General features: G+C 38.8%; 4 protein-coding genes across 8 annotated transcripts; 2 read left to right on the forward strand and 2 right to left on the reverse strand.

The window, feature by feature from the left end:
- The first annotated feature begins 14,283 nt into the window (after nt 1-14,283).
- LOC119082137 (replication factor C subunit 2) lies at nt 14,284-15,678 on the forward strand. Its single transcript, XM_037191514.1, has 3 exons — nt 14,284-14,484; nt 14,599-14,720; nt 14,785-15,678. The coding sequence occupies exons 1-3, from the start codon at nt 14,384-14,386 to the stop codon at nt 15,603-15,605; spliced, it is 1,044 nt and encodes a 347-aa protein (XP_037047409.1). The 5' UTR covers nt 14,284-14,383; the 3' UTR covers nt 15,606-15,678.
- Nucleotides 15,679-22,106: 6,428 nt separating this feature from the next.
- On the reverse strand, nt 22,107-24,052 carry LOC119082158 (E3 ubiquitin-protein ligase RING1). Its single transcript, XM_037191562.1, has 3 exons — nt 23,047-24,052; nt 22,493-22,662; nt 22,107-22,422 (listed from the first exon to the last, which is right to left on the reverse strand). Exons 1-3 carry the CDS (start codon nt 23,966-23,968, stop codon nt 22,378-22,380), a joined length of 1,137 nt encoding a protein of 378 aa, XP_037047457.1. The 5' UTR covers nt 23,969-24,052; the 3' UTR covers nt 22,107-22,377.
- Nucleotides 24,053-30,062: 6,010 nt separating this feature from the next.
- LOC119082159 (sodium-dependent glucose transporter 1-like) lies at nt 30,063-43,831 on the forward strand. 4 transcript variants are annotated; one of them, XM_037191564.1, is made up of 4 exons: nt 38,435-38,524; nt 41,386-41,507; nt 41,578-41,704; nt 42,651-43,831. In XM_037191564.1, exons 2-4 carry the CDS (start codon nt 41,397-41,399, stop codon nt 43,787-43,789), a joined length of 1,377 nt encoding a protein of 458 aa, XP_037047459.1. In that variant the 5' UTR covers nt 38,435-38,524; nt 41,386-41,396; the 3' UTR covers nt 43,790-43,831. The 4 variants fall into 4 exon arrangements, with proteins under 4 accessions (XP_037047462.1, XP_037047458.1, XP_037047459.1 ...); XM_037191565.1 differs by having other exon boundaries at nt 38,443-38,516; XM_037191567.1 differs by lacking the exons at nt 38,435-38,524; nt 41,386-41,507; nt 41,578-41,704 and adding exons at nt 30,063-30,328; nt 30,399-30,525 and having other exon boundaries at nt 42,651-43,830.
- A 2,070-nt stretch (nt 43,832-45,901) lies between these two features.
- LOC119082151 (polyubiquitin-C) lies at nt 45,902-60,569 on the reverse strand. Of its 2 annotated transcripts, XM_037191552.1 has the most exons (4): nt 60,407-60,569; nt 58,170-59,551; nt 53,666-53,888; nt 45,917-47,293 (listed from the first exon to the last, which is right to left on the reverse strand). In XM_037191552.1, exons 2-4 carry the CDS (start codon nt 59,540-59,542, stop codon nt 45,917-45,919), a joined length of 2,973 nt encoding a protein of 990 aa, XP_037047447.1. In that variant the 5' UTR covers nt 59,543-59,551; nt 60,407-60,569. The 2 variants fall into 2 exon arrangements, with proteins under 2 accessions (XP_037047446.1, XP_037047447.1); XM_037191551.1 differs by lacking the exons at nt 53,666-53,888; nt 58,170-59,551; nt 60,407-60,569 and adding an exon at nt 48,159-48,370 and having other exon boundaries at nt 45,902-47,302.
- Nucleotides 60,570-60,948: the final 379 nt, after the last annotated feature.

A 60,948-nucleotide genomic window follows, 5' to 3' on the forward strand; every position in this document is an offset into this window, starting at 1 on the left:
CTTTTTTTCCCCGAGAGTCAAAATTTCACCATTTTCGAAGAGTGACATATCCTTGACACAGTGATCGCACCAGCCAGGCCAGATTGATTCTCGACGCGATTAACAAACTCTTTCGAATGGCGACAAAAAAATTTTGAAAATGTTCTTTCAAGTTACATTTTCAGAGAAGTTACTTTTTCCGCTACCCTCGGTGAAATTTGGACAATTCTGTACCTTTCTGGCAGCTTTATTTTAAACTAATTTGCCCCTAATATTATAGCCTGAGGAATAAGCTTTTCAACGATACCAACATGTCATACTTGAACCACAACAAGTACTGTTGATGATTCAGTTTTCAATTGAAGTCACTCTACTCGCAAATCTGCAGCCCTCGAAAACGAAATTACTTTTGTCCATCACTCATTATAAATATGAAAAAACAAGGCATCAGAACAGTCGGAGCGTTTGCTGCGACTTAGCCCCGTACGATCCGTAATCCTATTTCGTCCGTAACCATAATACGTCCGTAGCCGTAATACGCCCGGAACCCTAATACGTCTACAACCCTCTAATGCGTCTGTTACCAAAATGCAAGTCAAGTTGGGCATGGTCAAATTTACTGAAAGTGTTCATTTTTAAAATTGCGCATAGCGCAATTACGAAAGCCCGTACGAAGTACCTCTCAAATAAAACCAACAATTTACGACATTATTTTATAAACCCAAATTTTTTTGCCAACTTTCCATTGGGTATTCAATTACCTCTCAAATAAAACAAAAACTAGCAAAATCGGTTGAGATTTACTCGATTTATGTGCAAAAAGCACTTAGGGCCGAGTAGCGGCCTTAGTCCAAGGGCGCAAATTTGAAACTTTTTTTTGCCATCATTCTATTCGGTATTCAACTATCTCTCAAATGAAACAAAATCTAGCAAAATCGGATGAGATTTACTCGATTTATGTGCAAAAAACACTTAGGGCCGAGTAGCGGCCTTAGTCCAAGGGCCCAAATTTGAAACTTTTTTTGCCATCATTCTATTCGGCATTCAACTATCTCTCAAATGAAACAAAATCTAGCAAAATCGGATGAAATTTACTCGATTTATGTGCAAAAAACACTTAGGGCCGAGTAGCGGCCTTAGTCCAAGGGCCCAAATTTGAAACATTTTTTGCCATCATTCTATTCGGTATTCAATTATCTCTCAAATAAAACAAAATCTAGCAAAATCGGATGAGATTTACTCGATTTATGTGCAAAAAACACTTAGGGCCGAGTAGCGGCCTTAGTCCAAGGGCCCAAATTTGAAACTTTTTTCGCCACGTTCTTTTCGGTATTCAATTACCTTCCATAAAAAACTAAATCTAGCAAAATCGGATGAGATTTACTCGATTTATGTGCAAAAAACACTTAGGGCCGAGTAGCGGCCTTAGTCCAAGGGCCCAAATTTGAAACTTTTTTTGCCATCATTCTATTCGGCATTCAACTATCTCTCAAATGAAACAAAATCTAGCAAAATCGGATGAGATTTACTCGATTTATGTGCAAAAAACACTTAGGGCCGATTAGCGGCCTTAGTACAAGGGCCCAAATTTGAAACATTTTTTGCCATCATTCTATTCGGTATTCAATTATCTCTCAAATGAAACAAAAACTAGCAAAATCGGATGAGATTTACTCGATTTATGTGCAAAAAACACTTAGGGCCGAGTAACGACCTTTGAGCCCTCCCAACAAGCTCGCGTTGCATCCTACACAAAAACAATGTTCAGCAACTTTGTTCTACTCGTCAATACCTTTCATTTGATATATCACAAGCAGCTATTACGTGCGTATTTCGGTAGATATTGTCGAAAGACTGAAAAACACCTATAGGGCCCTAGCTCTGGAAGGGCCGACCCTACCATGCCCATTTTCGAACTTGACCTTACTTTTGTCGATACCAATCGGGGAAAAAAAGAATTTTGAAAAAAGGTTGTGATTTGCTCAAGCTAGAGGGGTCACGGACGGACGGACGGACATTTTTTTATTGCGGATTCGTCATCTATGAACATAACCAAAAGCTTTGCCCTTACTGTCTGCTTCCAATTCGACGTGTTACAAACGGCATATTAATCTTATAAGCCCCCAGTACTTCGTACGGGGCTAAAAATGGAAAATACCATAATTAACATGTAGCCGTTCAGTCGGCACATCCTTATATAATTCCTAGATACTTTGATTAGATGCATCTTTTGCTGTGTAATAAAATACTAGACTAAGTGTAGACCTTACACTAACACCAAAAATAACAAGGCATCAGAACAGTCGGAGCGTTTGCTGCGACTTAGCCCCGTACGATCCGTAATCCTATTTCGTCCGTAACCATAATACGTCCGTAGCCGTAATACGCCCGGAACCCTAATACGTCTACAACCCTCTAATGCGTCTGTTACCAAAATGCAAGTCAAGTTGGGCATGGTCAAATTTACTGAAAGTGTTCATTTTTAAAATTGCGCATAGCGCAATTACGAAAGCCCGTACGAAGTACCTCTCAAATAAAACCAACAATTTACGACATTATTTTATAAACCCAAATTTTTTTGCCAACTTTCCATTGGGTATTCAATTACCTCTCAAATAAAACAAAAACTAGCAAAATCGGTTGAGATTTACTCGATTTATGTGCAAAAAGCACTTAGGGCCGAGTAGCGGCCTTAGTCCAAGGGCGCAAATTTGAAACTTTTTTTGCCATCATTCTATTCGGCATTCAATTATCTCTCAAATGAAACAAAAACTAGCAAAATCGGATGAGATTTACTCGATTTATGTGCAAAAAACACTTAGGGCCGAGTAGCGGCCTTAGTCCAAGGGCCCAAATTTGAAAAAATTTTCGCCACGTTCTTTTCGGTATTCAATTACCTTCCATAAAAAACTAAATCTAGCAAAATCGGATGAGATTTACTCGATTTATGTGCAAAAAACACTTAGGGCCGAGTAGCGGCCTTAGTCCAAGGGCCCAAATTTTAAACTTTTTTCGCCACGTTCTTTTCGGTATTCAATTACCTTCCATAAAAAACTAAATCTAGCAAAATCGGATGAGATTTACTCGATTTATGTGCAAAAAACACTTAGGGCCGAGTAGCGGCCTTAGTCCAAGGGCCCAAATTTGAAACTTTTTTTGCCATCATTCTATTCGGCATTCAACTATCTCTCAAATGAAACAAAATCTAGCAAAATCGGATGAGATTTACTCGATTTATGTGCAAAAAACACTTAGGGCCGATTAGCGGCCTTAGTACAAGGGCCCAAATTTGAAACATTTTTTGCCATCATTCTATTCGGTATTCAATTATCTCTCAAATGAAACAAAAACTAGCAAAATCGGATGAGATTTACTCGATTTATGTGCAAAAAACACTTAGGGCCGAGTAGCGGCCTTAGTCCAAGGGCCCAAATTTGAAAAATTTTTCGCCACGTTCTTTTCGGTATTCAATTACCTTCCATAAAAAACTAAATCTAGCAAAATCGGATGAGATTTACTCGATTTATGTGCAAAAAACACTTAGGGCCGAGTAGCGGCCTTAGTACAAGGGCCCAAATTTGAAACATTTTTTGCCATCATTCTATTCGGTATTCAATTATCTCTCAAATAAAACAAAATCTAGCAAAATCGGATGAGATTTACTCGATTTATGTGCAAAAAACACTTAGGGCCGAGTAGCGGCCTTAGTCCAAGGGCCCAAATTTGAAACTTTTTTCGCCACGTTCTTTTCGGTATTCAATTATCTTCCATAAAAAACTAAATCTGGCAAAATCGGATGAGATTTACTCGATTTATGTGGAAAAAACACTTAGGGCCGAGTAACGACCTTTGAGCCCTCCCAACAAGCTCGCGTTGCATCCTACACAAAAACAATGTTCAGCAACGTTGTTCTACTCGTCAATACCTTTCATTTGATATATCACAAGCAGCTATTACGTGCGTATTTCGGTAGATATCGTCGAAAGACTGAAAAACACCTATAGGGCCCTAGCTCTGGAAGGGCCGACCCTACCATGCCCATTTTCGAACTTGACCTTACTTTTGTCGATACCAATCGGGGAAAAAAAGAATTTTGAAAAAAGGTTGTGATTTGCTCAAGCTAGAGGGGTCACGGACGGACGGACGGACGGACGGACATTTTTTTTATTGCGGATTCGTCATCTATGAACATAACCAAAAGCTTTGCCCTTACTGTCTGCTTCCAATTCGACGTGTTACAAACGGCATATTAATCTTATAAGCCCCCAGTACTTCGTACGGGGCTAAAAAATACCATTTATCATCAGGCCATGGTGACAGTGGTCCTTGATACAATGTTCTAGGAACACTATATACAATTTGCACACGAACAAACATAGCGAATTATAATAGAAATGAAATTTTAATTCATCACTATTCCAGCAGACTCTTGGCGTGCTGTGGTTGAGCCACCACAACAGCTTCTCCATATGGTTCGCTAAAATACCAGAGCAGGTAGTCTACCTCTATGTATCAGAGTAGTCATTCCATTGATGTTCATAAATACATCAGAATGGCTCCACGATTCATCCTCTTCATCATTGATAAATTAAGAGTTTCTTTAGACTGACGGACGAACCAACAAGTACGCCTTTAGTGAACGACAAAACTGACTGATGTTAAGAGAATTTCTAATCATTGGCGGAAGGCCATTGAACAACATGGGACCAGAATAAAGCAGGCATCGTTTGCCATAATTCGAAGAAATTTTAGGCTTCTTGAGCAAGTAAGAATGCCTAGTGTTATATCGATTGAGGTTACAAGAGAATTGCAGCGAGTGATGTTTCAGTCCATTTACACAACAAAAAACGAATTTACAAACTGCAAATTCATACATACGCGGCACGGTCAGCATCTTCGGGAACTGCGTACTAAACAGTTGCTCGGTCGGGTACCTCAATGGCAACCGGTGGGTGGCCTTGAGCGCACTCTTATGTAATACATGAAGCTGTTCGATCAATGATTTCCTGGCGGAACCCCAAACTCCAACGCAATAGGTCAAATGGCAGTGAACGGTAGAAAAGTAAATTAAGCGAAGGATCGTCTTTGGCAGAAATCGAAGACGCTTGAGGACTCCAACTCTTCGAGATATGATTGAGCACAAAGAGGAAATGTGATCATCCCAACTCAGGAATTGATCAAGAGTCAAGCCGAGACACTTTACAGAAGGAAAGGCTCTGATCTCTACACCATTGAATTTCAGAACTGGCTGATCATCGACCTTGGAACTCGGCTTGCGAAAATGTACGAGTTTCGTTTTGCTCAGGTTGAGAGTAAGCTTGTTCAAACGAAACTACTCCGCAATAATGAGCAGGTCATCGGATAGATCAGAGACGTTCTGAGCAACGATCGCAGACGAGACAAATATATTCGTATCGTCAGCAAATCCGAAGGGAGCAGAATGGATCGGTAGATTGAAAAAATCGTTCATGAATACAATAAAAAGCAAGGGTGACAGAACGCCACCTTGCGGAACACCGGTCGTCACATCAATCAGCTGACTACTAACCCCGTTACACACCGTGAACTGTTTCCTACCGCTCAGATAACTCCTTATTAAGTCGTGTGCAACGCCTCTCACCCCAGCACGTTCCAACTTGGCGAGAAGCAGGACGTGAACAACTGTGTCAAACGCCTTGGAAAGGTCGATAAACAAACCAGACACGACCTTCTTGTCATCTATGTCCTTATTGATCATACTTATAAGTTCCAACAAAGCGGTCTGCGTGCCACTGCCGTCTCTGAATCCGTGTTGACGCACATTAAAGAAACCACAGTGATTGAGAAATCCAGTGAGCGCTCGCTTTATAATCGTTTCTAAAATCTTATTGACAGCAGGTAAAAGCGATATTGGCCGATACTTTCCTACTTCAGACTTCGAATCTTTCTTGTAGACCGGAATGATCTTAGCAATCTTTAGGTCATCGGGATATTTTCCGTAGAACAAACAGAGATTGAAAATTTCACACAAAAATGGTGCAATGACTGCCGAACAGCACTTCAAGGAACCGACTGATATACCATCACAACCCGGTGCCTTATCTACGTCCATACGAGAAATAATCGCGCATATATCATTTGACAGAGGCGTTTACTCTTCGAATGCTGATCACCGACTGAAGTCTGATGTTTGATTAGAGATGTGCCTTCACCACCTTCACTTTAATTTTCTTAGCCGATTTGAGCATTATGACGTCGTAGGCCCGAGAAAGCAATCTGATGCATTGGAACAGCTGTCGTCAAAGAGATTCACCGCATCTTCTTAACTGTATAATGTATAACGCACCTTCGAGTCGTTTAAATTGTGACAATGGAAACTAAGGAAACCGAGGAAGGAGATTATTTACATTCACCAAAACTGCTATCAGTAAAAAAAAGTCTCTGTGCATACTTCCAAAACAACTGATATGGTTGTAGTTGACGCGTTCTGCACGCAAAACAAAAACCCAAAAAAGTGTCACAAGTGGCAGAAGTTGAGGATATTTTACGTTTCGCACTGGGGCTACACAGTCAATAGGGTTACTGCTGCTTCACATAGCTGTTAGAACTACCAGAGCGTCTGAATAAAATAAGAAAGTAAAAATGACTTATTTATTTGTCCTAATCCTCAGAACGAATGAAACAAGAAACAATTTATGATTACATGGTCTATATGGCCTACATGGCATTACTTTGAATTTATGTAAATGCCTCCTTCAACAATAGCAATGTAAAGTAAACGAAAAATGCTTTTACACTTGCCTCACCATGAAAACACTGAATATCTAGCGCCAAAAGTTATTGGAAACCACACTTTTTTAGTTCTCTCTCAGCAGACCTTGTAAACAGGTCTAGGGATGTGAGCAATGTTTTACTTATTTACGTTGTTCGCCAAAGAGAGAAATTTGATTTTAAATGAAAACGATGGCGGAGCTTACTCTCCGTATAAATTGAGATTGGCTCGTTCGGTTCGTGTTTTTTATGTAGGTGGAAGCACGGGGTTTCGGGGGGTTATGAAATTAATTGGCGATCCACTAGTCAACGGACAATACATAAACAAATTCCATCCCCTATTATAATGAACATCGAACGATCGACTCGGTCGGCATTGTATCGCGTATTTTCGGTTTCGTTTTTACTGTGGATTTACATAGCAACGTAAAAGTGACAGATGCAAAAATTTTCTCATACGGCAACTCGAAATTTCATTCATAATTTTAATTTTATGAATGAAATTTCGGGTTGCAGTATTTAAAAAACATTGCATCTGTCACTTTTACGTTGCTATGTAAATCCACGGTTAGTCTTATTCTTCTTCTATACATTTAAGTTTAAACTTGAACGATGTGTACAAATGCGATAAAATGCTTTCTATTTGTTTTTGTTGTTTGTGTATTTCATGGTGTGGCAAGTGTAAAATTTTGTGCATCACAGGATTGAAGCCACTCAATCACAGTATATGTGTGAATTCGTATACCAATAGAATAATTTTTGCATACGTTTGCATTCATGCAAAAATTATTCTCTCGGTATACGAATTCACACATTAGTCATTTGTGTACCTGTTTTGGACGATTGATTTTAGGCAATTTCGCGGATTGTAGGCCGAACGAAGTGAGGCTTACAAGCGAAAGTGCCTTAAATCAACCGTCCCAAACAGGTGCACATGTAAGTTTTCATGCAGAGGGCCGGAAACCCGAGAAAATTCGAAAAATTGCCCTCATTTTCGGCCCCGAAGCATGAAAATACTTTTTCATTACACCAACTACGAAAGTTGTAATTTTCGCTTCCCGAATGAGATGCGAAAGTATAAAAATTCAACTCTCAGTTAGCCACGACATCACAAGAGGTGCGAAAATACTTTCGCCTCCCAACAGAGGAGCGAAAGTACTTTCGCCCCTCAAACGAGGATGCGAAAGTAAATGACAGCAACAACATGTTTTCCGTCTGGTGTCGTTGTGATCACTGTGATTGTTGTGATAGAAAAGAACGTTGCCAATAATTTATAAATTTTTCTGGACCCCCGCATATTTCAGCTTGTTTCGGTAAATTTCATCAGTTGGAACATTATAAGGAAGCTCAAATTACAATTTTCGTAGTTCGGCCACGGCCACGAGCTGCAAACTTCGCACACGGTTGAATTTTTTTTACTTTCGTCCCTTGTGATCCAAATAACCATTGAGTGCACGGTCACACAGAAAAAAATTAGCCCGAACCCCTGCGCCGTTTCTGAGAACCAGTGGATGCGCTACCACAAGCAGTCCGGCACAGCCAGAGCACAAATTTTAATGGGGATCGGTAGAGGGAAAAGTTCTAAGATCTTCTGTGTAAAAATTATTTCTTTCGATCATCTGCTCTCGGAGCAATAACTGTTGAAAGTCAAAATTTCACCATTTTCGAAGAGTGATATATCCTTGACACAGTGATCGAACCAGCCAGTCCAGATTGATTCTCGACGCGATTAACAAACTCTTTCGAATGGCGACAAAAAAAAATTGAAAATGTTCTTTCATGTTACATTTTCAGAGAAGTTACTTTTTCCGCTACCTTCGGTGAAATTTGGACATATCTGTACCTTTCTGGCAGCTTTATTTTAAACTAATTTGCCCCTAATATTATAGCCTGAGGAATAAGCTTTTCAACGATACCAACATGTCATACTTGATCCACAACAAGTACTGTTGATGATTCAGTTTTCAATTGAAGTCACTCTACTCGCAAATCTGGAGCCCTCGAAAACGAAATTATTCTTGTCCATCACTCATTATAAATATGGAAAAAAAATATTGGTGGTCGGCGGTCCCTATTTAATCTAGTTTCAAACCAACGACTAGTGGTTTCAATCCAAATGATGCAAATAACTATTACACTCGCCAAACCATGAAAACACTGAATATCACGCGTGAAAAGTTATCGGAAACCACACTTTTTTAGTTCTCTCTCAGCAGACCTTACAAACAGATCTAGGGATCCAGGCGATGTTTTCCTAAATGGTGGAGTTTGTTTATGTTATTCGTCAAAGAGAGACAACCCAAAAAAATTCGGTATTTTTTCCTCATTTTGCACACACTAAATTCGAGTTAAAAATGACGCTAAATGGAAATATTTGATATAAAATATACAAAACTAAGTTTTTGAGATGATCCTGATCATAGCTCCTGAGATTTAACCTTTAAATAGTCTTCCTGGAATTCGATTTCGGAACGAATTTTAAGAGAGTGTAGCGACATTGAAAAAGTAGTAACAAGCAGAACGTTTGTACAGGAATGTTTATTTTTGGTTTCTAGAAGAGGAAATGAATAATATTTACTGTAAGTTGGACTTAGAGATTCTTCATCCTGAAGGTCCAGTTCTAGCTTTGTGAAGATATTAATTGAATTCGACTTTTTGTTTATAATGACGATGTCCACCGGATTGATCAATATGCTGTGTAATTAAGCAACTTATGTTATGTAAGCAGCACCTTTTATGCTAAATAAATGTTTCTCTCACAAAATTCGAGTTATTACGTTGCTTCCAACAATCGAACTGCTGATGGGTTTTTATCTTATTCCCTATTCTGGAGAATTTGCTTTCATAAGAAGGTTTATCGCTAAGAATCTCAAAAAGTTATAAAATCCGACTTGAAGAAATATTTATTTTGAAGACTTTTTTTTATTTTTTTGCATGCTAAATGATATTCGCTGGACTTTCAGTTTTCAGATCTACCTCAGAATTCTGTGGTACCTACACTGAGAGAAAAAGTCAACTTACACCTACGATGTGTTATGGTGCTGTAACAATGAAAAATATTTGTAAGACAGCGCAACACCGTCACAGTTTCTTGCGTCGCTGACTGAATTGCGTTGTGAGATTAACGTTTAACACAGACAGTATTATCGGTACCAAATCTAAGACGCAAAACAAACGAACAGATTCAGTAAAACGTTATTGTTGTGCACTGCGATCTGATGAATTGAATCACATGTGTTGCGTATGAGTTTCGAACCCACACCTAGCAATTCACTAAATCAATGTGAAGTCTCGTCTTACACACTGCGCTATTGAGTTGTTTTACGCTCTAGTATTACGATACTACGTTTACCTACTTTCTTTTTTTTTCGTTTAAGCCCTTCCTTATGTCGTCATTGCGATAATACCTTTCAAAAATATCTCTTTCCACATATATTTTCCCGAATACCCCCTCCCTTAATATTCCTTTCCCGAAAACCCCCTTCCTTTTTCCCAAATATTCCTTTCCCGACTACCCCCTTCTCAAATATTACTTCCCTGAATTCCCCTTCACAAATATTTCTTAGTAAATCAAAATCTTTGATTTTTACTCATCCGAATCGGAATCTTCATCAATCTCTTCAGCTTTTCGTTTTTTCGGAATTGTTATGGATACATCCGTTATGTTAGGATTTGGTACACGTATTTCGTTGTACTGACCGTACCCGAGATACCATATTATAGTCATAACATGACTACAGCAACCGACCGTGCGAGAGCCAGTTTCACAGGTGCAAAAATACTCTACGATCGATTCTCGTCCAGTTTTGGATTTATCAACTAGTACAAAGATATGGTGGTTCTTTGTACTGCGAAACCGGGATTTCATGTAAGCCTTCACCAATAATGGATCGTCAACAGTAATACCAAAATCAGCATACTTCAAGGCAGAGAGTCGATTGCGTGGATCCGGCTGAAACTTCTGTACGTGAAAGATATCTTCTTTTTTATGTTGAGCGTAGTAGGATATTGCATTTTTGATTTGGTAAGGTCCAAGGCTTACATCATATAGGTCATTTAGAGAAAGTTGGGGAAATCCAAGAGCCAGGTTATTGTCTGTATTGTCAAGGGATATGTAGTTTAAGTCGATGTAGGGAACTTTTACTTTGGTCAGGTTGTATTGATTCACGACGTCTTTCAGGCGATTTGGAACATTTTCCCGGGATTTCATTGTCACTGCAATGTTTTGATGCTCCTTGTCACTTAGAATTGGTTCATGAATCACATTTAGAATGGCAAATGCAATTAAGAGAGATTCATAGTCATGTGTCAGTGTGGAATTATGGGCTGGCAATGCAAAAAGCTTAAACTTCTTTTTTAATCTGCCAAACACTTGCTCATTGACCCAACGAAGCTTTGTTACGAACCGTGCTTTGTTCGCTTCTACAGTGTCGCGAAGACCTGTCCCCGGAATGTACGAAATGAAACCTTTTTCATCGAGATCTCCAACGACATCTCGAAAGCCATTGTCAACGATGATCAGATCGTCTTTTCTCAATACTGACAACGTCTCTTCGAAGCGACCTAGACAATCGCGTAATATAATGGCATCGTTATGAGTAGCATCGTACGGTCCCAAGACGAACAGAACATAACCGTCAGGCGCACATCCTACCATCGGTTTAGTGAGTGGCATCTTTTTCTGCTCGCTCCAGAGCTGCTTCTGCCCTGCAAAATTTTTCGATTTTTGCACGAATCGATAGGTTGCATCAAAGAGGACAACACCGTTATCATCTTCGAGATCAAATAAGATTTTCGCTGTGGGCGTGTTGTGATTAAGAATATCGTTACGATTGCCGGTATTGAGAAATTGTGGTACCAAGTTTGCCAGTAAATCGCTTCTAGCATCGTTCATGTAATTAGCTATTGTTTGCTCACAACAGCCAAATAAAAAAGACAATTGTTTGTTGGATAAAGACGTTCTCATCTTGCAGAGCAGAACGGCTACGTGCTTAGCCTGACACGATTTTGTGTACCCGCAAATAGTGTCAAATTGGGATTTATTGACACCGAACCAAGCTTCGAAGTCGCTTTCGCCTATAGAGTCCAAATTATCGATATTGAAAACGTGATCATTTCGGGTGCTTCGATGTATCTCAAACATTAGGTCACTGACCATTTTTTGCTCTTCGGCCGACACTTCGAGGGTGATTTGTCTGACAAGTGGCCAGTAATCATTTACAGCGAAATGGTCAGAGCACATTTGAGAGGTTGGTAAAACCAGAAACTTATAATTCATCAACAAAAAATCTCGAAACGTTTTAGGAACCGAAACCAGCTTGCCCAGCGACTTACATCCAAACGTACAACGCGTGTGCGAATGTAGGCCTTTTCTATAAACAGACAAATCTGGAACGTTCAAATCCACCGAAACGACAGCGTTTCTGTGGGAAATATCGTAGCACGACTTGCATAGTTTGCTAACCGGTGGAATCTCGGAGATTTCCTCTAGTTTACGCTTTTTCGCGTTGAATTTCTGCCTTAGGTTATTGATGACAACCAAAGAAAAGGAGCTGGCAAGATAAAATCTATTGTCATTTGACCGTTTTTGATCGTTGCACCCCAAGCAAATTGTTGGCATTGAAAAATGTCGTTAGAAATCGAAATTAAAAATCAGCAAAATGTCGATCCCCAAAGCAAATCAATTGCTTAGAAATCAAAATTAAAAATCAGCAAAATGTCGATGCCCAAAGCAAATCAATTGCTTAGAAATCAAAATTAAAAATCAACTATTTTACGCAGACGCTTACTGAATCAAAACGCACTTAAAAGCAAAATGTTGATGCCCAAAGCAAATCAATTGCTTAGAAATCAAAATTAAAAATCAACTTGCTTCTGCAAACGCAGAAAAAAAGCAATCGAAGGAACTGTTGAAAATAGAATAACGTAGCCCAAAGAAAATCAATTGCTTAGAAATCAAAATTAAAAATCAACTTGCTTCTGCAAACGCTGAGAATAATATGACTGAATAAAAATGACTTTCATAGTATTCTGACTTTAAATATTCGATCAGAGTAGGCGAATTATTTGACAATATCTTCTGTATGCAACAATATATTATGATATTCGACATTCGATCAGAGTAGGCTAGTTTATTAACAATCTACTCTGCATGTAACAATGTGACACACACAAACAAACACACACATTAAGGCTCACACATCGCATCGAATTTTTAAAACATCATCAGACCTAGATTGGGTATGATATTATGTTACATTATGTTAGCAGAAATCTAGATGAGCAAAATGACAAAAAAATTATATATTGTGGACAGCGCTTGGTTGATTTTTTTTATTTGCTCGTCACAACATAAGCGAGTAGTATCATTGTTTAGAAATCAAGGAAATCATTGCTTAGAAATCAAAATTAAAAATCAAGCAAATAATTATTGAATAGTATTTGCTTATTTGAATACAGTGTGAGTCGACACATTATTAAGATATTTTCGTATGTATATGGAGTACAACGTGTATTTATTTCGCATGTGGAATGAATAGCGTCGATTAAATTGTAATTGTTGAATATGTCCGACGCTTGGTGTGTTGAATAATATGAATATACTGGCTGACTAGATGTTGAGCTAGGGACCTCTATTCTTTTTTAATGATTTCTACTATATATATGACGGAAATGTAACCTATAACGTTAAAGTTTTAATAGAAATAGATTATAACGCCTGAGTTCAGCGCGTTATCTTGGGAACTAGCCTTGAACCAATACCAAATAATAAGTAAGTCTTCAAAAAAAATATTTCTTTCAGTCGGATTTCTTTAAGTCCAGAATAGGGAATAAGATAAAAACCCATCAGCAGTTCGATTGTTGAAAGCAACGTAATAACTCGATTTTTTGTCTTAAACATAAATAAAAATACAAAAATAACAAAAGGAGTTAGAGACAACCCAGAATTCTAGAACTGTACCTTCAGGATGAAGAATCTCTAAGTCCAACTTACAGTAAATATTATTCATTTCCTCTTCTAGAAACCAAAAATAAACATTCCTGTACAAACGTTCTGCTTGTTACTACTTTTTCAATGTCGCTACACTCTCTTAAAATTCGTTCCGAAATCGAATTCCAGGAAGACTATTTAAAGGTTAAATCTCAGGAGCTATGATCAGGATCATCTCAAAAACTTAGTTTTGTATATTTTATATCAAATATTTCCATTTAGCGTCATTTTTAACTCGAATTTGGTGTGTGCAAAATGAGGAAAACGTTCCTGTCATTCTTTGATACGAAGGCGGAGCTTACTCTCCGTATCAACATTCGCACTGTCTTAAAATGTCAAACATTTGCTGCTAAATTCAATCAAGAAAAATTGGTAGCAAATGCAAGTTTTTCGTTTAATGTGAATAGAGCTGAAAACAAAAGCAATTTTTCGTTAACTTTACATTGCCGCCTAAATCTGCAGTTATGATCTCTACTCTTTTTCCGCCAAAATTAAAAGAAATTTTAACGTGTTGAAAGGTGTCTGCATCTCAAAGGTAAAGAAGAGCTCTCCATAATGACATAATGACATGAATTTTGGCGGGTGTATCATTTCGGTTTGTTTACGTCTGAACTTCGATCCACAAATTTCAATTTTAGTTTACATTTTTCGCGTGGAAAAACAATGGAAATCGACGAGGAACCAATTATTGTCGAGTCGGAGGCAGGACCGTCAACCTCAAATGTAGTGACAAAGGAAAAATCTAAGAAGAAAAACCTGCCATGGTGAGTTGTTATACTGTGCCAACACTGTGCACCATGAACATTCAGTTCATGTTTCTGTGATTTATGTCTCGTATGTCGAACTGATCGTAATCCCTTCGCGTAATATGCTTCAAGGATCGAGAAGTATCGTCCGCAAACATTCGAAGAAATCGTTGGCAATCAGGACACCGTTAGTCGATTGGGAGTGTTTGCTACACAAGGGAATGCACCAAATATAATCATAGCCGGTCCGCCTGGTAAGCAAACGTCTTTTACTGCAGGTTCAATTGACCATTGCTTCAACATCCGATTTCGTTTCAGGCGTCGGCAAGACCACAACAATCCTCTGCTTAGCCCGAATCCTGCTCGGTCCAAATTTCAAGGAAGGCGTTCTCGAATTGAACGCATCCAACGAGCGCGGCATCGATGTCGTGCGCAACAAAATCAAAATGTTCGCCCAACAGAAAGTGACTCTGCCGAGAGGACGTCACAAGATTGTCATCTTGGACGAAGCGGACAGCATGACCGAAGGAGCCCAGCAAGCACTACGCCGAACGATGGAAATTTACAGTAACACAACACGATTCGCACTGGCCTGTAATACCAGTGAAAAGATCATTGAACCGATTCAGTCACGTTGCGCTATGCTAAGATTCTCAAAATTGTCGGATGCTCAGGTGCTGGCAAAGCTAATCGAAATTTGCCAGAAAGAGTCGTTGAGTTACGTCGAAGACGGACTGGAGGCTATTGTGTTCACAGCCCAAGGTGATATGCGACAGGCATTGAACAATCTTCAGTCAACGGCCAATGGTTACGGCCACGTTTCAGGCGAGAATGTCTTCAAAGTGTGCGATGAACCGCATCCGATGCTTATCCAAGATATGCTCCAGCACTGTATCAAGGGTGACATTCACAAAGCGTACAAAATCATGGCCAAACTGTGGCGCTTGGGCTACGCAGCTGAGGACATAATTGGGAATGTGTTTCGGGTGTGCAAGCGCATTGAGATGGACGAGAAATTGAAATTGGCTTTTATCCGGGAAATTGGCGAGACTCATATGCGAATCGTTGACGGTCTGAATTCGTTGCTACAGTTGACTGGTTTATTGGCGCGGCTGTGTCAAGCAACTGGAGACTTTTGAGTTGGAACAATTTTTGCGTTTTATCCCCATTTTTTCTAATAAAAATTTTTTGGTTTCGAATATCGTTGTCAGATTTCTGTTTTTCTCACCGATTTTACTTTCGGTCGATGATCCCTGGCCCTCACTTCAACAGGCGAAAGCGAAGGAAAAGCGGACAGCTAAGAACTTTTAAAAACCTGGCTTTGCCGCGACACCCTTACTATAACCTGTCACAGACTGCAAGCATATTAAGAGTCATATCGCCAAAACTGATGTGATTTTACAAAGCATCTAGCAGGGTAATAGAGGTTTTTACACGTCAAATAGAGTAGTTTTTTGATACCAATAATACCATTAGCAGCCCAACAAAAATCTCTTCGAGAAAAGTGTGACGCAGTCTTTGAAATACAATTTCTAAAATGAATGATATCGCTAGAGTTGACGCTTTCAGCTTCGTTACGCAAAAATTAAATTGTACACCCAATTAGTTTAAACAAGCTGGCTTAGTTTTCCTCATCATCTGACAAATAATTTTTACCAAAAAAAATTGACTGAAAACGACAAAAATTTTACCAAAAAAATCTGCGTCGCATGTGGCAGATAAATTTTCTTGTAGGTCTGTTCCGGAACATCGGCCACTTTGCGACGCAGATTTTTTTGGTAAAATTTTTGTCGTTTTCAGTCAATTTTTTTTTTGGTAAAAATTATTTGTCAGATGATGAGAAAAACTAAGCCAGCTTGTTTAAACTAATTGGGTGTACAATTTAATTTTTGCGTAGCGAAGCTGAAAGCGTCAACTCTAGCGATAGCATTCATTTTAGAAATTGTATTTCAAAGACTGCGTCACACTTTTCTCGAAGAGATTTTTGTTGGGATATCAGTCGTTTTAGAAGTGTAGTCAACACTGCTTTGCAGAACAGTTCTAATTCAAAAATTTGACGAAATTCGAAAATTTGACGAAAATCAAAAATTTGACGAAATTTGAAAATTTAACGAAATTCGATAATTTGACGAAATTCGATAATTTGACGAAATTTAACAAAATTCGAAAATTTGACGAAATTCGAAAATTTGAAGAAAATCGAAAATTTGACGAAATTCGAAAATTTGACGAAATTCGAAAATTTGAAGAAATTTGGCTAAATTCGAAAATTTGACGAAATTCGAAAATTTAACGAAATTCGAAAATTTGACGAAAATTGAAAATTTGACGAAAATTGAAAATTTGACGAAAATTGGACGAAATTCTAAAGTTTGACGAAGAAAGAAATTCTCTATCTGTCACCATTCAAAAAATATCTCCAAAACCCCAATTGACCCACCCATTTCCAACTTTCGACATTTTTCACATATGCCCCTCTGTTCTACTCGTAAAACTCTGAGACTTTGCCGAAGAAAGTAATTCTCTATCTCTCATAACCCAAAAAAATATTAGTCCTTTCATCCTACGCTCGAGTAGCTCAAAATTTGGTCACTCTAATCACTCTAGCTCAAACGAATCTGCCCCGATTTTTTAAATTATTTTTTTGTTCGAATCGTGTTACGAATACCTTTCATTTGATGGGTCGCACGCCTCTGTAGGTTTCAATACAGCTAAGCTACAGCCTAAAACGCGTTCCCGACCCTCGAAAACCACACTCAGAAACCACTTCGAGGCCAATAAAACAAAATTCTGGTTTTTCCTGGGGTAATGGCGTATCACATTTTCATTTTTATGCCCACCCTGAGGTTCCTGAGGACCCTGAGGTTGGCTGACTAGTTTCCGAGATCGACCGTCGATAGATAGACAGATAGACAGATAGATAGACAGAGAGATAGAAACATACAGAGTAAGTTGAAAGATTTTGATTGTTTGGAAAACGTTAATTTGGTGCATTTTCTATCAAAATGACCAACTTCAAAACGATGTATCTCCGGTAATTTTAAAGCTACATAGTCGAGTGATAGCTCGTTTTGCTCGTATTTGATAGAATAGGATTTGTGGTGATACAGGCCAAAGGAAAGAAACTTAAATTCTCGCCTATATATAGTTGCCGCGTCTCAAAAAAATTTCTTCGTTCTTTTTTTGGAAGTTAGACTGCGTCAAGTCCTCCGCTATCGCTCCGGACATGATTTTGCAATGACATTATGAAAAACAAGGCATCAGAACAGTCGGAGCGTTTGCTGCGACTTAGCCCCGTACAACCCGTAATCCTATTTCGTCCGCAACCATAATACGTCCGTAGCCCTAATAAGCCCGGAACCCTAATACGTCTACAACCCTCTAATGCGTCTGTTACCAAAATGCAAGTCAAGTTGGGCATTGTCAAATTTACTGAAACTGTTCATTTTTAAAATTGCGCATAGCGCAATTACGAAAGCCCGTACGAAGTACCTTTCAAATAAAACCAACAATTTACGACATTACTTTAGAAACCCAAAATTTTTTGCCAACTTTCCATTGGGTATTCAATTATCTCTCAAATGAAACAAAAACTAGCAAAATCGTTTGAGATTTACTCGATTTATGTGCAAAAAGCACTTAGGGCCGAGTAGCGGCCTTAGTCCAAGGGCCCCAATTTAAAACTTTTTTTGCCACCATTCTATTCGGCATTCAATTATCTCTCAAATGAAACAAAAACTAGCAAAATCGGATGAGATTTACTCGATTTATGTGCAAAAAACACTTAGGGCCGAGTAGCGGCCTTAGTCCAAGGGCCCAAATTTGAAACTTTTTTCGCCATCATTCTATTCGGCATTCAATTATCTCTCAAATGAAACAAAAACTAGCAAAATCGGATGAGATTTACTCGATTTATGTGCAAAAAGCACTTAGGGCCGAGTAGCGGCCTTAGTGCAAGGGCCCAAATTTGAAACTTTTTTTGCCATCATTCTATTCGGCATTCGATTATCTCTCAAATGAAACAAAAACTAGCAAAATCGGATGAGATTTACTCGATTTATGTGCAAAAAGCACTTAGGGCCGAGTAGCGGCCTTAGTGCAAGGGCCCAAATTTGAAACTTTTTTTGCCATCATTCTATTCGGCATTCAATTATCTCTCAAATGAAACAAAAACTAGCAAAATCGGATGAGATTTACTCGATTTATGTGCAAAAAACACTTAGGGCCGAGTAGCGGCCTTAGTCCAAGGGCCCTAATTTGAAACTTTTTTCGTCACGTTCTTTTCGGTAGTCAATTACCTTCCATAAAAAACTAATACTAGCAAAATCGGATGAGATTTACTCGATTTATGTGCAAAAACACTTAGGGCCGAGTAACGACCTTTGAGCCCTCCCAACAAGCCCACGTTGCATCTTACCCAAAAACAATGTTCAGCAACTTTGTTCTACTCGTCAATACCTTTCATTTGATATATCACAAGCAGCTATTGCGTGCGCATTTCGGTAGATATCGTCGAAAGACTGAAAAACACCTATAGGGCCCTAGCTCTGGAGGGGCCGACCCTATCATGCCCATTTTCGAACTTGACCTTACTTTTGTCGATACCAATCGGGGAAAAAAAGAATTTTGAAAAAAGGTTGTGATTTACTCAAGCTAGAGGGGTCACGGACGGACGGATGGACGGACGGACGGACATTTTTTTTATTGCGGATTCGTCATCTATGAACATAACCAAATGCTTTGCCCTTACTGTCTGCTTCCAATTCGACGTGTTACAAACGGCATATTAATCTTATAAGCCCCCAGTACTTCGTACGGGGCTAAAAAGGTATGTAAATATTCCCATACTTCGATTAAAGTACTACTCTATTTTTAGCCCCATACGAAGTACTGGGGGCTTATAAGATTAATATGCCGTTTGTAACACGTCGAATTGGAAGCAGACAGTAAGGGCAAAGCTTTTGGTTATGTTCATAGATGACGAATCCGCAATAAAAAAAATGTCCGTCCGTCTAGCTTGAGCAAATCACAACCTTTTTTCAAAATTCTTTTTTTCCCCGATTGGTATCGACAAAAGTAAGGTCAAGTTCGAAAATGGGCATGGTAGGGTCGGCCCTTCCAGAGCTAGGGCCCTATAGGTGTTTTTCAGTCTTTCGACGATATCTACCGAAATACGCACGTAATAGCTGCTTGTGATATATCAAATGAAAGGTATTGACGAGTAGAACATTGTTTTTGTGTAGGATGCAACGCGAGCTTGTTGGGAGGGCTCAAAGGTCGTTACTCGGCCCTAAGTGTTTTTTCCACATAAATCGAGTAAATCTCATCCGATTTTGCCAGATTTAGTTTTTTATGGAAGGTAATTGAATACCGAAAAGAACGTGGCGAAAAAAGTTTCAAATTTGGGCCCTTGGACTAAGGCCGCTACTCGGCCCTAAGTGTTTTTTGCACATAAATCGAGTAAATCTCATCCGATTTTGCTAGATTTTGTTTTATTTGAGAGATAATTGAATACCGAATAGAATGATGGCAAAAAATGTTTCAAATTTGGGCCCTTGGACTAAGGCCGCTACTCGGCCCTAAGTGTTTTTTGCACATAAATCGAGTAAATCTCATCCGATTTTGCTAGATTTTGTTTCATTTGAGAGATAGTTGAATGCCGAATAGAATGATGGAAAAAAAAGTTTCAAATTTGGGCCCTTGGACTAAGGCCGCTACTCGGCCCTAAGTGTTTTTTGCACATAAATCGAGTAAATCTCATCCGATTTTGCTAGATTTAGTTTTTTATGGAAGGTAATTGAATACCGAAAAGAACGTGGCGAAAAAAGTTTAAAATTTGGGCCCTTGGACTAAGGCCGCTACTCGGCCCTAAGTGTTTTTTGCACATAAATCGAGTAAATCTCATCCGATTTTGCTAGATTTAGTTTTTTATGGAAGGTAATTGAATACCGAAAAGAACGTGGCGAAAAATTTTTCAAATTTGGGCCCTTGGACTAAGGCCGCTACTCGGCCCTAAGTGTTTTTTGCACATAAATCGAGTAAATCTCATCCGATTTTGCTAGTTTTTGTTTCATTTGAGAGATAATTGAATGCCGAATAGAATGATGGCAAAAAAAGTTTCAAATTTGCGCCCTTGGACTAAGGCCGCTACTCGGCCCTAAGTGCTTTTTGCACATAAATCGAGTAAATCTCAACCGATTTTGCTAGTTTTTGTTTTATTTGAGAGGTAATTGAATACCCAATGGAAAGTTGGCAAAAAAATTTGGGTTTATAAAATAATGTCGTAAATTGTTGGTTTTATTTGAGAGGTACTTCGTACGGGCTTTCGTAATTGCGCTATGCGCAATTTTAAAAATGAACACTTTCAGTAAATTTGACCATGCCCAACTTGACTTGCATTTTGGTAACAGACGCATTAGAGGGTTGTAGACGTATTAGGGTTCCGGGCGTATTACGGCTACGGACGTATTATGGTTACGGACGAAATAGGATTACGGATCGTACGGGGCTAAGTCGCAGCAAACGCTCCGACTGTTCTGATGCCTTGTTTTCTATTACCCTGCTTTGGAAATGACCAAATATCGGGAAATGATCAGAAATCGGGAAATGAATAGAAATCGGGAAATTAATGGAAATCGGGAAATGATCAGAAATCGAAAAATGACAAGAAATTGGGAAATGAATAGAAATTGAGAAATGACAAGAAATTGGGAAAATTACCAGAAATCGGGAAAATGACCAGAAATCGGGAAAATGACCAGAAATCGAGAAATTGCCAAAAAAAAACGGAAAATCTGTACTTGCATTCGAGATCAAGAATTAATTGAAAAATTAGGAAATCGTAAAAATAACGAAATAAGTTTGAAACGAACAGGAATTAAAATGATTAGATGATAACAGGTGAGTATTCAACGGGAAGCGAATCGATATATTTTGTAGTGAATTAGTAAAAAGCATTGTCATTAAACTGTAATAGTGTTCAAACAAAAAATTTCGCTCGCTTCGCTCGCGATTTCACATTTAAAAATCGTTAACCGACTTTCTTCATTTTGGAAACAATCAAAGAGAGTAGCTTTACTCAATACACCTTTTCTCCTGTGCTCGCGCCAAGGGATCGCCTGGACATATATAAGACACATTTTGTTCGCTCGCTCCGCTCGTGCAATTTTTCTTAATAATACATTGTCATTCATCCGTAAAACTTCATTCGAAATATACTATTACTCGGGCAAGGCTATGCGTGCGTACATGTCTCGTTGTATACTTCACATAGCTGTAACATACTATTACCGGGAAATCCCAATATTATTAGCGGGAAATTCGGTCACATTTTAGTGGGACAATCGGACAATTTTAGTTTTACCGGGGACAATCGGGAAATCGGATTTGGATACCGGGAAGAAAACATTTTTTGCACACGCACAATGAATTGGAGTTGCGCTACACTCGAATTCAACCGAAACTTGGGTTCCGTGTGTTTTTGCAGATTACCTTTGGTGGTTAATACAATTACTTCGGGATATCACCGTTAGCGCCTTCCAAGCAGTCAAACACAATAATGGCAAAAACAAACATTTGAGGAATGCGCATGGGCCGACAATCGAAACGGTAAAAATCGGTAAAAAAGAAACGCATCCGAATTGCTTACAACGCATATACCAAGTTGGTTAAAACTATATTCTTCCTTAGTTTGTAGCACTTAAATTAAGAAAAAAAATTAAAAAATTACATCGGATACAAGCAAATTATGTAAAAAATAAGATATTCGGACTGCCGTCGTCGCCACATGTATAGACAATAATTTCAGAAAATATCAAAAATTCAAAAAACGAAATAATTTTATCAAAAGACATTCACAAAATATTCGACTGGCGCTCCGGATGTGGCGGATGGTCCGTTCTGCTTTCGATTCTAAGACTTTTTCCACGTGTAGAACATTTCCATTGGCTTGTTCACCTTTAGCAAGAAGAAAGATTTTTGTTTAAAAAACATTTTCGTTTGCTAGACAAGACACGCCGCCACTCACCCTCCATATTTTCTCGTTAACTTGCTGCAAAGTATGATTTCCATTCAACACGAGCAGTTGCGGTGGTGATGGTGAAATGTAGATGCAAAAGTTCAGTAGTCCATCTTCAGGAAGTTCAGTTCCTAGGTCCAACGTTAGACGCATGGCCAAGTATTTGACGAGGTGATCGACTGAAATATATTTTTGTTTTGTCTTAGTTAAATGCGTGATCGAATGTTGAGTATGTGGGGCCGGTATGTAGTACAGGAATGGCGTCCGGAAAACAATGTAGAAATGAGTGGGAGGTGTTACCGGTGTCTATTGTGGAAGCGACACATAAAGTCTTTCGACAGTTCCTACTGACAGTGTTGCAGAGGTCAGATGACCCAAAACTTCGTTTGCCTGATTATAATCGTTTGGTCATGGCATTGGAACTGATCAGTACGACTGAAACTAACGTCAGTATCAGGACCGATATGAGGCAATAGATTTTAAGGACAATTGTCCCAGAACGAGTTACAGACGAGTCAACCAGCTACCTACACGATGAAACAGATTCAAAAATCGCATCTCACCTGTGGCATTAGCCGTCGTCTTCAGATACCGTACACAATTCTCTTTCAACGCTCTCATCAACGGATTGTCGCTGGTCATCTCGGTGGGATGTGGCTTGAACACCAGTTCAATTTCGTCGTTCAATCCCAATTCCGAATTGCCTTCACCCTCCGTGTCCACATTCGAATCGTTGCCATCCGTTCGGCTGTAATCGATTTCCTCACTGTTGCTTTCCGACTCTTCCGACCGTTCCCATGACATCGCCGACCGAGCCGATTTGATTTTACCGGTACCGCTGCTGTTATTCGATGGGGCCGGCGATGGTGTACTGCGTACGGATGGTGGATTTGATGACTGACGATCGCCGGCATTCATACCCGATGATGATTCTCTGTTCATGCTGGCTTCATTGCTCATTTGACCGGAATTGTTGTTGTCGCCACCGCCGCCACTGCCTCTGCCCTCACTTTCGTGATTCTTTCGTGAGCGTTGCGGTCGATTCTGTGACTGCAGTTTCATCAATTCGTTTACGGTTATCGAATTGACCAGTGATGCCTGGGAATGGCTTTGATTGAATTTGGCCAGCAATCGTTCTTGATTCGCCTCGTACTCTTCACGGCTGGGATAAATTTTGGAAATTAAATGATCGAAATTCGGATCCGGTCGCAGCGAGCGCTTCGAGACCAGTTTTTTGCGACACGTCGGACATTCCTTGTTGCCCGAACGCAAAGCGGTTATGATGCAGTCCGAACAGAATCGATGCAGACACTCTTTTGTTGTCATCGTTTTCTTTAACATGTCCAAACAAATGGGACACATCAGTTCGCTGTGCAGACTGCGCGGTGACACAGCAATTTCGCTGTTATCGGTAATTGCTTCTTGCGGTTCACGATTTAGTTCGTACAAGGATAAATCCCATGTTTTGTTTTGTGGAGGCTCCATTGAAGAGAACAACACTCGCTTTTTTCACACACACCAATTTTCGTTCTGTCACTGACAGAAATATTGTGCGCAGGGTTTACAATTTAAATTTGCGCGTGACAGTTTTTCGAACGTCAAACAAGATCCTTTTTATTGTCCGACCAGATAAAGAAGATTTCGCACCGAAAATTTAAAATCGAGCAGTGGATATGGTCGACAATAACGCTTGTTCTGAACTTACCGTGGATTTACATAGCAACGTAAAAGTGACAGATGCAATGTTTTTTAAATACTGCAACCCGAAATTTCATTCATAAAATTAAAATTATGAATGAAATTTCGAGTTGCCGTATGAGAAAATTTTTGCATCTGTCACTTTTACGTTGCTATGTAAATCCACAGTTATGATGACAGGGAATTGAAGACGAGTCATGCAAAATACTTGAAAAAACCGAGTTTAGATCGCACCATGCATAAAAACAATTTGAAATTTGTCACTCACATTTTATGAACGAATTTGTGTAGCATCTCGGATCAACAAAATTATTATTGATCTGAGGTGAAGACACGCCGTAAGTGCGGTCGAAATTCAAAATGGAAAATGCGGAGTTCTTTCTAACGTTCCGTCATTTTCATATCAGGAAGCGTTGAAATGTGTTTTTCGGTTCACTTTTTCATCGAATCTTCTTCTTCTTCTTCTTTTTCAGCCTGTTTCTGTCCACTGCTGGACGTAGGCCTCCCCAATTCTTTTCCAGTCCGAACGATTAGTTGCCACTTGTTGCCAATTCATCGAATCGTTCACTTACGGCGAAAAATATGGGTTTATCGCAAAGTAGAAATGCGCACCGTTTATTTACAGTCAATACATGGTCACTCAAGAATCTTGAGTAGATGCACGTTCACAATCGTTTCCAACTACGGAAAATAATTTTTTTTTTCACATTTTATTAAAAATAAATTTGGTTTAAAACCTTCACTAAAAACATATAAAATCTCCACAGAAAAGAATATGCGAAAATGGGTTTTTTCATACGTTATTCGGGAAACGTTCGAGGGGACTGTTTTTTTACGTTTTTCTTTTTGTCACTAGTGACAAAATATGTTTTGTCACTAGTGACAAAAAGAAACTTTTTTCCTAACTGGTGTTAAAATGTCGCGACTTCTTCGCTTATTTCCCACGTCGTTTAGGAAAAACGTTGTTCCTAAGTTATGCAAAAAGGCTTTTTAGCGAATTCCATTCTAGCACTCGCCTCCAGCTCGAGCTGGAAACCTCTCATTTGCTAAAATTTTTGAAGCGCGAAAAGTGCGTGAAAATATTTTTGGGCAAAATTTATTTTTGAAATAAACATAGACTACCTATACTAGAGGAATTATGACCCGAAATTCATTGCAAAATTATAGCACACACACCACTAACACGAAAACGTCAACTTGCTTTATTTTGACGTTATGAGTCTCTTTACTTTTGACATTAGGAGTCCCTTTTAACTGTCTGTACGCGAAGCTATCACACACATTTAAATATATGATTTTTCATTTTAATTTGTCAGTTTGTTCTATTGAGAGGGCCCTTGGAAATTAACATTTCTTCCTGTCGTACCAAAACCGTCACATTCACTCACCAAATTTAGTACTGAACATTCTCCCCTGCTCTTTTCTCTCAATTTTCATTCCCGCTTTTCGATTCTATCTTTATTTTTTTCCAGATGTGTCAAGTTGTTGTATACACGCTGATATAATTTTTTTAGAATTTTGTGACAATGCCTTCATAAGGATTGCTTTCGGCATTCATACGGATGGCTTTCGGCATTCATACGGATGACTTTCGGCATTCATTCGGATGGCTTTAAGCATTCAATTGTACGTCTATAGAGATCGCCGCTGAATATGGCGTTCAAATGTGTTGTTAATTTTTGTTCGGAATGTGACTTTGGTACTCCAGGAAGAAAAATAGTATACATCCCACGGATCAAGAAGGTGTGTTTTAGACCCGGGTGGTGAAAACGTCCAGAGATGGAGCGACCTTTTTGATCCATGGTATGTAACATACTATTTTCTGCAACTGCGCTGCGAAAACTGAACTTTTTCATACGTAATTTGGGTGGCGATCGAAGGGTCTTTTTTTCTCTGGTTTCTATGTTTTACTTTTACTTTTCACCACTAGTGGTGAAATGGATCCAATCGAGGTATTATTATTTTGTGATCAAAGTGATCTAAGTGTGGCCCAGAACATCCTCTAGCCGGGACTGGGACATCACATATGCTTTTCGTCACTAGTGGCGAAATGGATTTACTTTGCATCACTCCTTCTGAAGATCTGAACCATTTAACCGTAAATAAGTAGGCTTCGCCAAGACTAGTCACGAAAAAAAAACGGTCCGACGAAAAATTTCAAAAGGAATAAATAACTTAACTAAGAATACCAAATGGGTGATTCATCAGATGGCCTTCCGAATCCTTTAGGTCCCACCCTGAATTTTTCAGTCGACGGAGCTCAATCGTTAGAACTACAAGAATATATGAAGCTAAATAGAAATGAGAATCCGACGTCATCTGCAGTAGAGAACGATGAGAAAATTACTTTCAATTGTACCCCGTGCAATAGGTCATTTGACACGGGTAAAGGATTAAAAATACATGAAAGTTTTCATGCAAAGCTTAAAGGAAAAATTGAAAGTAAGAAATCAAACAGGAAACGTAATATCAACTCACAGAAAGGATCAGGAATTGAGCGAAACAAATCTTGCGAAGGCTTAACAGAATTAGATGAATTTCTGTTGTTGAATCAAAATGAAATTGAAATTCAGACAAACAATGATCCTCCATCCGTCTTAATTCCAAAGAATTTTTCTAAAGACAGAATTCATTGTGAATGTGGATTTCTTGCAAAAAACGAACGCGGGCTGAAGATCCACCAAAACAAGCACAAAAAGAATGACTTAAGTAAAAGTGAGATTGATCGTAAAGCAACCAATAACAATCGAAAAACGGATTCAGTCGATTCCATGAATATAGACGAGTTTGGTGTATTGCTTAGTAAATGCAAAGAAGCTATTCCAGTTGTTCGTATTATTCAAAAGTCAGTTCGTTCAGCAGTTAGTCTTGAACTATCAAAGCTAGTCGATCAAGTGGTTACGAAAAATGACGTAAATTCATGGTGTCGTCTATTGGCTTTTCCTTATATTGTTCTGCGATCAAGACCTAAGAAGTCAAAAGGAGGAATGAATGGTATTAGAGAAAATTTAAAAGAACTGGAGAAAATCACAAATGTGAACGATTACTTAGCATTCCTTCTACAAGATACAAAGCCTAGAGAAAAAAAAACTTTGTTCACAGAACGAACAAGTTATCAAGACAGTCAACCAAAAGCTTGGCGAAGGCGATTTCAGTGGCGCCATGAGAGTTTTATGTTCCAAAGAAATGATAGCAGAGATAAACGATGAAACGCTGTCAAAATTACAATCAAAACATCCATTGGATACATTGCCAGTCATAGACAAACATACACCCGAAGAAATTTTGCCAATAACTTCAAGTGAAACAATCTCGAAGAGCATTTCCAGTTTCCCGATAAGCTCATCAGGTGGTATTGATGGTCTGAGACCTCGCCACATTAAAGATTTAACGTCGTTCACTTGTGGCGATGCAGCTGAGAAACTGAGAAAATCAATAGCCAAACTGTCTGACTTGGTGAAGAACGGAAAAATAGATCAGAATGTTGTTCGAATAGTCTACAGTGGACGATTAGTCGCTTTCATAAAAGACAATGGCGATATAAGACCGATTGCGGTTGGAACTTTTTGGCGTAGACTGGCCGGAAAAGTAGAATGCGGTGACATTATTGATCAGCTTTCTGAAAAAATAAAACCATTCCAACTTGGTTTCGGTGCTAAAGGAGGTGCAGAAGCAATAATACACGCTGTCCGATCATTTATTTCCAATTCATACGATGAACCAATGATACTCCTGAAATACGATTTCTCAAACGCCTTCAATGAACTTAAACGACAATACCTACTGGACGAAACGAAGAACATTTGTCCGAGCCTATATCCGATGATGAGACAAGCTTACGGCAGCTTCACTAACTTATACTTCAACCATCAAGTAATTTTATCCAGAAGAGGGGTCCATCAAGGAGATCCATTAGGTCCAGCGGGTTTTTGTATCGGAATATCAAAGCTAGTCCACTCATTGTCATCCCGTTTAAATGCATGGTATCTCGATGATGGAACAACTGGAGACAACTTTAAAAATACCATGGAAGATGTAAAACGTATCAAAGACTTCCGAGAGGTTTCAGGACTGACACTTAATCCATCGAAGTGCGAAGTACATTTCATAAACGCAACCAAAGAACAGAAAGATGCCATGTACGCTGCTATATCGGAAGAATTACCCGGCATTCGTCTGATGGAAGAAGTTGATCTTCTCGGATCGCCAATACATAATTCATTAATTCCAAATTTCATTAAACAGAAAAAAGACATTGTACAATCGATGTGCGAAAGACTGAAACTCCTAGATGTCCACCCCGCATTGTGCCTGTTCCGATATTGCATGTCATCGCCGAAATTCATCTATCTGTTACGAACTTGTCCAACAATTTATTTTTGGCGCGTCAAACACGTTAAAATATTTTTGGCGACTGAAATTTTTTTTTCTGGAAAATTTTTGTTTTGACGCGTGAAAATATTTTTTGGGGAAAATTTATTTTTGATGCGTCGTAAACTGTTATAGGCAGAATTTATTTTTTACGCATGAAAAATATTTTGTCATTAAAATCATCCCGAGCAAAGCCGGGTACTACACTAGTCGTCTATAATATAAAGTTTAATGTTTGTTGGTTTGTTTGTTTGTCTCTCTATAGGAGCCCAGACGGAGAGTCGTAGAGACTTGGAACTAAGCATGCTGACTGAAGAGGATGCGTTTCTGAAATGTGGAAAAAAATTTTGTAACGTGTGAAAAATTTTGACGTTAAAGTCACTAGGAATCTATAACTTTTAATGTTTGTTTATCTGTTGGTTTGTTGGTTTGTATATAGTAGCCCAGACAGAAAGTCCTACAGACTAGAAACTTGGCATACCGACTAATGAGAAAAAGTTAGGAAGAACACGCGAACATTTTTTCACTTTCATGCGTTATTTGACGCAGGCAAAAAAAAACTGTTTGCGTCGTGGATGCGTTTCCTAAACGTGGAAACTTTTTTGAACCGAGTGAAAATTTTTGGCGGGTGAAAATATTTAAATATTTTGTCATTAAAATAATCCCGAGCAAAGTCGGGTACTGCACTATTATAAATTGTATTACAAAATGTATCAGAAATTTTTGCACAATGTATTTAACGAAACGACAAATACAAAATGAGAAAACAATATTTTTCAATAGTTTTTTCCGTTATCGGGGTGGAAAGTCGTCAGTTTCAGCAGTTTGGTATAGAGCCGAAATAACACACCGTGTCTCGTCGAGTAGAATAGGCATGTTCACTGAAAAATATCATCAATCGATGATAAAATTTTCAAATAATCGATACTATATCAATCGAATGTTTTATCGATAATCGATAAATATCGACTGATAATCAACAAATATCCACTGAAAATCGAATTATCAGTCTATATTTGCCGATTATCAGTCGTTATGTACCGAATATCAGGCGATATTTATCGATTTTCAGTCGATATTTATCGATTATCGATAAAACATTCGATTGATATTGATTTTCTGAAAATATCGATAATCGATTCCAGGGAAATAATCGATATTTTATCAATCGAATGAATTATCGAACATGCCTAGAGTAGAATCGCTCACTGTAGCAAGGCCTTTCATGGAGCATTAGACTAATAGGCTAGTGCAGAGAGTAAAAGCCAATAAACAAGCCAACCAAACAATGTCATGTGACTTACGTAAGAGAACATGAACCAATCAGAGGTGGTAGTATTTGCCTTACAGTTGCATGGTTGAGTTTACATGGTGGTTCTCTTCGGCAATCCTAAGATTATGACGTAATAATCTATGAGAAAAGGTGTTTTTATCCCATAACGAACTAACGCCTTTTCAGCACCGTCTCGTGAATAAACTATTGCATTGTGTGACATTTGTTTGCGTATTGCAAATTAATCTGTCTTCGTCTTAATAAAATGCATTTAATGCATTGTTGTCGAGATTGTTATCAGCTAAATTTACTAGAGTAATAGCTGTTCAAGGTGTAAGTGATAGCACAAGTAGAATTACAAAAGTACAGTGCGAACCAATAAATTCCTCCAAAAAATGGCTGGAGACGTTAAATATGAGAAACGACAGAATCCACAAAAGGCTCTGTCCAAACGAGTAATGCATCTGACCACATCAGCAATACTGCTGTGCAACATTTCCTTTGTAAGTTCTCAGTTTAAGTGCAAAATTAGCTTGGAATTGCAGAGGTAATATTGGTTATTACATAATGTAGGGATGCTCTATCAATGCATTTGCACCAGCCTTGGATAATTTGGCATCGAGATATAAAACGACAATCGAGGACATTGCGTTTGTGTTTACTCTAGTAACAATCTCGTATTGCATCGGCTCGATTATATGTAATTTTTTTCAAATGAAAATCATGACTGTGTGCACGAATTCAGGTCGTAAGTGAGCGTCAGAATTCGAATTATGATTGAATGAACCGAGGGGGAAACAACTCGTGTATGATCAAATTTTCGGTAAAGTAAATCAGATAAAGTAGACCAAATCGACGACAAAGTAGATTTTTATTTTCACTTCAATTTGATTGAGTGTGGAAAGACTGTAGAAAACTTTAGGTATGTCACGCAGATCGCCATTTTGATACATAATCAAGGTTGTCGAGAAGGTTGTAGATGAGCATATTACACCAATCATGGCCCTACGTTAGTGAAGGGCCGTGACGCAAGTCCGTTCACACTGAAAAATTTGACAAAAAAAATTTCCGCAGGACTTCCCCCTTTGCTCCTTCTACCCCCAAAGTATTTTATTCTAGGCGTCCATACGAGTTCAACGAGCTATCACACGCCTCATAAGGTTAAGATTTGGCCGAGATATTAAATTTCAAAACTTTAAAATTTGAAGAAATGGATTTTCATACATTTTGAAATTGATGAATTTTACCAAACTTTGTCACTTTGTCTTTCTGTTACAATGAAACTTTTGAATTTACCAGTGGATTTGGCTGAAATTTTCAGGGTATGTTAAGGACGTAAATTTAAGAAACTAATTTGAACGAATTTTTATAAAAGCTTATAATTTCGGAGCTATGAGCGTGTTAAGCTATTGAGCTATAGGATCCATAACTCAGAAAATATGGCAGATAGAAAGTTTAAAAGACAAATTTATAGAGTTTCAGATTTCAGTCGACACGTGTTTCATGGTTTTCCTAAAAAGTCGTGTATTTGGTAGCTATGAACGTTTTAAGTGCGAGCTATGTCAGCCATAACTCGGAAAATACGGCAGATAGAAATTTCGTGTAAAAGACAAATTTATAGAGTCTTAGATTCTAGTCGATGTGTGTTTCATGGTTTTTCAATTTTCATCAAAGTTTTGATTTTCGTCAAATTTTCGAATTCCGTCAAATTTTCGAATTTCGTCAAATTTTTTATTTTCGTCAAATTTTCGATTTTCATTAAATTTTCGAATTTCGTCAAATTTTCGATTTTCGTCAAATTTTCAAATTCCGTTAAATTTTTGAGTTTCGTCAAAAAAAAATTTGTCAAATTTTCGATTTTCATTAAATTTTCGATTTTCATTAAATTTTCGAATTTCGTACAATTTTCGATTTTCGTCAAATGAAAGCTGGAAGGTTCAGATCAAAGAAAAAGTTATACAGTTTTGTAAGAAGAATATTTTCGTTCAAGCTGTACAATATGATTGTCTATTATCTTCGACCAAATTCTAAAAACTCACAACTTACAAAAGAGCTGATATCGTCCAAAACCACTTACAGTGGAGGTTTGACGCAAGTCCTGTTATCCACTTACAAAAAGATATGCGTCTAGGGATGGGAGGCGTTCAAAATTATCGATAATATCAATCGAAAGAAATCATCGATAATCGATTAATCATATCGTTATCGATAATTTAATAATTATCGATAATTATCAAAATATCGAAATTCGATAATTATCAAAATATCAATATTTTGATATTTATCTGAAAATTCATGATAATATACCGATATATCGATATATCGAATTATCGATATCTTGATAATTATCAAAATATCAATAATTATCGATTATCGATATTTTTTTGATAATTTTTGATAAAAAAAGTCGATAATTATCGATAATCATTTTCATTATCGCCCATGCCTATATGCGTCACAAATGGCAGCTGATGAGGAAAGTGCGCGAAAGTTTTATCAACCAAAATCTTACCAGAAAAATTTTAGGAAGAAAATTATAAGAAAAAAAATTGCGTCACAAGTGGCAGATGTTGAGGAAGGAAAATTTTTATAATTGTGAAATATGTTGCTTTGAAGAGTGGAATCTAAAGAATGGAAGAAAACCGAATCATCTGCCACTTTTTGAACCTTTTTCTATAATTTTCTTCCTAAAATTTTTCTGGTTGATTTTGGTTGATAAAACTTACGCGTACTTTCCTCATCAGCTGCCATTTGTGACGCATATTTTTTTGCGTGTCGAATCTGTAAGCGTAACAGGACTTGCGTCACACCTCCACTGTAAGTGGTTTTGGGCGATAGCTGAAATTCACCAAAATCAAATTTGTATGGTATGGTGAATTTTTAGTATGAAAATTGGTATGTCAGCCGCGTATCGGCATCTGCGTGACCATCTCAAAGTTCACAGTCTTTTACAGGTTTTTTTTTGCCTCGCAGGGCTTACCAGCTAACGCATTGCAGGGAGACACCAATATTCGACTCCCACTAATTTTGATCCTAGTGCATCATAGATGGTACTAGCTTTGTCGCTATATATTGAAAAATATGTGTCCGACAACTGATACATAACCCTGTTTCAATACAAATCCTTTAGCCTGTTTTAGCCAGTTTTATACTCGGTCATGTCTGGAGACTCCACGACTGCCGCCACTCCACGACTAACTCCACAAATATAACGATTTTATAGACGCTCAAACCATACGGCCGAATGAGTTTAAAGCATCGAATTCGGTCGTTCAAATAAAATAAATTATTTTCCCTCCAGGTGGCTTCCTGTCGAAGTACGTCAATCGTCAGTTGATCGTCATAATCAGTTTGTTGGCAATGGCATTGTCAATGTTTATGACCCCATACTGTCCAACTAAACTGCTGTTTTTCGGTTGCGGTGGACTGTTTGGCTTTTCTAGTGGATTTTATGGCTCATCTCAAATCATTTGGATAATCGAAATCTGGCAACAAAACGCTGGTCCATTCATTCAAGCTCAACATTTTTGCTTTTCTTTAGGCACCATTATTCCATCCGTGGTTTTAGCTCCGTTCCTTGACAAAGATGAACACAGTCATGCGAATGCTACTGAGACAGCGCTTCCAGAACAGTCAACGATTCACACTCCATTTTTGATCATAGGAACGTTCAATTCGTTAGCACTTCTCTACCAGTTGTTTCTGTTCATCTTCTACAGATACCACACCCCTCCCATGTATGTTGATGAGAAATTCGAACCGCTTGCTTGTGCCGAAGATAATCCACCTCCTACAGAAACTGACGTCAGTGGAAACGTTCCATTGGAGGAATCAGCACAAAGCCACGGTAATGTAAAGTGCGGAGTCAGCAGCAGAAAGATTCAATTGATTGCGTTTGCTATGCTATTTGTTGGCGCCTATCAGGCTATGGAAATATCAACCATGCAATTCCTTCCCATTTTCGGTCAGTACAGCGATCTGAAACTGTCCGAATCGGATGCTGCCCACGTACTCAGTGGACTGATGGCTATGTTTGCCACTGGCAGGCTAGTCGGAATAATTATCATTTTCAAAGTGCGACCGGAGTTTATTGTAGTCGTCAATCTCATCTTAATCGCCGCGGGAAATACGATTTTGTCGGTATGGGCGAGTGATAGTGTGTCCATGTTCTGGATTGGAAGCATGATCTTGGGAGCCGGATTCTCGACAATGTTTCCGAGTTTTTTCACATTCATCGAAAAGCATCTGATCATTTCGGGCATCTTTGCTTCGTGCATAATGGTAGTTGGCACAACCACATCATCCATGTATCCGATTATACTCGGGAAGGTTATAGAGCATCAAGCTGTTGTGTTGACGTACACGAATTTTGCAAGTATAAGTGTTTGCGTCATAGTCATGTTTTGGGGCTACTACTTGACGCAAACGACAGTCGCTCGGGAATGATAGTCTTCCCAAGTATATGCAACAAAATTCAACTGTTGGTTGCCAATGGAAGGAAATAGTAAGCCAATAGACGCCAATGGAAGTAGGAGGGACCGAGTTTGCTCTCATAGTTTCCACCTCGAAAAAATTCGGCCGAAAATTTTAACAACTCCTTCAGGCGACATGACATTAAATTTGAATCTATTATTTAATAAACTGCACCGTTATTGATCTACTAAAATGGAGGATTTTCATTATTCGTTTGAAGTATCTCTTCATAATAAAGTCGGAACGCACTTCGTATGATTTTTACGCAATTTTGTGAGTGGACCATTGAATCCGAGGGGGCAATCACTTTCTCATATAATCCCATTATAATCCTTGTCATAAAATCAGTGATTTACCCCTCGATTGAATCATGGATGAAACTGAACCAAGAACATCAATTGTTCCCGTAAAATAATATGATATGCAGCTCGGCGAAATCGATTGATTTGTCTATTGGTACTTCCGATATACCATAGATGGCGCAAATTTTCTATGAAAAAATCAAGGTAAATAAAGCGTCGAGGTAACAGGTTTGTTCCAAGTAACTGTAAACACGAATTTTGACTGGCCGATCGAACACGATCTCATCCACAGAAAATGCTCCTTCTCAAAGTATATAAACACTGAAGGTATCACAGACCCTCAGGGAATAGCAAGAAAGACGGATCCCGACTTTCGGGTGAATATAAGATTTAAAATGTTGCATCTGTGATGTTTGGCGTAATAATGTGGTCACAACTGTCTTGCTCAGTATAAAATTGTCTGTGTTGAGTATTGAGATGCAACCTAACAAAGTCAATTTTACTCGATTTTGCTTGTGTCCAACGTTATAAAAATTATATTCATCCGAAAGTACGGATCCGTGTGTTTTTGCGGATCTACGGTACCTTCAGTGTTTATATACTTTGGAAACACACCACATCTGATGATTTTACATACAAAAAAAATTCACCACATCATCACGGCGATGACAATCATCACAGTTGGTGAATTTTTGTATGAAATCGGCCATTTTATCATCAACTATGGTGTGTAACCCGCGTATCTGTAACTGCGTGACCTCCCCAAAGTTTACAGCCTTGGCATCCGTGACGTTTGGCGTGATAATGTTGTTGGATCTGCGTTGTTCAGTATTGAGTTTTTGCATGTGTTGCAACCTAAAAATGTGAATTTGACTTATGTCCAACGTTATAAAAACTATATTCACCCAGAACTTGGGATCCGTGTGTTCTGCGTGACCTCCCCAAAGTATACAGCCTTGGCCGCAGGCGTACCAACTTATCATTTCTCTGACAGAGATCGGTTTTCAAATAAATTTTGATGAGGTTATGTCTCTATGGATGAAATTTGACAGTAATTTGACAATTCAAATGGCCTTGGAACAGACCTATGAGCAGAGCGGAGGTAATGCCATATATAACGGAATCAGAAGTGCGGTGGCACAAAAGTTCGATAAAAACGCCATCTCTTTACTTTATTAAAAGCACAGAAATGCATAGAAACCTGAGCCATCTGTTTAGTGATAAGCACAATATTTTGTGAACCACAAGTAAATCATAGTCAACTATTTAAAAAACATAGCTAATGCCGACCCGTACGAAACACCTATTCGTATCAAAAGTAGAGATGAGCGGGCCGACGTTTTTTCAATACCCGACCCGACCCGGCCCGATCCAATTTTTTGAACCCGAGCCCGACCCGACCCGAGACTTTTCTCTTCGAGGCCCGACCCAACCCGACCCGAAAAAATCATCGGCCCGACGTGACCCGACTTTTTTTACTTTAAGAAATTTAATGAAAAATCATTTTCTACGCATAAAAGTTTTGCAATAATCTTATACGCGAAGTAAAATAATAAAATAAGTTAGTGTTTCATGCTTTATAGGCTTTTATTGGCTTACTTTAAATTTGTATTTCTAAGTCGGGCCGGCCCGAATTTTTGTTTTCAAAGCCCGACCCGACCCGGCCCGAATGAATTTTCAAAACCCGGACCCGAACCCGATCGGGCCGGGTCGGGTCGGGCCGATGTATTTCGGGCGGCCCGCTCATCTCTAATCAAAAGCCTTTAATGTGAAACTCTTCATTTCTCTTACTTCATTTTCGTCTCTACTGAAAAGCTATTCGCCCTTTAAAATCACTTACATTATCCACTCTTTGCCTTGTTATCATATACAAATAAATTGCCGGAGGTAATATAGACAGCCCCGTACGAAGTCAAATTTCATAAATTCCTATTTTAACAGCTACATACCGCTATATTTACCTATATTTCACTATGAATAAACATTTCACAGAGGAATATGCTATTATATAGCTCTATATGCCTGTATATAGCTCAATATAACTGTATATAGTTATATAGAGATGTATTTGATGCCTAAAACACACCACACACATAACCAATTACTTCTCTGTTAACAGAAACTCTCTTAGTACCATTTTCCACAAGATATTTCAATTTTGCTAAAATACAATATGGCCACCGGCAGCCATTTTGTTAGGAGACCGGAAATTTTACCGACGCTTTACATTCGTTAATACCTTTCAAACAAAAAAAATTCATGAAGTTCGGTCAAAATTTACTCGAGATATTGACAAAATACTCCACGGCCGAGTAGCCAGATAAGAGCTCACGCTCCGGTGAACATAATTTCATAAACTTTTTTTTCCCTGATTGGTACGGTCAATACCTATCTAATAAAGCTAAAACAGACGAAATATGTTCAAATGTGGCCGACCTTCAAGCAAAAACTGCTTGCCGCGCTGTGCCTGTTTCACACCAAGGAATCTAACCCACGAGTTGGTCATCCGATTTCCATAAACTTTTTTTTTGTCGATCGGTATTGTAAATATCTTTCATTTGCCGTATCACGCACAAGTGTGGCGTTTAAATGTCCTGAGATATCTTTGAAAAACCGTAAAGCACTTATTGGGCCACAGCTCGGGAGGGGTCGATCCAAAATCACTCATCTTCGAACTTAGCCTGTCTTTTGACATTACCAAACGGGGAAAAAAGAATTTTCAAAATCGGATGCGTTTTACTCAAGTTAGAGAACCCACAGACAGACGGACAGACAGGCATTTTTTTTTCACTGATTTGGCATCTCTAGACAACCACAATAGGTTTCCTCTTACTCAGGGAGTCCAATTCGACGTGTTACAAACGTATGCGTAAACCTATAAGACCCCAGTACTTCGTACGGTTCTAAAAAGATGTCATTGGCATCTTACACACTATATTTACCTTGGCAAAATTAAAGAAAAATGAGACGACACCTCGTGATCTTTGTTCCCAAGCAGTTACGGTCCATAATTACGTAACTTTGAAAATCATTTGAGACCGTGTCCACATTAGGAAGGTAGAGACTGTCATGTCTAGCACCAAAATTGGTTTATCACTTCACTCGTGTTATAACAAAATTTACGTCAAATGCTTATTTAAGGCCTCGAATTCTAGGACTAACGTCTTGTGGCGCAAAACTTATAAGCCTTTGCATGTTCGAATAATCAGGCCTCCCACAACACCTACTAAAGCACCCATTGAAACATTTAGATCATTTGATCTGCAAATTTCCGGGTCAATCCGAAATTAATTCAGATTGATCTGATATATGTTTCGAGTGCGAATGATCTTATAAAAACTATTCGAACCTGGGTTCGAATGGTGGAAATGTCGCTCGCTGAAATTTAACAAACAAAAGCTCCTATAAAATAAAAACTTCCTAAAACTCTGGATGATTTTTAGAGCATGGGAGGCCTGCGTAATCCGATGTGGCTCCAACTAATGTTTTCAACTCAAGATCACAAATTTAATATGAAGAAACGATATGAAGTGATCTTTCGTGAGCGCTAATTCGAGTTTGTGTGCGAAATTGTGAAAAAAAAAAAATTGCCCGGGCAGGCGAATATATACTTTGTGTTTCGACACTCGCGGGCGAATATTCTACTACAGTGTGAGATGGTTTAACCGCGTGGACGAATCCCATTCGGAATGACTATTCGCCCTCACGGACCAATAGCATCAGCCAATTTAATAAACCTATAAAATCAACGAAAATCCGGAATAACAAAATCGAAGCACGCAATAAAAACCTCGGTTTAGTACCATACCAGTTAGCTAAACAAGTTTGTAGTTAAGCATTTTGAAACCACCAGTCCACCAATAAGTTTATTACTTATCTGGACTCATTGGTTTCAATACATCAAAAACATCACAAGTTACACGGGTGAGCGATCACATATACAAAGTGTTTGAAGACAATTCATTTTCAATTGTAACTAACTATACCAATGACATAATAGTGGGATAGACAGGAATTACGTAGACGAAATCGTGAAGCAAAAGTAAACTTTGTGTAATATACATTTGAAACACATACACTTACACATTCCACTTAATTTTGACAATTTGGTGAAACTGTTGCAGACTTTTCGAAATTAACTTGAACCACTTTAAACAAAAATTCTTTTATTGGCTGCAACTATCAATTTCGCACAAACTGGTCACTACCTCATTACACAATTTTCCAACACATTTTTTAATTTTTAAAAAGAAATGTCCCGAACATTTAGTACTGACGATGCTGACACTTTTATTATGCGTGACTACTGAACGTGAAATAAATTCAGCCAACTGATTGAATTCTCCGATCGTCAAGATTTCTACTAAAAAATTATTCGATCGAAAAGGAGAAAATCACAAAACTAGTTCAATTTTGGGGACAGTGAGAGATTGTTTACATGAAATATAAATTTCATTCGATAAATATTTAATTTTAGAAGAAAGAAATGCTTTAAACCAATTTCGAAGAAAGAGTGAAAATGCAAATTTCCTTCGCGCCCACATTTCAAAATATGTACGAAAATACGTAAGTACCATAAATTTAAGGTACTCACACACACTACTGAATATTTCGTATTTGCTTTTGCTTCAGCGCTTGAACAAAATATTTACATAGAAGGCCTGTCTATCCCACTATTATGTCATTGAACTATACTGATGCCATAACAGAATTTTAGTGGTCAGGTTTACTGGTCGTACAGAAGCAAAATAAGAAAACCAAAATTTTCATTAGTTCTTTTCATATCGACCACCTTCGGCGTTCGACTAAAATCGGACTAAAAATATTTCCTTTGTGGTCGCACACTTCTTGTCTTCGGCATGGATTACGTCAAAGTATCAATATTCCACATAAAGTGTCCATTCCACTCAACAAAAAATACTCCGTGAGAGAGCAAACTGTCAAATAAACAAAGGAAAAATTTTAAAAATTCAATTTTGTCTCTCACACGGAGTACTTTTTTGGTATGAGGAAACTAAGCATGAGCCTTTGGCCTTACATTTGCCGACAAAAAAACACTTTTTCGCATACTTGAGGACCAATATTGGCAAAAGTCTAGTTCACCGGCACCCCCTAAAAGTGACTTTTGACTGTTCCAATGTGTGAAAAATGACTCAAAAACAAATAATCAGATAAAAAACAAGCGCGGAAAAACAAAAAAAAAAAAAATGTGAAATTTTTTTGAAAAAAAAAATCGACTTAGCCACAGCACACCATCGACTCTACAAGGGGGGATACTCCCCCTTGACCCCCCTATGCGCGGGCTGCCGCCCCTCGACCCCGCTTTTTTATTTTTCAATATGTTTCACGGCCTGCGGCGCTAACTCTCACTTCAATATAATATAAATCTCGTTTCAACCTTACAATCAAGTATTATAGACTTTTCCCATACGAATATACTCGATATATACTAATATGCTCGATATATACTAATATGCTCGATATATACTAATATGCTCGATATATACTAATATGCTCGATATATACGAATATGCTCGATATATACGAATATGCTCGATATATACGAATATGCTCGATATATACGAATATACTCGATATGGATGAATATACTCGATATGGATGAATATACTCGATATGGATGAATATATTCGATATGAATGAATATGCTCGATATGGATGAATATATTCGATATATACGAATATACTCGATATATACGAATATACTCGATATATACGAATATACTCGATATATACGAATATACTCGATATGGATGAATATATTCGATATGAATGAATATGCTCGATATGGATGAATATACTCGATATATACAAATATGCTCGATATATACGAATATGCTCGATATATACGAATATACTCGATATGGATGAATATACTCGATATGGATGAATATACTCGATATGGATGAATATACTCGATATGGATGAATATACTCGATATGGATGAATATATTCGATATGAATGAATATGCTCGATATGGATGAATATACTCGATATGGATGAATATATTCGATATGAATGAATATGCTCGATATGGATGAATATACTCGATATGGATGAATATACTCGATATATACGAATATGCTCGATATATACGAATATGCTCGATATATTCGAATATGCTCGATATATACGAATATGCTCGATATATACGAATATGCTCGATATATACGAATATGCTCGATATATACGAATATGCTCGATATATACGAATATGCTCGTTATGGATGAATATACTCGATATGGATGAATATACTCGATATGGATGAATATACTCGATATGGATGAATATACTCGATATGGATGAATATACTCGATATGTATGAATATACTCGATATATACGAATATACTCGATATGGATCAATATGCTCGATATATACAAATATACGTGACACAATTTTTTTTTTTCAAAAAATTTCAATTTTTTTTTTTGTTATTTTTGTTTTCCGCGCTGGTTTTTTAGCTGATTATTCATTTTTCAGTCATTTTTAACTCATTGGAACAGTCAAAAGTTACTTTTAGCGAGTGCCGGTGAACTAGACTTTAGCCGAAAAAGTGAACCGAAAAACCGTGTGGAAGCCTCGTGTTCAAATTCTGTTCTTTTGCCTGTTCTTGGTGTGCGTTGGGTCAGGTCAGTTCAGACTCAGATATTTTCAGGGTTAGATCAAGGGATACCTGACCTCTTCCGAGTCTTAGAAGAGAAGAAAGGAGAAAAAGCCATCAAAACAGCACACAATAACAATGATTTTGTATGAAAATCCACAGAGTTATCTCTCATGGCCAAAAATATGGCTACAGACGAGAATTCACCGAAGAAGCCACAGCCTCTGTCTAAGCTTGTAATGTATTTGACCACATCAGCAATAATGTTTGGCAATATTTCGTTTGTAAGTTGACATTTAAATTGTAAAATTAGCATGGAACTGTAAAAGTAATTTTGGTATACATATATGGTAGGGATGTTCTAGCACTGCATTTGCACCAGCCCTCGGTAATATGGCAGGGAGATATAAAACGACAATCGCAGACATCGCGATAGTTTTTACTATTGTATCCATGACGACTTGCATCGGCGCGATTATTTGTAATTTTTTAAATTTAATCCGTTCTAGGTGCTCTTCAGGGTGGGGTTTATAGTACACTTTGTTTGATTTCTTTGGCTCCCCCTATCGATTTTTAAAGAACACTTGACGATGACGACAAACGCAAGGCTGTATACTTTGGGGTGACACACCACAGTTGATGATAAAATGGCCGATTTCATACAAAAATGCACATACTCTGATGATTCTCGTCGTCTTGATGATGTGTTGAATTTTTTTACATGTAAAATCATCAGAAGTGGGAACACGTATCTAATAAAATGGCGGTCTGCGTGACCTCCTCAAAGTATAAGGCCTTGCTATGACCCAACAAGCGAACTTTCTTTAACATTTTTTTAATGTTAATTTTCGCTTATCGACAAAGCTTTCAGAATCGCTAGGGTGACCCAAAAAAGTAAGCTCCAAAAATTTTTCAAACGAATTTGGACTACCCTAGTGCTCGTATTAGAATTCTAATGTGAAATGACTTAGCCAAGGTAGATATATGGACGGAGGTAATGCCACATATAACCGAATCAGATGTGCAGTGGCACGAAAGTTCGCTATAAACGCCATCTCTCCCTTTCTTTAAAATCATAAAACTGCTTTAGACCTGGGCCATCTGTTTTGTGATAGGCACAACATTTTGTGAAACACAAGTAAATCATAGTCAACCATTTGAAAAGAAGGTGTCATTAGCATCGAACTATTGCGCTTGGCCGCGCGTCGGAATGGCATTTTACCTCCGTGCCGATGACCCAGAAAACGGACATTCTTTAATTTTTTATTTTATGTCAATTTTCGCTTACCGTCAATGGCTTTCAGAATCGCTAGGGTAACCCAAAAAAGTAAGCGCTAAAAAATTTTCCAACGAATTTGGCCCACCCTAGTGCTCATATTAGAATTCTAATGTGAAATGACTTAGCACATGAAAATCTATTTTGTCAGGTGGATTCCTGTCGAAGTACTTCAATCGTCAGTTGATCGTCATAATCAGTTTGTTGGCAATGGCATCGTCAATGTTTATGACCCCATACTGTCCGACCAAAATGCTGTTTTTCGTTTGCGGTGGAGTTTTTGGCTTATCTGCTGGATTTTATGGCTTATCTCAAGTGGTCTGGATAATCGAAATATGGCAACAAAAGGCCGGTCCGTTCATTCAAGCGCAACATTTTTGCCTTTCTTTTGGCAGTATTGTTCCATCCGCAGTTTTAGCTCCATTCCTTAAAAAATACGAGCACAGTCATGCAATTACTGCCGAGCCAGTGCTTACAGAGGAATCATCGATTCACATTCCATTTTTGATCATAGGAACATTCAACTCTCTTGCATTTCTGTTCCAGTTGTTTCTGTTCATCTTTTACCGATACCACACGCCCCCCATGTATGCTGATGACAATGTGCAACAACTTGACGATGGTTCACATTCCACTATCAAAACTGAGTTAAGTGAAAATGTTTCCTCCAAGCAACGAGAACTAGCCACCGTTAAAGTTAAGAGGGGAATCAGCAGCAGAAAGATTCAATTGTTTGCATTTGGAATTCTATTCCTTAGCGCTTACCAAGCGATGGAAACATCAACAATGCAATTCCTTCCCATTTTCGGTCAGTACAGCGATCTCAAATTGTCCGAATCGGATGCTGCCCACGTACTCACTGGACTAATGGCCATGTATGCGACTGGCAGGCTAGTCGGAATAATTATCATTTTCAAAGTGCGACCGGAGCTGATTATAGCCGTCAATCTCCTCTTAGTCACCATGGGCAATACGATTTTGTCGGTATGGGCGAGTGGTAGTGTGTCCATGTTCTGGATTGGAAGCATGATGTTAGGGGCCGGATTCTCGACAATGTTTCCGAGTGCTTTTACGTTCATCGAAAAGCATCTGATCATTTCGAGTATCTTCGCCTCGAGCACAATGATATTCGGCGCAACCGCATCAGCTATTTATCCGGTTATACTCGGCAAGATTATAGAGCATCAAGCTGTTGTGTTGACCTATTCGAATTTCGGAAGTACGTTCGTTTGCGCCATCGTCATGTTTTGGGGCTACTACTTAACGCGAACGACAGTCGCACGAGAATGATAAATGTACAAACATTAAAATTGAGGACTCTCATTATTCGTTTGAATTACTTTCTACCGAACCGAATTGCCTTCCGGTCTTCGTAACCCGAGGCTGCATGAGTATGAGACTATGGTTTGAAACCTGTGCACGCAAATGCACCTAAGGCGAGTGTGTCTCAATCAGTTTGCTTCGTAGAGAGCAAAAAAAAATGGCACCAAAATGAAGGAATTCACGCCGTAAGTGTGCCTAAAATTTGAATTTTAAGTGAACGATTCGATGAAAAAGTGGACCGAAAAATACATTTCAACGCTTCCTTGTATGAAAATGACGCTACGTTAGAAAGACCTCCGCAATTTCCATTTTGAAGAGTAAATTTCAAATAAAATTTTGTTTTCAACGCAGGCGAGAAAATAGTAAATTTTTCAACTGAGGAGAAACTTCGGCAACCTTTGTTGTGAAAAACGTTGTGTCAGCATCATAACATGCAAAATTTGCAAACTTTAGACAATGAAAGTGTAAAGCAGGTATGGTCGATCGTTCGCCCGGAGGACATAAAAATTTGATTTACGCAATCAAACGCACTCATTTTCATATTATTTTGACATAATTTATGAATGCGTTTAAGGTGAATTTGCCGATCGGCCGTACTTGTTCTGGACTTTCATTGACTTTAGATGCCTCTGTGGCATAAAACGTTGTATGCAAGTCGATGCCACCGAGTGATAAAAGTTATTTATGTAACAAGAATCGTAACGAGGTATAATATCGCACTAGATGTCAGATTTGCCGCGTTTTGCCATATTTTCTTTCGGCCCGCTTAGCACACATGCAAAGTAACTTACGTAATTGCTTGTACGTTTGTTGTTTTGGCTCGCCCTCGGCTCGTTTAGCAAAGCTCACACTGGCCAAAACAACAAACGTACAAGCAAGGACGTAATATGAACTACTTTTGGTGGATTCGGTTGAAATTTTCAGGGTAGGTCAAAGGCGTTATTCTAAGAAACTAATTTGAAAGATCTATAAAGTTTAATGTTTGTTTGCCTGTTGGTTTGCTTGTCTCTACGGAAAGTCCCAGAGACTTGACACTTGGCATACCGACTAGGCGACTAATGAGGAAAAGTTAGGAAAAATGCGTGAAAATGTTGTCACTTTCATGCGTCATTTAACGCGTGAATTTGTTTTTGCCTGTTTACGTCGTGGATGTGTCTCTTAACCGTAGAAACATTTTTTTAACGCGTGAAAATTTTTGGCGCGTGAAAATATTGAAATATTTTGTAGTCAAAATAATCCCTAGCCAAGAAATGAACGTCAACACAAGGTATGGTCGAATGACTCACCTCTCATGAGAAGTGAGTTTGTTTATATGAAATCGCTGCGTCCTGCGGTTTGAATGAACAGACAATACCTGGTTTATACTTTTATTGGAGCCAAGTCGAGTACGACACTGAATCTGATGTCCTTAACCGGTAGACCCGGTAGACAATTTCCCTTCTAGTAAAAATACAGATAGAATTTAGAAAGTACCTCTGAAACATCTCATACCACTTCGCTTAATCCTGATACGACATTCTGTGTACGCGCACCCTAAATAAAATCTTAGGAAATAAATATTGGGTTTTTGAAGTTTTTGTTGCTTTGGTTAGGTGTAGACAATGGCAAAACCATTGAAAAGTTATTAATCCCACGATGCATTCACTCAAATCAAAGCCATATTCCCTCAGAGAAATTGTAGGAACACATTTTTCGCTGTAGACTTAGCTTCCCATAGCTTCAAGAATACCTCGGGTTTCTGATATTTATTTTGATGGTTAACATGTTAATATGAGTGCAGTCGTATGGTCATCGATGAACTGGCCTGATTTTCCTAACAGTCTGAGTTACTCAAATTCCAAAGGATTAGTGCGATTGCTCTTAGAGTTTTTGGAAACTGCTGTGTTTTGAAGGGGATACGCTCACAGACTTGTTTCTCGTTGCAGTTACCTTATTGTGGAATTATAACATCACCTTAACTTCACCCAACTCTCAGCAAAAACAAACTTACCTTCAGCTGCTTCACAACCGGATGCTAAATCTCAGGAAAAAGAACAGTTTTTCGTTTCAATTCAAAATTCTCTATTCAGGTGAAAAGACAGATTTTCCGAAAATTTAGTTTGATCCTCCTCGAAGACGAAGGACCAAATGCAAAGTTGACTCCTTCTGGATGTTATAGTCGCTCAATGTACGACCATCTTCCAACTGCTTGCCGGCGAAGATCAAACGTTGCTGATCTGGAGGAATTCCCTCCTTGTCTTGGATTTTGGCCTTCACGTTTTCAATGGTGTCCGACGGTTCAACCTCCAAAGTGATGGTCTTGCCAGTCAAGGTTTTAACGAAAATTTGCATTCCTCCGCGGAGACGAAGGACCAAGTGGAGTGTCGACTCCTTCTGGATGTTATAGTCGCTCAATGTACGACCATCTTCCAACTGCTTGCCGGCGAAGATCAAACGTTGCTGATCTGGAGGAATTCCCTCCTTGTCTTGGATTTTGGCCTTCACGTTTTCAATGGTGTCGGACGGTTCAACCTCCAAAGTGATGGTCTTGCCAGTCAAAGTTTTCACGAAAATTTGCATTCCTCCGCGGAGACGAAGGACCAAGTGGAGTGTCGACTCCTTCTGGATGTTATAGTCGCTCAATGTACGACCATCTTCCAACTGCTTGCCGGCGAAGATCAAACGTTGCTGATCTGGAGGAATTCCCTCCTTGTCTTGGATTTTGGCCTTCACGTTTTCAATGGTGTCCGACGGTTCAACCTCCAAAGTGATGGTCTTGCCAGTCAAGGTTTTAACGAAAATTTGCATTCCTCCGCGGAGACGAAGGACCAAGTGGAGTGTCGACTCCTTCTGGATGTTATAGTCGCTCAATGTACGACCATCTTCCAACTGCTTGCCGGCGAAGATCAAACGTTGCTGATCTGGAGGAATTCCCTCCTTGTCTTGGATTTTGGCCTTCACGTTTTCAATGGTGTCCGACGGTTCAACCTCCAAAGTGATGGTCTTGCCAGTCAAGGTTTTAACGAAAATTTGCATTCCTCCGCGGAGACGAAGGACCAAGTGGAGTGTCGACTCCTTCTGGATGTTATAGTCGCTCAATGTACGACCATCTTCCAACTGCTTGCCGGCGAAGATCAAACGTTGCTGATCTGGAGGAATTCCCTCCTTGTCTTGGATTTTGGCCTTCACGTTCTCAATGGTGTCGGACGGTTCAACCTCCAAAGTGATGGTCTTGCCAGTCAAAGTCTTCACGAAAATTTGCATTCCTCCGCGGAGACGAAGGACCAAGTGGAGTGTCGACTCCTTCTGGATGTTATAGTCGCTCAATGTACGACCATCCTCCAACTGCTTGCCGGCGAAGATCAAACGTTGCTGATCTGGAGGAATTCCCTCCTTGTCTTGGATCTTGGCCTTCACGTTTTCAATGGTGTCCGACGGTTCAACCTCCAAAGTGATGGTCTTGCCAGTCAAAGTCTTCACGAAAATTTGCATTTTGGTTTACTGAAATGAAGAAAAGGAAAACTTTGAAATTACGGTGCCACCTTTCGTGTATTGAATGTAAAATGGTTGTTCAGCGTAACGTTTTATTCGATTTGAGGGCAGATTAAGGGATTAAGGTCGCGAAATTCGACTAATAACAAATCGAATGCAAAACTGACCTAAGCCACTGATATGAAGCAATGCATGCAATTCAAGTAATTTTTCCGTCATTGTTTACAAGAGTACACAGACGAGGGTCTTAGTGTGTACTCATTCCTTACATTTTTAGTTGCTTAGACTGCGAATGAATAATTTATGTTGGAAACGAGACACCGCAATTTTGTTGATGTAAAACGATCAGAAAGAGCTTGGTAGCTATCATTAACACCGAGGTCTTATCATTCTATGGGAAGCGAAACAAAGAAACGCAAAATGTCCTCCATTTTGTTTATGTAAAATTTCGCCTTGCGAAAATCTAATTATCCACAGCGAACCATTCGAAATTAATTCCAGAAAAATCGTTTAATTATTGAGTCTAATGAATCGGTTAAAAATACGGAATTCGAATGGTCAGAGGATCAGTAAGTACTTCGCCACTTCCGTAATTAATTGCGATGAATCACGGGAAAACTATTTTGCGGACCAAATTTAATCACGAAAAAATTAGTAATTTGCGGGGTAGCTGGGGCTGATTCACGATTAATTTGTTTCCGTCTTTGCTAACGATGCAAGAATCTGATGAAATAATTTGCTATAATTTGGAACATTCCAGAAATCACAACGCAGCGAATTGATTATTCGTCTGCCATTTTGTATGAATTTCCATTTTCCTCTTTTTTTATCACAAAAAACGATGGATTTGCGGAGCAGTAATTACCTTTTGGTTTGCTTTCGTTAACAATTAAATTGTTGCAAATGTTCACTGAATTTGGAATTTTTCACTTTAGATTTTCGAAATTTTCTTCAAGAATTTCTTTTTACTTTCACACTTGGTTGTGTTAGATTGAGTTGTTTGCTGCTCAAAAGACTACTTGATTATAACGAGCCAGCTCTCAGCACACCCGTCCTTTATAGACACTGCTCTCTTTCTGTGTGTTCAGCAATTGATTCTCGAAAACAAAAACACTGACGTCAGTACTTCATCGTAGTGTGTGTTTGTGTGTTCGAATCGTTTTCTATTAGCGGCATTGGCTTAGCTCTCTCACGATGTCATCGATATTCGAATGAAAGAAAAATATTTTATTTTGAAATTAAGAGGCCTTCACTGCTCTTACACACATGCCACATGCAAATCTTCTAATTAATTTAATTATAGCGAATCGCTAGATCATTGTGTTGGTTGTGATGATTCTATGGAAATGTTAACGGATTTTGGGAAACGCTAAAAATAGCAATCTTGTTGTTGTGTACGCTTTTCTTTCTTAGAAAGTTGAGTCAACTAATGAAATTCGACGAAATTCATTGCACTCAAAGATTGTCTTAAAGAAAAGCTGAAAAATGCGTCGCATGTCGAATCATTCTACGCAATAACATTCGACTTGTTTATCGCTGTTGGTGTATTGACGGGCGTGTGTTTGCTGAGCTGGTGTGTGATATATAAGTGATAAGCGTGTGTCCTATCGTTCGTTTGCCTATGAGAAGACAAACAATCAACTTTATTGGTAGTCAAAGTACTCTTGTTTTCGAAAGACGTAGAAATTACGCGAATGCACAGGAAATGATAGACAAATTTGCATACATGCGAGAATATTGTAAGTCTTCACTTCAGTTCTACTCAATAATCTATTGAAGGTCGACACTTTAATTTCGGAATGTTCAGTGGAAACGCAGACCTATTATTAGACGCGTGCACTCTACGTATGAAAGTAGTTGGAATAATGTTGCAAAGAAAGAACCAGTATCCATGCTATTAATGGAACGTTGTTTGTCTACTCGAGAAGAAATCTTACTCGAAAATTCTATTGTTTAGATAATGATTGACGTACTGAACTTTTAATCGGATCATTTAACAGAAAAACAAGAACATTCAAACTGAATGAAAGGCTATGATAAGATATTCTGAACTTATCGTCCGGACCAATAAATTATAGCGTTTACAGACAGCACCCGAAACTTACATCTTGCAGGAATGAATCAATCAAGAAAATTGTGCTATTCCAATTAGTTCTTGGCGTGCAGCAACGCACTTCAAGCATGAATGGTACTGTAAATGCTTTCATGACAACGTTTCCTAAAATGAAGCTCCTATCAGCTCTTCAATTGAGAGCGTTCATTCTGTCTTGTGAACGTATGTTACGGAACAACTGATGAGGGCCGCCGTATCTTGCTGAGGCCGAAACAGTGTCTTCGTTTCGATAGAAGTGTCTATCAAATCACTGAATGTGATTGTAGAGGAGGGAAAGAGGGAATCGTAACGTTAAAGAAAACCGACATAGTTATAGTGTGTCAGCATGATGATGATGATGATAGAGTATATTATCATTTGATGACACACTACAGTTGACGATAAAATGGAAAATTTTATCATGCCCGCACGTTATTAAGCGAGCGTGACGCAAGACCAATGTTTTTTAAAAAAATTGGGGACGGTGGAGCATATTTACAGCAACTGTTTGACTTCTCCCTCTTGGTTCCAATTCTAAAATTTTTTTGGGTTCATTTTGTGTTGATAAAACTTTTGCATACAGAACACGCAGAATACGCAGAATGCGTCACCCTCAGCTATATCAATTATTTTGTAAGTAAGATAAAGGACTTGCGTCACATTTACCCTTTAAGGGTTTTTTGATTGATACAAAAATTCACCTCCTTTGATGATTCTCATTGAAACTGAATGGAATTCAGGCTTTTTAGACCCGTACGAAGTACTGGGGTCTTATAGGTTTACGCATACGTTTGTAACACGTCGAATTGGACTCCCTGAGTAAGGGGAAACCTATTGTGGTTGTCTAGAGATGCCAAATCCGCAAAAAAAATGTCCGTCTGTCTGTCTGTCTGTCTGCACGATAACTTGAGTAAAACGCATCCGATTTTGAAAATTCTTTTTTTTTCCCGTTTGGTAATGTCAAAAGACAGGCTAAGTTCGAAGATGAGTGATTTTAAATCGACCCATCCCGAGCTGTGGCCCAATAAGTGCTTTACGGTTTTTCGAAGATATCTCCGGACATTCAAACGTTACACTTGTAAGTGATACGTCAAATAAAAGGTATTTACAATACCGATCGACAAAAAAAAAGTTTATGGAAATCGGATGACCGACTCGTGAGTTAGACCCCTTGGTGGGGAACAGGCACAGGGCGGCAAGCAGTTTTTGCTTGTAGGTCGGCCACATTTGAACATATTTCGACTGTTTTAGCTTTATTAGATAGGTATTGACCGTACCAATCAGGGAAATTTTTTTTATGAAATTACGTTCTCCGGAGCGTGAGCTAGGTCTCTTGGAGTGAGCTCTTATCTGGCTACTCGGCCGTACAGTGAACGTGGAGTATTTTGTCAATATCTCGAGTAAATTTTGACCGAATTTCATGATTTTTTTTTTGTTTGAAAGGTATTAACGAATGTAAAGCGTCGGTAAAATTTCCGGTCTCCTAACAAAATGGCTGCCGGTGGCCATATTGGATTTTAATAAAAGTGATATATATTGGGAAAAATGGTACTTAGAGAGTTTCTGTTAACATGGAAGTAATTGGTTATGTGTGTGGGGTGCTTCAGGCATTCCATACATGGACATCTATATTTACCTATATACAGCTATATTGAGCTATATACAGGCATATAGAGCTATATAATAGCATATTCCTCTGTGAAATGTTTATTTATAGTGAAATATAGTTAAATATAGCGGTATATAGCTGTTTAAATAGGAATTTATGAAATTTGTCTTCGTACGGGGCTGTCTATATTGCCTCCGGCAATTTAATTGTATATGATAACAAGGCAAAGAGTGGATAATGTAAGTGATTTTAAAGGGAGAATAGTTTTTCAGCAGAGAAGAAAATGAAGTAAGAGAAATGAAGAGTTTCACATTAAAGGCTTTTGATACGAATAGGTGTTTCGTACGGGTCGGCGTTAGCTATGTTTTTACGTTACGATTTGGCAACGCGCTGAGGATACATACATGAAGCTCGGACGAGGGCAGCTATAAATAAATCAACAAAAAGCTACTTTTCACTTTTATTGCGGGTAGCAGCTGAGCCAATAATGGTATTGGCTGTCCCCAATAAATTTGAAAAGGAGTGTGCGTTTGTGTACAATAAATTTTGTGAAAGGAAGGATTGTTTTGGTTTTCTGCTCCATTAGTCTGATATTTCGCGCTGTGGGTTAGCTCTAGTGTTGCTTTTAACATTAACAGTTTGTAACGTTAAAAATCCAGCGCTGATTGTGTCCTCAATCTATGATTATTTCCGTTTGACTATTAGCTAAACATTAGACGCCCATGTAGTTTTCCACCTCAATCGAGGAAATTTTCAGTGATTCCAAACGCTCTGTTTAAGAGCGCATCGATTTGAAACTACACAGGATCTTCAATCAACACAAATTGACATGCAACCTTGAGAGTAATTACGTTTTGGATGGTCGACAACGACAAAACTACTTAGACGTCCGTTTCTACGTTTCGATTTGTAACGGTCAAAGCTACCAATGGTAGCCAATGGTAGCAGCTGAGTCAAATTGCTTCAGTTTTTATTGTTGATTGAAGATCCAGTGTAGAGCAAAATCAAACGTTGCGTGCTTGTACTACATGCTAAAAGAAAGCCATAAAAAAGTACTGAATCAGCAAAGCAAACAGAAAATACATAAGGCTTGATTTACTTCGTTTACATGACAGTTCGCTCTCTCACGGAATACTTTTTGTTGAGTGGAAATCATACTTAACACATTGAAACTGAATCGAATTAAGTTCCAACAAACTAATTTTTTTTTTTTTTTTTTGTCGATAGAGAACGTTATTATAAGGTACATTGTTGAGTATCATGTGTCAAAAAAAGTTAAAACCAAGTGGAGTGTCGACTCCTTCTGGATGTTATAGTCGCCCGAAGCGGAATGCAAACAAGACGGCAAGGAGAAAACGTGTGTCATCCTGGAATCTTCGTTGTACAAAGGTACCTACGCGACAATTGCGCTGCGTGAATTGCTGAACTGTACGCGCACGTGGAGATGACGTCAGAACAGAGTTGTTGTACGACGCCTAGTTTATGCATTAAAAAGTTCCTTACCATGAATGAACATGAAACGTGTTGTCTTTGTGAAACGGCCAACAAGTGCCTTTGCCGAACCCTTCTTTGCTGTAGCAGCGCCCCTGAAGGTAAAAATGGTTGCAATTCCAGCTGAACAGAATTTGTTGAATTGTACGAATTGACTGTTGGGACCCTGTCGAGTTAAACATGCGCTATGTACGTTGGTCGGTTGCAGGAAAACTTCAAGTGCAATCTCATTCCCAACCTCACAATAAAAAATTTTGTTTCCCTGTCCCACTAATTCGGTTTCCCTAGGACTTTCATTTGAAACAACTTTGTTGCTGCATTCTGGAAATCTGGACGATTCATAGTTTCAGGGAATGTTACCAGGTCAGGTTGCCCAGGACCCACACTTCTATTTATATGCAACAACTGCTTCAATTAATATTAGTCCAGGTGCAGTTCCTCATCACCAAAAAGAATTGTTGAAAGTCGCCATTCTTTCCCAATAATAATCATCCTTCCCCTTCGAAGTCATTCATGCCCATCAAACTAAGTGAACCAAAGACTTCGTAATGTTCGGGAAACCAGGGGAACGACTTTTTAGATTTCCTTACCAGAACTTACCATTTCACTTGAAAGTCAGTCTCAGCAGGAGGACGAAGGACACCGAAGTACTCGCAAAGACAAGACAACCGAAATTTGAATTTCTAAATTTCAACGTTTTTATTCACGAAAATCAGTAACTGGTTGACAAAAACTGGAATTTTGAACAGCGAAAAATGTTAATTTAAATGCGCCGAGCTAGTTATGCACATGCTAAAATGATTATTCACCTAATTCAGGCTTCGTCACTCTTCCTAAAACTTGGCTTTTGGCAGCCACATTTAACTCCGTAAGTCACAACGTCTCCACTTGGCATCAGTCTTACTTCACGGTTAAACTCCAACGCATTTGTGGGTATGTCCCTAACAATATTGTTAAAATCAGCCTTCGCTCCTCGGTTAACATGAACGACGCCATTTTTGGGCCAGTACGATACTACCCATCTGCAAGAATTGGACTTCTTCGAGTTAAAAGGAACGACTTCTCTAACGATAAAATCCTGATGCGCTAAATTGATGAAAGTCTGAGTTACTTCGGCAATATTTGCCGTATCTGCACATCCAATACGTCGTGCAAGAAAACGATTATTAGCTGTTTGCATGCCACCACGAAGACGAAGGACCAAATTCAAAGTCGACTTCTTCTGGATGTTATAGTCGCTCAATGTACGACCATCTTCCAACTGCTTGCCGGCGAAGATCAATCGCTGCTGATCTGGAGGAATTCCCTCCTTGTCTTGGATCTTGGCCTTGACGTTCTCGATGGTATCGCTGGGTTCGACCTCAAAAGTGATGGTCTTGCCAGTCAAAGTTTTGACGAAGGCAGCTCAGCAATTGATTCTCGAAAACAAAAACACTGACGTCAGTACTTCATCGTAGTGTGTGTTTGTGTGTTCGAATCGTTTTATATTAGCGGCATTGGCTTAGCTCTCTCACGATCTCATCGATATTCGAATGAAAGAAAAATATTTTATTTTGAAATTGAGAGGCCTTCACTGCTTTTACACACATGCCACATGCAAATCTTCTAATTAATTTAATTATAGCGATTCGCTAGATCATTGTGTTGGTGTGATAATTCTATGGAAAGGTTAACGGATTTTCGGAAACGCTAAAAATAACAATCTTGTTGTTGTGTACGCTTTTCTTTCTTAGAAAGTTGAGTCAACTAATGAAATTCGACGAAATTCATTGCACTCAAAGATTGTCTTAAAGAAAAGCTGAAAAATGCGTCGCATGTCGAATCATTCTACGCAATAACATTCGACTTGTTTATCGCTATTGGTGTATTGACGATGAGCGTGTGTTTGCTGAGCTGGTGTGTGATATTATAACTGATAAGCGTGTGTCCTATCGTTCGTTTGTCTATGAGAAGACAAACAATCAATTTTATTGGTAGTCAAAGTACTCTTGTTTTCGAAAGACGTAGAAATTACGCGAATGCACAGGAAATGATTGGCCTTTGTATAGTGTATGCTATGCAACAAAATTAACATTTTCATTGCAAATTTGCGTACATGCGAGAATATTGTAGGTCTTCACTTCAATTCTACTCAATAACCTATTGAAGGTCGACGCTTTAATTTCGGAATGTTCAGTGGAAACGCAGACCTATTATTAGACGCGTGCACTCTACGTATGAAAGTAGTTGGAATAATGTTGCAAAGAACCAGTATGCATGCAAGGGTCTTGTTGGGTTTGAAATGACTGAATATTTATTCATTTTCATAAACCTAAATTTGTATCATAAAATGAGTTGGGTTTAAAATTCATCCACACTGAGATTGTGTAAGAGACCGTAAAAGATTGAAAACTTACACATTTCTTACAGAAATTTTTCGAGGTACACGAAACGTATACATGGTCGTGTGAGGTATCATTGGAAAGGTAATTGCATGTACGCCGAATTATGTGAAGTTGAAATGTTTAAGCGGTTACATTGCATCGTAGATGGTAGCAAACTTCCGTAAGACTCAACTTTCCCTGAAAGTACATGCAATTACCTTTCTAATGACACCCCGTACGGCTCGTGTAACTGGAGAATTTTTTGTAAGAAAAGTGCAAGTTTTCGGTTTTTGATCATCTTTCATCAGCCACACAAGCTTCGTAGAATTTTTTTGAAAGTGGTTTTGGCTTCTAGGGTCAAGGTCTTGTCTTCTAGGGTCGAGGTCTTGTCTTGGTACCTATAAAAAATTCCAATAGAAATGGGTCCGATTTCGGTCTTCTGTTTTTCACTTTGTTGTGAAAAACGTTGTGTTGACCTCGGCTAAGAGGAGCAAATTTCATTTTCTTGGATTACTTTTGTGGCCAATTTTCCAACTTTTCTTCATTCGGTGAACAATAGTTATTGATGCTTTCGAGTGTTAATAGTTATTAATGTAACAAGAATGATATGCTGATGTTATCGCACTAGATGTCAGATTGCCAATCCGAGGCGAAGTCGAGGTTGGCATCCGCGATTTACCATATTTTACTTTCGGCCCGCTTAGCAATCATACAAACTAACTTACGTAATTGCTTGTACGTTTGTTGTTTTGGCTGCTGTGATTACTTCACTCGCCTTCGGCTTGTTCCGCAAAGCTCACACTTGCCAAAACAACAAATGTAGAAGCTATGGCGTAATAGTATGTTCCGTCACTGGGTGTTAAGGAATCTCGCGCCGCGTCATTCACAATAATTCACAAAGTGACATCTTCCTTATACAAAATGTGTCAAAATGTACATTATTGTGATTGACGCGGCGCGAGATTCCTAGCAACCCGTCACTGTTTGTAAATATTTGTTTAGTCAAGTGTGAGGTTTGCGGAAAGAGCCGAAGGCGAGTGGAGTAATCACACGTGCCTAAACAAGCATTTACAAGCAGTGACGTAACACATTTTACATGTTTGTAGACGGTAAGTGCATTTTCCCTGTCACAAGCAGTGATGTAAAGTGCACTTTACCGTGCATAAGCATGTAATATCACTATAAACTACTTTTGGTGGATTCGTTTGAAATTTTCAGGGTAGGTCAAAGGCGTTATTCTAAGAAACTAATTTGAAACATCTATCATATAAAGTTCAATATTTGTTTGTTTGTTGATTTGTTTGTCTCCCAGACGGAAAGTCCTAGAGTCTTGAAACTTGCCATACCGACTAATGATTAAAAGTGAGTATTATTTGACGCACGAATTTTGTTTTAACCGTTTACGCCGTGTGAATGTATTTCTTAACGTTTTTGACGAGTGAAATTTTTTAAATATTTTGTCATTAAATGATCCCGATCGATTAAATAATCCCGATTAAGAGCTAATGTCGAAATTTTCAGTTTTAGTAGTTGGCTAGAATGAATCTGATTCCTTAACCTGTCACAGACGACAAGCATATTGACAGTTTTACAATCTGATCTTTTACTTCATTTGTTTTAAACAAGTTTTTTTTTCTAAGACCTCATTAGTCAGAGTTTGTCGTTTACTACTGCTGTCGTTGTCGATAACAGATAGATGACAGACGTCTGTAACAGGTTAATTCTACCCAGTAGGAGGCCCAGTTGATGTGATGGTAGCGCTTGCAGCCACTTTGAAGATGATTTAGTTGATGACGCAAGAAGTCTAGCACGATCAGTCGGACCACTGGATGACAGAAGCTCGTTGTGGATATGGTTAACACGCAAAAATCCCACTCTGCTTGATCCATCTTTTGATTCGATTCGGTCGGAGTCCATTCATGTGGATACGCTTCGACTGACGCTATGAATCGATCGTTCAAAACGCACAAGTTGAACTTGGCAAGTATCCTATTCGACAAGGCCTGCGATTGATAAACGGTAGCGAAATATGCTGGATGCGCTAAGTCGACCATTTTTCTGATACCTAGGCCTGTAAATGCTAGTGGTAACGATGCTTGAGTCCAAGATATGTCGCTCAATTCATTGTTGATGATTGCTTCTAAGGTGAGACGGTAGAAATTGTCGATTTCGGTTAAATGTTGCAGGTGATTGAACGTTGGACTGCACCTTAACAGATGCTGGAATCGTTGAGATGACAGTAACGAAGTAAGGATAACGCAGGATGGATGTCCAGTGAATTTAATCGTTTACACAGCGTTGTTGTCACGGTACATAAAATCTTAATGCTTTATTTCCACTTACCAAAAAAGTACTCCGTGTGAGAGACAAAATTGAATTTTTTCAATTTTCGCTTTGTTTACGTGACAGCCCGCACTCTTACGGTCCTCACACTGAGTAATTTTTGTTGAGTGGAAACCATACTCTTGAGAAATAATTTTGAATTTTTTGTTGCTTTGATCAAGGTTCAGAACTTTGGCTTTGATTAGGTGTAGACTAGGGTGGGTCGATTTTTCCAACTTTAAAATCCACATCCAACGTAGCTGTGTAGCTGGAAGCAACTAAACTTGTGGTATCATTACCTTTTCGTTTCAGCACACTTTTGGGTATCCCACTGATGGCTAGAGTTCCTGTGAAAAATCAGATTTTCAAATATGCATGTGGGATACTCAACAGTGAGCGGAAACGATAAGGTAAAAAATGTTTAGTTTCGTCAAGCTGCACAATCCGCTTGATGTGGATTTTAACGTTGGTAAAATCGACCCAGTCTAGTGTAGACTATGGCAAAACCATTGAAAAGTTTTTGATCCCACGATGCATTCACATGTCTCAAATCGAAGCCACATTCCATCAGAGAAATTTTAGGAACACATTTTTCGCTGAAGACTTAGCTTCTCATAGCTTCAAGAATACCTCGGGTTTCTGATATTTATTTTGATGGTTAACATGTTAATATGAGTGCAGTCGTATGGTCATCGATGAACTGGCCTGATTTTCCTAACAGTCTGAGTTACTCAAATTCGAAAGGATTAGTGCGATTGCTCTTAGAGTTTTTGGAAACTGCTGTGTTTTGAAGGGGATACGCTCACAGACTTGTTTCTCGTTGCAGTTACCTTATTGTGGAATTATAACATCACCTTAACTTCACCCAACTCTCAGCAAAAACAAACTTACCTTCAGCTGCTTCACAACCGGATGCTAAATCTCAGGAAAAAGAACAGTTTTTCGTTTCAATTCAAAATTCTCTATTCAGGTGAAAAGACAGATTTTCCGAAAATTTAGTTTGATCCTCCTCGAAGACGAAGGACCAAATGCAAAGTCGACTCCTTCTGGATGTTATAGTCGCTCAATGTACGACCATCTTCCAACTGCTTGCCGGCGAAGATCAAACGTTGCTGATCTGGAGGAATTCCCTCCTTGTCTTGGATTTTGGCCTTCACGTTTTCAATGGTGTCGGACGGTTCAACCTCCAAAGTGATGGTCTTGCCAGTCAATGTTTTAACGAAAATTTGCATTCCTCCGCGGAGACGAAGGACCAAATGCAAAGTTGACTCCTTCTGGATGTTATAGTCGCTCAATGTACGACCATCTTCCAACTGCTTGCCGGCGAAGATCAAACGTTGCTGATCTGGAGGAATTCCCTCCTTGTCTTGGATTTTGGCCTTCACGTTTTCAATGGTGTCGGACGGTTCAACTTCCAAAGTGATGGTCTTGCCAGTCAAGGTTTTAACGAAAATTTGCATTCCTCCGCGGAGACGAAGGACCAAGTGGAGTGTCGACTCCTTCTGGATGTTATAGTCGCTCAATGTACGACCATCTTCCAACTGCTTGCCGGCGAAGATCAAACGTTGCTGATCTGGAGGAATTCCCTCCTTGTCTTGGATTTTGGCCTTCACGTTTTCAATGGTGTCGGACGGTTCAACCTCCAAAGTGATGGTCTTGCCAGTCAAAGTCTTCACGAAAATTTGCATTCCTCCGCGGAGACGAAGGACCAAGTGGAGTGTCGACTCCTTCTGGATGTTATAGTCGCTCAATGTACGACCATCTTCCAACTGCTTGCCGGCGAAGATCAAACGTTGCTGATCTGGAGGAATTCCCTCCTTGTCTTGGATCTTGGCCTTCACGTTTTCAATGGTGTCGGACGGTTCAACCTCCAAAGTGATGGTCTTGCCAGTCAAAGTCTTCACGAAAATTTGCATTCCTCCGCGGAGACGAAGGACCAAGTGGAGTGTCGACTCCTTCTGGATGTTATAGTCGCTCAATGTACGACCATCTTCCAACTGCTTGCCGGCGAAGATCAAACGTTGCTGATCTGGAGGAATTCCCTCCTTGTCTTGGATTTTGGCCTTCACGTTTTCAATGGTGTCGGACGGTTCAACCTCCAAAGTGATGGTCTTGCCAGTCAAAGTCTTCACGAAAATTTGCATTCCTCCGCGGAGACGAAGGACCAAGTGGAGTGTCGACTCCTTCTGGATGTTATAGTCGCTCAATGTACGACCGTCCTCCAACTGCTTGCCGGCGAAGATCAAACGTTGCTGATCTGGAGGAATTCCCTCCTTGTCTTGGATCTTGGCCTTCACGTTTTCAATGGTGTCCGACGGTTCAACCTCCAAAGTGATGGTCTTGCCAGTCAAAGTCTTCACGAAAATTTGCATTTTGGTTTACTGAAATGAAGAAAAGGAAAACTTTGAAATTACGGTGCCACCTTTCGTGTATTGAATGTAAAATGGTTGTTCAGCGTAACGTTTTATTCGATTTGAGGGCAGATTAAGGGATAAAAGGTCGCGAAATTCGACTAATAACAAATCGAATTCAAAACTGACCTAAGCCACTGATATGAAGCAATGCATGCACTTCAAGTAATTTTTCCGTCATTGTTTACAAGAGTACACAGACGAGGGTCTAAGTGTGTACTCATTCCTTACATTTTTAGTTGCTTAGACTGCGAATGAATAATTTATGTTGGAAACGAGACACCGCAATTTTGTTGATGTAAAACGATCAGAAAGAGCTTGGTAGCAATCATTAACACCGAGGTCTTATCATTCTATGGGAAGCGAAACAAAGAAACGCAAAATGTCCGCCATTTTCTTTATGTAAAATTTCGCCTTGCGAAAATCTAATTATCCACAGCGAACCATTCGAAATTAATTCCAGAAAAATCGTTTAATTATTGAGTCTAATGAATCGGTTAAAAATACGGAATTCGAATGGTCAGAGGATCAGTAAGTACTTCGCCACTTCCGTAATTAATTGCGATGAATCACGGGAAAACTATTTTGCGGACCAAATTTAATCACGAAAAAATTAGTAATTTGCGGGGTAGCTGGGGCTGATTCACGATTAATTTGTTTCCGTCTTTGCTAACGATGCAAGAATCTGATGAAATAATTTGCTATAATTTGGAACATTCCAGAAATCACAACGCAGCGAATTGATTATTCGTCTGCCATTTTGTATGAATTTCCATTTTCCTCTTTTTATCACAAAAAACGATGCATTTGCGGAGCAGTAATTACCTTTTGGTTTGCTTTCGTTAACAATTAAATTGTTGCAAATGTTCACTGAATTTGGAATTTTTCACTTTAGATTTTCGAAATTTTCTTCAAGAATTTCTTTTTACTTTGATCACACTTGGTTGTGTTAGATTGAGTTGTTTGCTGCTCAAAAGACTACTTGATTATAACGAGCCAGCACTCAGCACACACGTCCTTTATAGACACTGCTCTCTTTCTGTATACACACAGTTCAGCAATTGATTATCGAAAACAAAAACACTGACGTCAGTACTTCATCGTAGTGTGTGTTTGTATGTTCGAATCGTTTTAAATTAGCGGCATTGGCTTAGCTCTCTCACGATCTCATCGATATTCGAATGAAAGAAAAATATTTTATTTTGAAATTGAGAGGCCTTCACTGCTCTTACACACATGCCACATGCAAATCTTCTAATTAATTTAATTATAGCGAATCGCTAGATCATTGTGTTGGTTGTGATAATTCTATGGAAAGGTTAACGGATTTTCGGAAACGCTAAAAATAGCAATCTTGTTGTTGTGTA

This window comes from Bradysia coprophila, unplaced genomic scaffold (assembly GCF_014529535.1).
Source record: "Bradysia coprophila strain Holo2 unplaced genomic scaffold, BU_Bcop_v1 contig_390, whole genome shotgun sequence".
NCBI classification, from domain to species: Eukaryota; Metazoa; Arthropoda; class Insecta; order Diptera; family Sciaridae; genus Bradysia; species Bradysia coprophila.

Excerpts from the sequence above, each read along its gene's own strand:
- LOC119082137 (XM_037191514.1), top strand. The coding sequence starts at position 14,384 with ATGGAAATCGACGAGGAACCAATTATTGTCGAGTCGGAGGCAGGACCG. Across the intron at positions 14,485-14,598 it reads AAGAAGAAAAACCTGCCATG|GATCGAGAAGTATCGTCCGC; the intron begins GTGAGTTGTTAT and ends ATATGCTTCAAG. Across the intron at positions 14,721-14,784 it reads AATCATAGCCGGTCCGCCTG|GCGTCGGCAAGACCACAACA; the intron begins GTAAGCAAACGT and ends ATTTCGTTTCAG.
- LOC119082151 (XM_037191552.1), bottom strand. The coding sequence starts at position 59,542 with ATGCAAATTTTCGTGAAGACTTTGACTGGCAAGACCATCACTTTGGAG. Across the intron at positions 53,889-58,169 it reads CGTCTTCGAGGAGGATCAAA|TGCCTTCGTCAAAACTTTGA; the intron begins CTAAATTTTCGG and ends CAATTGCTGAGC. Across the intron at positions 47,294-53,665 it reads TCCTTCGTCTTCGTGGTGGC|ATGCAAATTTTCGTGAAGAC; the intron begins ATGCAAACAGCT and ends CAGTAAACCAAA.
- LOC119082158 (XM_037191562.1), bottom strand. The coding sequence starts at position 23,968 with ATGGAGCCTCCACAAAACAAAACATGGGATTTATCCTTGTACGAACTA. Across the intron at positions 22,663-23,046 it reads GACGACGGCTAATGCCACAG|TCGATCACCTCGTCAAATAC; the intron begins GTGAGATGCGAT and ends AATATATTTCAG. Across the intron at positions 22,423-22,492 it reads TTAACGAGAAAATATGGAGG|GTGAACAAGCCAATGGAAAT; the intron begins GTGAGTGGCGGC and ends TTCTTGCTAAAG.
- LOC119082159 (XM_037191563.1), top strand. The coding sequence starts at position 30,221 with ATGGCTGGAGACGTTAAATATGAGAAACGACAGAATCCACAAAAGGCT. Across the intron at positions 30,329-30,398 it reads TGCTGTGCAACATTTCCTTT|GGATGCTCTATCAATGCATT; the intron begins GTAAGTTCTCAG and ends TACATAATGTAG. Across the intron at positions 30,526-33,126 it reads TTGCATCGGCTCGATTATAT|GTGGCTTCCTGTCGAAGTAC; the intron begins GTAATTTTTTTC and ends TTTTCCCTCCAG.